The following is a 72,089-nucleotide window of genomic DNA, read 5'->3' on the forward strand; positions in this document are numbered from 1 at the left end:
TTTGAGGATCTGAGATCCCATGCCAAATCTTTTCAGCCTCCTGAGGGGGAAGAGACGTTGTCGTGCCCTCTTCACAACTGCGTTGGTGTGTGTGGACCATGATAATTCCTTAGGGATGTGGACACCGATGAACTTGAAGCTCTCAACCTGCTCCACTACAGCCCTGTCGATGTGGATGGGGGCGTGCTCGGCTATCCGTTTCCTGTAGTCCACGATCAGCTCCTTTGCCTTGTTGACATTGACGGAGAGGTTGTTGTTCTGGCACTACACTGCCAGGTCTCTGACCTCCTCCCCATAGGCTGTCTTGTCATCGTCGGTGATCAGGCCTAAAACTGTTGTGTCGCTTGCAAACTTAATGATGGTGTTGGTGTTGTGCGCATCCAAGCAGTTGTTTTGTACAGGTGCAAAAGTGGAGTGCAATAGAGATTATGTCATCTGTGGATCTGTTGGGGTGGTATGCGAATTGTAGTGGGTGCAGGGTGTCTGGGATGATGGTATTGATGTCAGCCATGACTAGCCTTTCAAAGCATTTCATAGCTACAGATGTGAGTTCTACGGGGCGACTTGAACGAGCTGCAACAAACATTCAAACTGGACAGTTTTATCAAACTATCAAGCTTCATTCAAAGACTCAATCATGGACACTCTTACTGACAGTTGTGGCTGCTTTGCAGGATGTATTCTTGTCTCTACCTTCTTTCCCTTTGTGCTGTTGTCTGTGCCCAAAATGTGTGTACCCTGTTTTGTGCTGTTACCATGTTGTGCTGCTGCCATGTTGTGTTGCTACCATGTTGTTGTCATGTTGTGTTGCTACCATGCTGTGTTGTCATGTGTTGCTGCCATGCTATGTTGTTGTCTTAGGTCTCTCTTTATGTAGTGTTGTGTTGTCTCTCTTGTCCTGATGTGTGTTTTGTCCTATATTTTTATTTTATTTATTTGCATTTTTAATTCCAGCCCCCGTCCCCGCAGGAGGCCTTTTACCTTTTGTTAGGCCGTCATTGTAAATAAGAATTTGTTCTTAACTGACTTGCCTAGTTAAATAAAGGTTAGATAAAAGGGGGAAAGGGGGATACCTAGTCAGTTGTGCAACTGAATGCCTTCAGCTGAAATGCGTCTTCCTCATTTAACCCAACCCCTCTTTGGCGCTCTTGGGCACAGGGACTATGGTGGGCTGCTCGAAACATGTAGGTATTGCACAGTGTAACCTAATAAAGTTAGAAAAGTCCGGAGCAGTTTAAACGAGATTTGGCTTGTATTCATGTTTCCCTGCCCCCCACATTTTTGCTGTCAAGTTTGTGCCAATTTCAGGCAATTATAACACTATAAATAGACCTACACTAATTTACAGGGAACAAAATATTGGAACTAAAATATATATATATCTAATTGAAACTACTGGATGTTCAGTGTGTAACCCTCCAAAGCTAACTTAATTATACCTGAAATCGGTTCTTCACAGAAGGATGGCTGTGGCTATGTGGATGGTGGAGAGCAGAGCACTGTAGGGAGAGACACAACCCCAGCAACAGCACAGACAAAACTACACCAGCCAAACAGTCAGGTCAGCTTCTCCTACACGTATCACATCATACAACTTAATCAGAGAAATGATCTAACAGGTGTCATTATGAGAATGATGGATACATAGTGACGTCTTTATGCAGAATGTTCAAATCACCAAAAGGGGGCGATAAATACCAAGCATTAGTATTTGCTATTTTGTCACTGGTCTTCATTGATGATTGTGTAGAAGTCTGTCCACGCACATCGATTTTCATTAAACTGGATTTGATTTCAGTCTTTGGTGGAAAAAAATGGAAGATTGTTTATGCAAACACAACATCGTATCAATAAATGTGGTCTTTTTTTGTCCTCCTCTCTCTGCAGGGGGTTCTGCCTTTCCTTCTGTTTCTTGCACTACTTCACTCTTTTGTTCCCCACTGTCCCTCCTTCTTGGCATACCAGTCTGGAAGAAGTCATTTGGGGAGTATTGCGGGGGAGGAGAGGGGGAATTGTAGCGATGGTGGTGAGGGCTGCTGCTCAGCTATGACCTCATCCTCTCTTTCTCCCGTGGAGGGAGTGAGATCATGGCTGTCGTAAAGAGGCATTAATGGTGTCTTAACTGGCCCAGACAGTACTGGATCACCCACCTAATTGCTGAAATCCAATTTGCTCCTTAACAACCCTGTGCCCAGGATAAATGTACATTTGTGGAAGTATGAAGCACACTCTGCCTAGATGACAAATGTGAAATCCATTTTAACATAAATTGTGTTTTCTCTTAGTGTGTAGACCTATTATGTGGTTTTCTTTGCAGATGTTGCATCACCATGCTTTTGCATAGGTGGGCATTTCTTGGCGAGTATGGCTGGCAGGCACCTCAATCCTCCATTTGCTTGCTCAATATGTGTGTGTCAGACTTTGCTGAGGATGATAGTTTGTGGGTGTAGGTGTTAATTATTGTGCAGAGGAAATCCTTCTTCCTCTTTTACAAATTGTCCCACCTCATTTACATAATTTTGAGTGGCATAGCCTAACTTGTTATTAAGCCATACTAATCAGCAAAAGAGTGTTGGAATGAGAAACATCTGAGAGGAAAAAATAGGAAACTTTGCAATTATGCAAAGCTTTTAGTCTCTTTTGATGAGTTTTCAATTGTTATTCAACCAGAACAAGCATTTCATTCATCTGGTCAAGTGTCTGAAATTCATAGCCGCAGGAAGTAGTTTTGGGGTATATAACTGGTCCCTAATATAGGACTAGTAAAGGCCCAGGGCACTACTTTTGTGAAAAATGTTAACTAAATGTACTTGAGTTTTTACCAGCATTTGTAACTTGAGTCTGATAATTGTCTGTACAAAACAGTTAATCGGATAATTCTTGTGGAAAATAAAAAAAGTTGCTTGAGATATGTTTTCCAGTTTCTTGAAATACTTTTTTTCTATGTGAAAACTGAAATGGTCTATTAATTCCTTTTAAGTAGACACTCTTATCCCAAGCATACATATTCATACTAGTCCCCTGTGGGAATTGAACCCACAACCCTAGCATTGCAAGTGCCATGCACTACCAACTGAGCCACATCATACCATCCCAAACCACTTGATGTCTCTATGTACTCAATGACCAGCCTATGTACAATACATTTACATTAAGTTGTTTGTAAGGATGGTATATTAATACTGCACAAAAGTGGCTGTTTTCCATGTTATTTGATCAAGATAAATATTTCCTTTGATGTGGATGTTTTGTGTCTTTACCCAAAACGTTGCACCTTTTGATGTAAATGTTCGATGACAGGGTTTTGTTCTTTCTGGAATCCATTAGAATGACAATCTCAGAGAAAGGGACAGGGCAACAACTCTTACAAAGCAGAGACACTGAAACATTTTTTTTGCCCATGCTACAGAAGTCTATAATCGGTCTGCTAATACTAGTAAAGGCCCAGTACACTACCTTTGTGAAAAATATATATTTTTCAAAAAATAATGTTATAATTTGTTTTTTTCTTCTTTAATTTGTAGGGCTACTACATAGAAAAGTGTATTTTTATGTTTTTTTTCTATTTAAGCAATTACTCAGACGATATGGGATTAGTGGTCTATGCTGAATGTTTCATTGAAAAATCGGCTGATTTTTAAAGGGATAATCCGTTGGGACTCGTGGGTTGACACCCTCCCCTTTAATCGCGTGGTTTCTCTCGTAGGCTTTGCTCTCACTCGCCCATTTGCGATCAGTCGTTTCCTTCTATCGGAACTCAACTGTGCTTCTCCACCCTCGCACCGGAGCTGACTGTAGTTGTTTTACTTTCTCTATTTACAGTAACGGACAAAAGCTATCAAAATAGGAAGACCTTCCACGTTTGTCTTTATTACGATCAAAATGAAGAAACGTGGAATAAAGCGCTCGAATACTGAGTGGTAGAATAAGCCAAGGACCGAAGGTTTGTGTCTCAGCGCAATGCACTGGCAGTAGAAAAGCAGGAATTTTGTGAAAAGCTTGTTTTAAAAGCTGCAGAATTTACATGGAAGTAAAATTATAGATTGCAGTGTATAAGTTGTAGTTTGTTTTAATTTTATCATTGTTGATGATCAAGTAATGCACAGATCACAGAGGACTAGAACGAAAGGAAACTATGATTACAGTGGAAGGTTTTGGACCTAGATGTTTTTAGCCTATAATAAACTTTGATTAGGTATAATTGCCTTCAATGTTTGTTAAGGCGTTACCTGTATTATTGATTTCATGATAGTGGTAATGCAGTAGGCTAATACAGTCGTATTTTGTTGTAAAATATAATTGTGATGTAACATTAGTTATTTCATTTGGTGATGATTGCCTGCTGTTTTGAAGCAGGTTTCGACACAGGTCAGGAAAAAACTGTTTTATTTTTATGATATATTACTGACAGTTGTCCCTAGTGGATTCAGTATCAGTGAATTAAATCAGACTTTATTACCTGGGCTTTAAATGTAATTGCTCTTCTCGGGCAAAGTCCAGATTTATTGTTTCTCTGAGCTGACATTTATAGTGAATAAAGTCCAGCTGTCGTCAGAAATAGGGTTTGTTTTTTTTCCTTTGTTTTTTTACGCTGTTGCACAGTGGCCCCTGGAACAGTGGATAAGTGTCCACGTGTGCACAGATAGGATTATCATAGGATTTAAGGCTATCCTAGTAGTTAGCCTGCATTATAAATGGAAGAAGTGATGTTAAAGTTTTTTACATATCTTCAGGACAGACAATGTCAATCCAATTCACTGTCTGTTGTCTACTTAGTCTGAGGTCTAGAATCAGTTCACCCAAGGGCATGTAAGTAGTTGAACCTGAATCATCATATTTTTCCCCAACAGCAACCTGCCTTTAAACCCATCAAGTGTCTGAGGGAGCAGAGGTCAAATGGCAAAGTGGCTGAAAGACTATCTGAGTTTTGGGAGCAGGAGGATGCCTCCTCAGCCACCCAAACCAGACTACACAGAGAGTGAGATTCTGAAAGCCTATCGGGCTCAGAAGAATCTAGACTTTGAGGACCCGTACGAGAACTCTGAGAACCGGGACAGAAACGACTCTGGGTCATCAGACTCTTCCCTTGCTGCCTTTGGTTCTCCTCTGAAGTCCGCCAGCCTGGATATGAAGGTTGTATCTCCCAAACACCGCCTCATCAAGGTGGACTCACAGGAGCTGGGGAGAACTAAGATTTTACTGAGTGCCGTCTCCTTAGAGGAACAAGAGCCTGTAAGTCATTTTTCCTGTTCTACATTAACATTAACATTCATTACCATTACAAAGACCTCTCCGCTTATTGATTAAACCCATAAGCAAGTGACTGGTAATGTGAGTCAGAAGGATTCAATGTTTCAATACATCACACCATGTTTGAAGTGGCCCAAAACATGGCTGGCCTAGATGGCAAATGGAAGGAAGTGTTATTGATGGGCTGGATGGCTCATTGAGTGGGGCGTCACAGTCCCCTGAGTTTATGTCCAGCCATAAATAATAAATGGCGTTTGGTTTAGCAAGCTGAGAGAGACCCCCATGTGAACACATGGTGATGGAAGCCATGCAGGCGCTTGGCTATTGGACGGTATGCTGCCACACTTGTGTTGCCATCAGGCCCACAGTCCCACCCTGGATGAGTACAGTATGTGTTGGCAGGAGAACACACAGGCACAGCTGCAAGGGTCAGGGATGCTCAGGATTTCATAGAGAGATAGAAAGAGAGAGTGAGAGTTTGCCTATGTAGAAAGGCAGCAAATGCACATTAATTCAGTTAACAAATCAGCTCACACATCATGACTAAGATAATGATTTATCATTTGAAAAGCCACAAGTGCACAGCTCCTAACAGTACATTGAAGGTCTGAGGGAAAGTAGAGTCGATACAGACTCTCTGCATGCGTGCTCTGGCTGCCCTCATTAATGTCTCAGTGTAGAATTCTGGTGTGTGAGAACATCTATACCCTCATTAACATTTCAGATTCATTCCTGGTTGTTCGATAACCTGTTACTGAATCAACAAGGGAAGGTGTATAATTTGTGTCTGTGTGTCTAACAGGGGTTTGTTGAGTGACTTGGTTGTCTGATTGTGTGTGACCATATGGCTGCCTTTGTAATTGTCAGTGTGCCAACTGACTACTATTCCTTCCTGTGTGCAGCATGTATGGGTTATTCCACACCAGGACAGCCTGAATTGTTTTGTTGTAATCAAATCAAACTTTATTTGTCACATGCTCCGAATACAACAAGTGTAGACCTTACCGTGAAATGCTTACTTACAAGCCCTTAACCAACAGTGCAGTTCAAGAAGGGTTAAGAAATTATTTACCAAATAAACTAAAGTAAAAAGTAACACAATAACATAACAATAACGAGGCTATATACATGGGGTACCAGTACCGAGTCAGTGTGCGGGGGTACAGGTTAGAGGTCATACATGTAGGTAGGGGGGAAGTGACTATGCATAGATAATAAACAGTGAGTAGCAGCAGTGTACAAAACAAATGGAGGGGGGATCAATGTCAGATTGTTCTGGCAATTTTCACATAGAAGCTTCAATGGGAGGAACACAGATCATAGGGTCTTACAGGAGGCATGTATAGGTCTAAAAAGGGCCTAAAATAGCCACTTCTTTCATGTTTTTTGCTAAAATGGTTTGTGACACAAATGTTAAAAGCATGTCAAACATCCTTCCTACCAATGACGTCTATGTGAGAATTGCCAGAACAATCTGAGATACCCAAAATATTTTCCGCCTTTCCTGGCGTGGAATCGTCCTATGGAGGAACAAATGCTCTCCTCAAATAAACCCCCTCTGTATTCTCTATCTCTGTCACACAAACTAACAATTCAGATATCAACTAATTAATCTCATAGAAAAATTGGCAACATGTAGAAAAATTGTAAGTCTATTTTTGGACAATGAAAATATTTTTGAATTCTGGTGTCAGTGGTCTGTAGTTGAGACTGCTATGTGTATGAATGGTGTAGTGCACCGTGTCTTTATGTGTGTGTCTCTGTATCCCAGGTAGTTCCATCAGCCCCAGCAGTAGGGGACACAGATTACTCCGATCCGTTTGATGCTCACCCAAACCCCTGGCCAGAGCCTGATCTGGGACACGTTCCCTGTGAGAACAACGGCTACATGGAGCCTTACGAGGCCCAACGTGTCATCACAGGTGAGTCTCAGGGTTTTGGATATATTTACGTAATTTTTAGAACATTGTTATACATACTACAGACCACACGACAGGTAGGCTGATAACAGGTAGGTCACACATAATTAAAAAGTATATATTCGGTAAATTACATTCCTATTGTACATCCCTAGCTCATTGCCAGATCTGTTTGTGCTTTAGCCAACTCCTCTGACTTTGGTTGTCATGCCTTAGATAAAAAAAATTGGCTAGAGCCTAGTGTACAAACAGATCTGCTGACTAGGCTACATCCCCTTCCAGCAGAAACAGTTTTCCCCATCTCAGACAGTTCTTCCAGTCTGACTCACTCAGCTCTCACACAGCCTTTCACCACCCCTTACGAATGTCTCTATCCAACTGCGCCCTTTCCCTCTCGCTATTCTTCCATCCTTCAGATCTATCGTTTCTCATTTGGCTTTTCTGTAGTAACATCTCTTATTCCCCGACCACTGTCTGTCAGGCTGGTGTAGTGAAGCGTCTCTCCAATCAGAGTGGTGGTTTCTCCCCTTGCTGCCCTCGGGGGAGTCTGGGTAGCTTTTTAGTCCATCTGAGAGTTAGTGAGTATGTGTTTGACTGTTGTCTTTGCTGGCTTCATTCAGGTCATAAGTAGTTCATAGTCACAAGGTTAGGACGAAAGGGCATCTAGTCTTTCAGTTTGTTAGATACACAATGGAGTCTGAGCCAGTCAACCAAGGACTGAGTTGGTGCGGTGTGTCTGTGCCCGCTCATTAAAAAACATGGTGGAACAGAGAACCAGGTGTCTGAGACTGAATATCTCTCGGATTCTCAAATAGAATCGCTATTATAATCCCAGAGACGGATTATTACTGACCATAGCCGTAACACTCGTACCCTTAAACGGATTGAAAATGGCAGATTTGGACATTGATGAATGCCTAAATTGGAACATAGTGGCTGTACAGTAACATGAATTCAGAGCTCTGGCACTGCGCTTCACATCGCTGAACAGGCAACAAGAAGTTGCCCCATCCCTCATGCTAATTGGGCAACTTTTGCACGTTTTTTGTTGTCTGAATGAGGGAAATGTTAAGTGTCCAGAGTATTTTCACATTTTGTAATAAACAAATGTGTCAAAAGTACAGTAAATGTAAAATGCACAAAATCAACATTGATATTTTTGGATTCAGGTGAACAGTTGCTACTATGGCCATGTATATCCTTTTCATACTTCTTCTGTAAAGAAATGTTTCAATTTAGCCCTCTCCATATAGGCTAATTTCCACGAGTGTAAAGGGTTAAATTATACAAATATTGGCAGATGTCATCCCAATGTATCTTTGATCTGGTTCTGTCACGTTTTTTAAAGTTTAGTAAAACTCAGTTTCTATTCTCTATCACCCACTGGTCTGCCATCCATCTGCATACCGTAATAGATTCCTCATCCCCCCACCATCATGTTCCCATCCATTTCTCATTTCCAACCCTGCCTGTTTTTATCTCCCTCCCCTAATCTCCTCCATCTCCTCTCGGCGCCCTGACACTCCAGGCTCCCTGCACAGGTACAGCAGTATGCCACGACACTGAGCCTGCCTCTGTCACAGTGACTTAACATCAAGCCAACCCAGCCCTCCTTTCCTCACCTCCTCCTCCCACCTCAGGGTCTGTCCCCAGGGCCTCCTCTGTCGCCATGGAGACAACAGGGGTGCCCAATGGCAGTGTGTCCTCTGAAGGTTAAAGTTAGCCCGTTCTGTGTTTCACCAACCAACCCTCCCATTTAGCTCCAGCACTCTTTCCCTCTTACATAACTGCACCTCCATAGCCCGGCTGGTGGTGGAGACAAAAGATCCTTCCACTTTCCTCACACCCAATATGTGATATGCCAGTGTTGAGCTTCTCAGCCCACATCAATGAGACAGCCACTGATTGCTGAGGCTCATCGATACGCCTGTTGTTTCAGAAGTCTGTCTTCAGATGTTTTGTTATTTCAATAATCTATGACTACGTAGCTCAAGGTCACACGTAACTCTCTGAAGGTTGATTTTTATAGAACATGCTACATGCTGAGAAATCTGATGAAAATGCTAATGAGAGTGGCTGTTGTGAGATGCAGTAACTCGATTGCTACTGTGACTGTGAAGAGAAGGGACTGCTGTTTATTCTGCACCACAGCTGCGGGTCTAGCCCAGGGCTTAGTTAAGCCTCCAGCGGGCTGCACAAAAATAATACAAATACAAATAGTTGCACGCTCTTTTCATTTTAAATAAGGCAAATGTTTGTGTTCTCTCTACCAGAGTTGCAGCGTGGCCCCGGGGCAGGCCTTGCGCGGGGCGAGGTGCAGCTCTACGACACCCCCTATGAGGATGAACGGGGGCGGCCGTTGGGGGTGGGGCTGGGTTACGGAGACCTCCTGGAGGAGGGCAGGGAGAGCCGGCTGCCGCAGGATGATGAGCGTCCAGCAGATGAATACGATCAGCCCTGGGAGTGGAAGAAAGACAACATCTCTAAAGCCTTCGCAGGTACAGACTGACTTCAGTCTCCTCCTCAGCAACATGACTACCAATCTCACACTTTTACTATTACACTCACAACCACACTTTTACACTCAATTACCAGTATTTCACTTTTTGTCTCACCCTACTACACACGTTAAATGACCACTCTCACTCCAGCCACAATGCCCCCCCTTGAATGAATGACCACTCTCACTCCATTGCACACACATGTTGAATGATTCCACTCATGACTACTTGCCTATTGAAGACGAGGCTTTTTTATTTTATTTTAGAAAATATATTTTGGAGTATTTTCAAGTTTTATTGCCAGATACAGGTTAGACATGTAGAGGGGGAGACGGATGAGAGGGATAAAGCTAAGAAAGTGAGTGGCGGAACGGGGGATCAAACTGCTGCCCTCCAATGGGGTGGCAGGTAGCCTAGTGGTTAGAGCGTTGGGCCAGTAACCGAATGGATGCTGGATCGAATCCCTGAGCTGACAAGGTAAAAATCTGTCGTTCTGAGCAAGGCAGTTAACCTACTGTTCCCCGGGCGTCGAAAACGTGGATGTCGATTATGGCAGCCCCCCCCGCACCACTCTGATTCAGAGGGTTTGGGTTAAATGCAGATGACACATTTCAGTTGTACAACTGACTAGGTATCCCCTTTCCCACTACCACTATACTATCCCCGGCACACAATGAGTTGTCTATCTGTGTCAGAGAGACCTACATCTTAACAATACAAGGTACAAAGTGTTTTTATGTTGTGAAGCCCTGTCTCTATCTGGTGTGTATGAGAGTGACAGATGGCGGTGGGCAGTAGATCAGTGTACGATACGGCAGAGCATACTTAAATGAGCTGCATCTCAGAGTCCGGAGGTCAAGGTGACAGGAGACTAAATCAACACGCTCGCTTTCACTCCCCTCTATTTCATGCTCTCCTTCTCCTCCCCCTCTCTTCTCAGTTAATTTCATGCTCACGTTTGCATGACTGATCCAGTGCTAATAAGCCGGTGGTCAGCAGAACTGCTACAGCAGCCCACCACACACACAGATGCACAGATGCACAGACACACACACACACACAGACACACACAGAGAGAGAGAGAGAGAGAACATGTTCAAATCACATTAGCTCCCAGGCAAAGAAACACCGTAATTCTAGCGTTGACGGAGAGGATTACGTTGGTTGGGTGAGTGACCCTCTCAGAAGATTTTACGGGCTAGAACCCAGAACTCTGCCAAATGTGCACTCTTGGACTGGATCTATTACAACACCAATTAGAAAAAGGTAGCAGATGGGGGGGTAAAAACCTCCACTCCTGATTTTCTGGCACCTGTTTTTCTACCTACAGTCAGTCAGCTGCGTGTCGCCCGGCCTGTGTGAACAGATTGGGGTGAAAAACAGAAGCACTACTGTGTTTCCATTCTCACATTTAATCCATATTCCCAGTCAGATCGCAGGCGTTGCTAGGTCAGGTTGGTATGGCAGCACTAAGGGGGGGGGGGGGGGGGTACCGAGGTGGTTATGGCAGATTTGATTTGAGTTCAGTAGATGTTTGTGGAACCCTTGCAAGGGGGGGGGGGGGGGGGGCATTGTGACAGGGTGCAATCAGTCACCTGCTGACAACCTCTCATTTACAGGGCTGTCCCTGCTGTCCTCTCTCCCTACTGAGGTGACACACACAGGCAGCCTGATATTGCAGGGGGTGTAGGGGGACGGGTGGGCATCACGATCTGCCAACAGTGCCTCAGCACTCACTCCGCCCCCCTCCCCACACACAAATCACACACACTACTGTCAGTAGGCCTGATTATCGCCAGTCACATGTCATAATTAAATAAATATTTAAAGAGGGCTTTTTGCATAGTTGCACAATTATGGTAATCAGGAAGTTAAATGTTGTGCATATCCTCTTGCCAGTGGGACTTACAGTATTCACTGTGGAGTCCAGTCCAGCTCAGGCGGTTGAGATTAGTGTTAGGGTGTGAGTTGGTAGTCAATTGCGTTACACCAGTAGTGAGAGAGCCTGCGGCTGACAGTCCAGTAAGTTTTAATTAGTATACCGCAAAGCTGTCACAAGCACCTAGCTACCCCCTCATCCAGCCATCATTAATTTCTGGGAGTCATCGAACATTCAACAGTGAGGGAGGGATAGATAGCCCTGCAGCCATGCAACACCAATTAGTGAGCTAATGAAATGGACAGACTCATTTCTCCACACAAAATGCCCTGTCTAATGAGTAAATGAGTGGTGTTAGGTTCACGGTGTCTTTGATTTATGTGCTGTTCGTATCTGATCTCTATCTGGTCTCCCTCCACAAGTAAGGCCTTAAAGCTAGACTCAGCGAAATTACGTTGCCATGAGCAGCACCGGAGATATTGAGATGAGTGAGATGCAAGACTTCACTCTCACACAGTCACACACAGTATCTGCGCATGTGCACGGGTTTACTTCACGCTGTTAGTGCGTAGTAGCCAAGGCACCAAAACAGCAGAGAAGTTGAGCCTCACGCTTTAACGCTCTTAGTTGTTGCGGAAATTGATCCACTATGTTGTTTACTTTCTGTATCTACGTCATATCGCTGAGTCTACCTTTGCACCATCTTCACACTATCTTTTGCAGATATGGAATATTAGATTGGTTTATACTGGAAAGTCTACAAAGACACGTGTGTGTTTCCTTGACTGTGTGTGAAGCTGCAAGAATGAGATTTCCATCACTGTGGCCAGTGTGTCCCTGGTCTGTTAGCTCACTCTAAGCAGTCCCTGGGGGTCCCGACTGGCTTCTCCATCAATTTACAGGATGTGTCGTGAAGATGCTCTCCCATCCATCCCTGGCTCTCTCTCTCCCTCCTTCACTCCCTCGCTCGATGTGAAGCGTTACTGACGTTAATGAAAAGACATGTCCTCTGTGATCCTGGCTCGCTCCCTCAAGTGAGCTGGATGGGAGGCAGAGCGAGATGGAAAGAGGGGAGGAGAGAATCAGTGAATGGGGAGATAATGCCCCACTTAGAGGGGAGAATGAGTGGGGGAGAGAGTGGTGTGCAGGAAGGCACCAGAATATACAATCCCTAGAAAAATGGAGAGAGCGGAGAAAGAGGAAAAGGAGGACTAGAACGTCCTTGGGTTGACTTGAAATACAACATGACACACAAAGCAGCACAGATTTTTGCAGTTCTGTCCATGAATTCCAAATGCCATGCATATTCATCTTGTATATGCCTCAGTGTGAATTCATGGCTTGTGAATCTATGCGTGTTTCACACTCATGTAGGGTGTTAATTGTCTGTCATTAGTAGAGAGCAGTTGTGCCCAGCAGAAGGCCTTTGTGGGCACAGAGAACATGGGGAGCTGGGCATGTTACACAGCTGATGTCTTTATAATTGTGTTTAATGAAGAGATACAGCAGGATTTATCCAATGCTCCTGTCGCTTGATTCCAGGATATTTATTTATGATTATGCTAAATAAAAAGGCTTTTTATATTTACTCAGCTTTTTTAGCTTGTTGTGGCATTTTCTTCCAGACTGAAAGAGTAAAATGGATTGAAAATGTGTTTTGTTTAGATACTAAAATGCCTTTTTCATGGTTCAATCCACTCAAATTGTTTGCATGTGGAATGATTACTATGATTGTGATTCAGCCAAGCCATTAATTAGTGAGTTGCTTTCACCTGTTGCCAACCACACCAATGTGGTTGGCACTTCAGTGTGAGGTTTTCTGGCTGCATTCACGCAGGCAGCCCAATTCTGATACTTTTTGACCAATCACATCAGATCTTTTTCTGAGACGATCTGATTGGTCAAAAGACTAATTAGTGTGTCTAAATGCAGCCTCTTTTGTGTATGCTTAGTGGTCTGTTCAGGTTTTTGTTCTTTAATCCTGAATATTCTATTGTCCTGAAATCTCAATCTGCCTGCTAGTCCTCTCTCAGAACATTATGTTGTCACAATGTCACAAGATATATCACAAGAAAGACCTTTGAGCGAATGGGCTCCCCAGCCTGTGTGACAGAGCCACCGGTTCCCATTAGTAGTAAATGGTGCCCAGATGTGCCTTCTGTTTGAGTGACCTCTCTCTCTGTAATGTATGTATGTATGTATGTATGTATGTATGTGCGTGTGCAGGCCAGCAGATGGTCACGTCCTGCCCTTTGTCACGGTGATGAGTGCTGACATCCTCAGGAGGAGGTAAAAGTGATGTCATGAGGGAGTTACAAATGATTCATTCACATTTGATGTTACACTGCAGACAGGTCACACTAGAACACAGATGGACCAAACAGCCTCCCCAGAAATTCAAACATTTATACTTGGCACTTGTGTGTTACATATCGCAGCAACTTTGGAATCACAACATATGAACAGAATGCACACATGCTCTCATACTAGTGCAACTGGTTCATAAGCACGTGGTGGTAGTATACTGTACTGCACTGAATGTCCTTTGTGTTGAATGTTGTCTGGAACTCCCCCCAAACAGGGCAGGAATTCTGTTGGAATTTTCCCATTAACCATGACACACAAAGCTTAACTCTGTCCTCTTAAAAAAGATATATAAAAAAAGAATGGCCGCACACTCTGAAGTGTGATTCTCTTCACCGAGTTCATTCCCCTCCTTACATTCTAACCCTCCCTCATTTTTGTTTGCTCTGAGCCTGTGTTTCTTTACTCCACACTCTCCCCTCAGTCCTTTTCTCTGTTTGGAGCGAGAGAGAGGTGGGGATGGGAGGCAGCCAGGAGAGGAAGTGTGGTTGGGGGGAGGTGGGTGGGAAGCAGCGGGCGGAGGTCACACTTTAATCATGGCTTCTGCAGGGCTGGGGGGGGGGCTCTCCAGATGGGGCCATTGTACTGCACCATGCATCAATAATTCACAGAGAGCCAGAGAAAGTGGCGGAGTGTGTCTGCCTGCTCAATAATTAAGCGGAGGGAGGGATGAGGGAGAGTGGGATGTATGTACAGCAGCACTGGGGTCTATCTCCTAATGTCCCGTTCAGCTGCCCTTTGTTGTCACACACCCAGGGGGTCTTTGGTTTTGTCAGATCATTAAGATGTCAGCCCCCTTTCCCCTTCATTTGTTTTGTAATCCTGTTTCACTGTGTGTGTGGTGTGTAGCACAGGCATGGAGGATTCTGTGTGCTTGTGTGTGTGTTTCTGCGATTGAGGCTGCAGTAATGTGTTGCGTGGTTACTTGCCACGGTTTGTAATTGGGCTAATTTGGTCAGCTCCTGCCTCACTGTGTGCCCTCTCCCTGACACACAGTCCACCTCATTGTCAACCGGACATGCCGCATCTACTATGCTCCCTTCCGATCTCTTCACTCCTTAAAAAAAAAAAAACTTATTTTCACCAAGACTTTCACATTCTCTATATTTTTGTCCTTTCACACCCTTCTCCATATACATTTTTCTCTTCCTCTCTGCCTGGCTGCCTGTAGAGATGTCAGAGCTGGCTGAGCTTCCCTGGCCCCCTCCAGTGGGGCAGCAGCTGGAGGAGGAGCTCCCAACCCCCCTCAGAGAGCAAGGTGACCTCTCAACCTCTCATCCAGGACAACAAGACCTCCCCCAACCCCCTCCCTGACCCCCTATGATCCCCCAGCCTGAACCCCCAGTGTCCTGCATCTGCCATGCCTGCTTTCTGTATGATGTTAACACACATCACTGGGTCAAGTGACCTAACAACCCACCACTAGGTTTGGCAACACGTAGGCTAATGTAGATGCTGGTGGTAACACACAGCGATTGGTCTCATAAAGCATTTGGGTCATGATGAGCTTTTGCCAGTCGCCACACATTGCGCTGTCTCTCTCCCTCTACACAGCACTGCAGCCCCTCAGGGCTCGCTCCCCACCACTACCCATAAGCTCCCTGTGCTATGTGGCCCTCTCATGCCTTGTCGCATTAGGTCACCCTGGAGCATCTCCCAGTCCCAGCCAGCCACTGGATGATGATAAAGTTGCACCCAGTCCTGTGCTACCAGCTCTCCTCTCCTTTGTGGACCCCTTCAGTAGAAACACTGTCTGTCCTCTATCCTATGGCATGCCGAACCCTTTGCCCTCTGCACCAGCAACCGTATCTCTATTTTTACCAGGCCTGACTCACTCTCATTCTTTCTTGCTCCTCCCCCCCTCTTTTAATATTTATCCTCCCCCTCTGTCTCTGTACAGTACAGTTTGATGGTGCCGAGTGGGACCGGTCCTCGTCCCCCACGGAGCGCCTGCGTCCTCCCAGGTCCAGTCCCCTGGCAGGAGGGGGTATGAAGTTCCGGATGCCCTGCTCTGACCCCCACAACATGATGGGGGAGAGAGTAGACCCCACCCTGCCCCTGGAGAAACAAGTGTACGTACTGTACTCTTCTTTTGTAATGACAATTTATTGTGTACTTTACTATCTCTGGTTTGGGTTTTATTACTCTGTCTATACAGTAAAACTGAACGCATGACAGTAGAATGTAAAATATAGTTGTTTTGTTTTATACATGTATATCATTAGAATAAAGTGTGTTTCTCCATATATGAATGAACAGGTCTACTAATAAATCACGTGTACAAAATGCCGTAGGCATAAAGTGAGCACAGTGTGAGTGGGTAGTCCATTATTCTTCCTGGTGGTCTCTTAAGGGTTGTTACAGGATCCACTAGAGAGCCCCACTCACCTCTGGGTTTGAGTGAGTCTGGTCTCAGAGTGACCCCCTGCGCCATCTGCCCTTAGTTAGTAAACCGTGACAAAAGGAGATAATGCTTGTTTAAAGTGAGAAGGAACAGATTGTTAGAACACATTTGATGACACAGCAAACGCATTCCAGCAATGGTGACAATAAAATATTTGCACATCACTTTATTAACACATCTGTGTAGCCTGCATCATGAAAATAATATCCCGTAATTTGCCCTTCACTTCTATTAGTATTTCACAATGCACTGAGCTGCTGGTCTCCTTCCATCCTTTCCATTACAGTTTTTCTCAATTGCTAACAAGCATCGGTCAATACTGAAGACACTTTTTCAAAACTCTTCACACAGTCTGCATTACCAACATGCATCTTGGCCAAACAGTTAATCTCACCTCCAAAACTCACTCAAACCACCATAAACACTTCATACATGTCTCAAAATAAGCTTGTTCGACCAGAACACTGGCAACAATTCTCACTCAGAAAGCATAACATTGTCACTCATAACACACTGACCTAAAAAACTCTAACAGGGAGCATTACATAAAAGAGGAACTTTTCTCTATGAAGTTTGAATGATTTTTCACATAAATCAGTATTTCATTATAGAATAAGAGTAACACCTTTTTCACTTTATTGACTGTATTAAAGTGTATGTAACAAGAATGAATCAGAAATGCAGCAATTTGCTTCAATAGACTTTCTTTTTTCTATATCTTTGCATATACTAATTTACTTGTGAAAAATTAAAAGTTGGAACAAAAAACAAATTCCAGGGCTGCAATAATAATTACAAACAAAAAAACATGTATAGTATAATCACTCATACTGTACAGTACTGTGAGGGTTCTAGTTCTCCCTTTCTCCTGCATTTGGCCACAAGTTCTCATCAACATCATATCTTATGTCTTCTCTGGTGATGCATCTTGGAAAGTATCTTCTACAATGTCTAATCCAACCCTGGCAGTCTTCAGGAGAATTGTCTCCACACCCTGGCAGTCTTCAGGAGAAGTGTCTCCACACCCTGTCAGTCTTCAGGAGAAGTGTCTCCACACCCTGTCAGTCTTCAGGAGAATTGTCTCCACACCCTGGCAGTCTTCAGGAGAATTGTCTCCACACCCTGGCAGTCTTCAGGAGAAGTGTCTCCACACCCTGGCAGTCTTCAGGAGAAGTGTCTCCACACCCTGGCAGTCTTCAGGAGAAGTGTCTCCACACCCCACATTCATGGCATCCAGTACGGACATCTGGTCATGTGGATGGTGGTCATAAACCTTCCACCTCCACACAGAGAAAAACTCCTCTATGGGGTTTAGGAAGGGGGAGTATGGAGGCAGGAATAGTACTGACATCCTGGGATTTGCAGCAAACCAGTCTGTGACTGCAGCAGAGTGGTGGAATGCCACATTATCCCACACAACAACGAAGTAGGGGAGTTCATTGCCCCTCTCTCCTCCGCTGGCACAAGTTGATTATACAGGTCATCAAGAAAATAAATGAGCCTCTGTATTGTAGGGGCCAATGAGTGGTTTGTGTAACAGCAAACCATCATTTGACAGTGCTGCACACATTGTGATGTTAGCTCCTCTCTGGCCTGGGACATCCACGGTTGCTCTCTGTCCAATCACATTTCTTCCCCTGCGGTGTGTTTTTGCCAGGTTGAATCCAGCTTCATCCACAAAGATGAATGTATAAGCAGTTTGCCTGGCTTCCATCTCCATTACTCTCTAAAATACAGTAAATCCACAGTTTTACACTACTTTACATTATGCATAGCTGTGTATGTACCCTGTTTGGTTATTGAACAGACATATTACCTGAACATATTGATACCAGAGTTCTTTCACACGTTCACCGTTTCTCTCAAAGGGTTCAGTGTAAAACTGCTTTATCCTTATTTTATGTTTCTCTAGGACTCTGGCCATTGTCGTTGTGCTGACCGTATTCACATTCCCAAAAGTGATATTGTCTGCCAGCACTCTGTCCCGAATTTCCCGCAGTTTTATTGCATTGTTGCCAATTGCCATGTCAACAATGGCAATTTCCTGCGCATCTGATAATATTCTGCCTCTCCCTCCTGTGGGAGGCAACCTTTTGGATTCTACTGATAAACACAAAACAATCAATATATTTCAAAATGTCAGTACAAAATGTGAACGTACTGTATTGTACTGTAATATGTAGTTCAATTATCATTGAAGGATGCACATCTCACCTGTTGTTTTGCCGGAAAATTTGTACTATTGATGCAACTGTTGAATGCTGCAGATTTGGTTGCACCCTTAAACTGGCCTCTCACAAAGAGAGACCATGGTTTACAACATGGTCAATAATTGTGGCCCTTATTTCATCAGAGACCACCGCTCTTGGTCTTCCTCTCCTTTGTCCTCCACGCATTCTCCCTCTCCCTGCCACTCTTCTTTCCCCACCAACTTGTCTTCCTTGATCCATGTTTCCAAACTAAATCATTCTGAAGCCGTCCTCTTTTGTCTGTTAGGTAATGAGACTAAAAACAGGTCACTTGGGTAGGCTTTCAGCTGTGTTTGGAATTATAAAATATTCTGCTGAGATTTCCTGTATGTTTCAATCTGGTTACTGCAGAAATGCACGACATTTGCCATCATTCTGTTTTGAATGTGTTTTTAACAGTTTTGGAAACAGTGTGCTGCATTTGAAAAGATGTGCTGCAAATATATAGTTTTGCAGGTGGTGGAGTATGAATGAGAAAAGAGTTCATGGATTTCGGAGAATGTGGTCATTCGATGCATTTTGTGTGAAAGCAATGAAAAATGATTCACAGTTTGGTCCACATACACTTCTGTTTCGCTGACTGTGGGAAGAGTTTTGACAATGTGACTTCAGTTTTGACCAATGCATGTTAGCAATTGAAAAAAACTAATGTCCCTGTGGTATGTTTGTTAGGTGGTACCACGGGGCCCTATCACGTTCAGAGGCGGAGTCTCTTCTGACCCTGTGTAAGGAGTGTAGCTACCTGGTGAGGAACAGCCAGACCAGCCGCAATGACTACTCCCTCTCACTACGGTATGACGCTCAACATAATCACACCATTGACGTTTACATTTCAACGGCAACATCAAATCATTGCTAATGCACTTAAATACAGATTGATATGAGTCACATGGTGCAACAAGTACAGTAGGTTAGAATATTTATTGAATCATCCTCAGATCAACTACTGTAGGAATCTGAATGTTTTTCTGCTGTGTGTGTTCAGGATACTTGCTGCCACCTCCACTGATCTTTTATCTCACTGTATGTAGGCCTCAGTCTGTCTCTCTTCCCCTACTCCTCTCTCTTCTCCTCCCTCACCCCCACCAAAGATCATTGACACACTGATTTTCCTCTCAATACTCTTTCAAGCTGCATACTGCGTATCTGGACAAATCTCTTCTCTCTAATTACTAGCTTGATCCATAACCTTTTCTCCATCGCTGTCCCCCTGTCCTCCCTCCCTTCCTCTGTCCCTCCCCACAGTCCTTCTTCTCTCTCTGAGAGGTAATCAGGCAGGGAGAGCACACTCCAGCTCTCACATCAGCCGCTCTCACATCAGCCGCTCTCACATCAGTAATGAATATGAATCACCTTCGGTGGGCCACACACAGGTGCACGTGAGTGAGTGGACACGCACACTCACACTCTCTCACACACAGATGTTAACAGTGGAAACGCACAGGGTGGCATTGTGTGAAGCGACAAAGCGACCGTATGTGGCCCTCGTCTCACAATAGGAGGTACCAGGGGTCTACGAGAAGAAGTGGTTTGATCTTTTCTCTGAATGGTTGTGAGGGAGACAGAGGTAGTTGAAGGGAGATGAGCAGGGTTCCTCAACTGGTGCCCCCCACTCCTGCAATTTTTGGAATCTGTTCCCTAGTTTTTGCACACGTAATAGAGAGACACGTGATTGTATACAAATCTAAGCAAAGTTTGAAATTGTGTTTTAGTCAAATAAATATGTTTGAGTTTCTTGTGGCCAATTTGCAGTCTACAAATTATTTGTAATTACGTTCCGGTCACCCGACCATCCGCTCCAGAAATTGGCCCACGGTTGAATCTAGTTGATGATACCTGGTGCAGAGAGTAAGTCGGCTCCGAAACAGACTGACAGCCCGGCATCACACCAATATGAATATAGATCAGACAAACCATGTCTCTTCAAGAGAGATTTAACTCTGACAGCTTGTCAGTGACCTGTGGTTATTTAATAAAAAACATACCTTTCATTCCTGATGGTTGATGTGCACTGAAGTACATTAAGGTTGAACCAAAATATTACATGTAACAAATATGAAATCATTATGTGAAATTGAATGAAACAATGTTTGTTGATACTAATACGATGTACAATATTCCATTATGTTTCTATATGATAACAATAGCGTAATATATTTAATATGCCATATACTATTTTTTTTAAGTTTCACTAATTCATTTTAATTAACTGAATCATTATGACACACCCTCACTGTTGTCATTGGTTGCACTAATTGCACTGTTTGTCCACATAACCTGGTTCAAGTATTCATGACATTACCCTGAGGAAGGCACAGTGATGCCGAAACGTTGGTAAATACCCATTAAATTGCTGGGAGTTTATACATGGAGTGTGCGACTTTCTTTATTTTCATAGTCTACACTAAAGTACACACAAAATAGAGCTAGCAGTTTAGCGATGCTGGTTCTGTTTGTTGTTGTGTAGAACAACAGATTTCCCTGGTCTTTAATGTTGATTTTGCTAACTGTAATAATGACTAAATGTAGCTCCCCAATTAGAGCCCTTGTCTTTCGCTCTGCTTCTGTAATTAGACATCCATCATGATGGGCTGGTTGCTCTTAAAGGGGAGGTGCAGCTCTGCTCTACTGCTAGTACTGTATCACCCCCCTCTCTCTCATCCCTTCATCTCCTTTGTCTTTCTTTTTTGTCTTTTCTCTCACATGCCATTACATCACTCATTTATACTATATCACTCCCCCGTTCCCCCTCTGCTTTCTAGTCATACATTATGATATGGTGTTAAATCTTGGTGAGAAATACCTCATAAAATGCCAGAAATAAGTAGGCTGTATTTCAGCCCTGTCCCTTCCACTGTGTCATTATGTGATATGATGTGGTCCATGACTCTTCCGTGCTCTGCCCACGCTGTCTTCTCTCTCAGGAGCTGCCAAGGCTTCATGCACATGAAGTTCAGCCAGTGTAAGGATGGGAAGTACGTCCTTGGGCAGAACAGCCTGCCATTCGACACCATCCCAGAGGTCATCCACTTCTACACCACACACAAGCTACCAATCAGAGGAGCCGAACACTTGTCTCTGCTCTTCCCCGTGCTCGTACAGACCCTCTGATTGGCAGGGACTCTGTTCCTGGTATCCTGGGTCACATTGTGATTGGACACTGACTTTAGATTGGGTAAATCCCTTCAATATTCAAGTCAATCAGGCCGCCAGTGCTCTAGTTGGACTGGACTATTTTGTTGAGGATTCAGCATCTGCTGGCTTGTCAGTACAGTACCTTCACGGACCTTCTTGTTTCTATGATGCCAACTCTCTGATTTGGGAACAGATTCACATAAAATGCAATATCTGGACTATACCGGCGCCTTCGGTACCTGGGATGCTCTCTGGATTACCTGTTGCAGAATGAGCCTCTCACTGAGCTAGTATTGCTCCACTGGTTCACAGTCTCAAGGAAAACTTGGTTGTACTCACACAAACACACCTCTGTTGATTTGATACTTTCTGTACTGTTGAGTAAATCCTATCATGTTGACAAATTGGAAGTCAAACCCGCATCACTGTATGGCTGTTGTAGCAGCAGCTGTAGGGCTGTGTCTAATTGTACTACTGTTTCCATGTGTTTGTCATAATGATCTGTATGTCTGGACCCCTTCACTGCCTGGTTGCAGTGCTCTGTAGTTGACCAGCACCATTTTCAGTAGAGGGCCAAAGGTTTATATGGCCACATAAATGGCCAAATCACAATGATAATGGGTGTTATGTTTTAATGATCATTCTTATTACCTGGATATTCAATGACTTTCTCATCTCTGATGTATAATTATGGATAGGACATGTTTTCTCATTTACCTGCTGTGTTCAAACGTTTCACCTGTGGTAAAAACAATAAATGGTTTCTTAAAAAGCAGTGTCTGCTTTGTGTATCATTTGTCTTTGGTGTTATCCAGAGCCATATAGAGAGTTAGGCCAGGTTTTAGAACGGACGCCGTGTTAACGCCCCATATAGAACTTATTCTTGAAATTTTGTTGACATTTTGAGAGCGCCTCTGACAATTTCTATATGAAATGACCCGCTGTAAACAAGCAAAACAGAGCAGCAAATTGAAGACGTTTTTATTGATTAGCATTCGGCATAATGTGTATCCCAGTCTTTACTGTGTTGTAGTGTCAACACATTTCTTAATCTGCTTTCCCTGAACATCTTCATAGGTTTTGAAAAATATTAGAAATAAACAGCGCAACTCGGAAGCATTAATTATCAACGGCTATGGAGGAGAAAGTGGCGCTCTCCGGAACGTTCAACTGCATTGGTCTAACTCCATTTGTACAACGGGTGGGTCTAATCCTGAATACTGATTGGTTAAAAACGCAGTCCAGACGGTGTCTATTCAACATGTTGCCACCGGCTAAATCTAAGACGTTAAAATGCCTATTTACTCTGTTCTCATCAGCCCAGACAGGGAAATTATTATTTTATTTTACCTTTATTTAACTAGGCAAGTCAGTTAAGAACAAATTCTTATTTACAATGATGGCCTACCCCGGCCAAACCCTAACCCGGATGACGGTGGGCCAACTGCACCGCCCTATGGGACTCCCGAATCACGGCCGGTTGTGATACAGCCTGGAATCGAACCAGGGTCTGTAGTGACGCCTCTAGCACAGATGCAGTGCCTTAGACCTCTGTGCCACTCGGGAGCCCAGACTTGATCTCCACTATTAAAAAGAATCTAGACATTATCTCACATTTCTTTTTGACTAACATTTAGTTTTCAACAGCGGAGATTTGTATAAACACTACTGTTTGTCTGGTATGTTGTTTTGCGCAGAGGGGGGCAGCTCCCGCCTTTGTTTGTTCACTGTTCCGAGCATGCTAGTCTTCTTTGCAATGAACTTGTCTGCCAGGGAAATTGATGTGAAGAAGTTGTCCATGGTCACATTTCTGCCTTTGCCCATGTAAGGCTCCACGAGTCTCAAAACCAGTCGCTCACCTGCTGGCCTGGTTTCATCTTTCCCCAGATATGGAAAGCCATTGAGCAAGTATTTGGTTTTGACATCGGCGCTAACCAAATCTTAACTGAAGTCACATGTACCATTATCAGTTTCTATCTGGTTTCTAGCACCCATTCACCCATTGACGACAGAATAGCACATTTTAATTTTAAGTTTATCTTACTAGTTTTTGTTTATAGTAGCTCATCATTACACTGTTGTCTTTCTAAATTAAATCAACCTCCATATTCAGTTACGCCTAGTTTAAATTCAATTGTGAAGTAAGGTGCACAATTATCGCCCATTCATCCATTCAGTGAGGAGAGAGGGATGCATTTGCGCCTGGCTGGGTATCAACGTCCTACAGCACATTGTCTTGGCGGGTTAAGTTAGGAATAGGTGTGGATAAAACAGGTAAAAAGGCTCTAAATACTTTTCTATTTGTGATGCCAAAATTCTGACAAATGAGCAGTGTAAAATACAAACATTTAGAAGTCAGGGAAGGAGCAGGACATAATCAAACGTCAGTGGCCGTTGGCCAATGGTGGTTCTAGTGTTAGATGAGGAAGGATTTACATTTTTTTCATGAGCATGGCCTTATTTCTATTACAGCATATTGGATGACTGTCATTCATATTCCATTCACCCAGTTCAATGTAACATTGATAGGTTTAGGCTACTACATGATACTCAAATGTTCCCTATTCCCATCATGAGTTTGCTACAACCTAGCCTATGAATGAAAGTTTATTACGTATGTGCACACAGGTCGAGAGAAAATTGAGGTGACACAGTGACACATGCAATACCACCTTGCACACTTATTTAAGCATCTAGCTGATATAGGGTGTAAATCATTAGTCCAACAGTTGCAAACAAGAGTTTTTAATGGACAAATTCAGTTATGTTTATTCCTGTTTTGTTCCGTTTGAGAAATGTTTTTCAACAGAATATGCAGAATGAATACACCCCTGTTCATGGGTAAACAGTTCACTTTCATAGCAGCCACATTGTATTCCTTCTCGCATCTATGCGCTCTCCTCTCACCTTGTCCCTTTGCTTGTGGACTTCAATGCACAACACATCAGCTGTATGTGACCAGGTGAAAAATCCTTTCCAAGCCAAACCATATCAAAACCACTACAGACAGCCTACATCATTGTCACCATAGTAGCTAAAGTAACGTCATAGTCAACATAGCTAATAGAACTAACGCATTAGTAAACCCGCAACAATCATGCAGTAACGTTATTGCCCGGTGGCAATAAATTTGTAAAACCAAAAGCTTACCAAGACTTGGAAGAGTTCCACTGTTGTGTTGGATAGTCATAGCCAGCTAGCTAACATAGCATCCCTCTGTTTGAGCAGGGTGTTTCAGTAGGCAAAACTAGCTAGCTGCATTTGCTAGCTAAGTAAGTTAAACTAAAAGTGGTAAAAATGACTCTCTCTCCCTCGCTTCTCCTTCATTTTTGAATAAATACATTTGTTCAAAACTGTTCAACTATTGTCTTTCTCTCTTTGAGTCAACTACTCACCACATTGTATGCACTTCAAACGCCAGTGCTAGCTATCTGTAGCTTATGCTTTCAGTACTAGAATAATTATCTGATCCTTTGATTGGGTGGACAACATGTTTGCAAGAGCTCTAATAGGTTGAAGGATGTCCTCTGGAAGTTGTCATAATTACTGTGTACGTCTATGGAAGGGGGTAAGAACCATGAGCCTCCTAGATCTTGTATTGAAATCAATGTACCCAGAGGAGGACGGAAGCTAGCTGTCCTCCGGCTACACCATGGTGCTACCCTACAGAGTGCTGTTGAGGCTACTGTAGACCTTCATTATAAAATAGTGTGTTTTAATCAATTATTTGGTGACGTGATTATATTTAGTATAGTTGTATCTAAAAGAAAAATTATGAAATTCATTGAGGATGGTCCTCCCCTTCCTCCTCTGAGGAGTCTCCACTGATATACACTGAGTATACTAAACATTAGGAACACCTGCTCTTTCCATTACATAGATTGACCAGGTGAATACAGGTGAAAACTATCCCTTATTGACAGAGGTGGGACCAAGTCACTATTATTTGAGTCACAAGCAAGTCACAAGGTCCGAGTCTCAAGTCGAGTCCCATGAAAAACGGGTCAAGATTCAAGTCCAAGCCTAAGAGCAAGTCAAGTATTGGGAATTGGAATTGTAAAGCGGCCACGGTCATCCCCCTCTTCAAAGGGGGATACACTCTAGACCCAAACTTTTACAGACCAATATCCATCCTGCCCAGCCTTTCTAAAGTCTTCAAACGCCAAGTGAACAAACAGATCACCGACCATTTAGAATCCCACCGTACCTTCTCCGCTATGCAATCTGGTGTCCGAGCTGGTCACGGGTGCACCTCAGCCATGCTCAAGGTCCTAAATGATATCATAACCACCATCGATAAAAGACAGTACTGTGCAGCCGTCTTCATCGACCTGGCCAAGGCTTTCGACTCTGTCAATCACCGCATTCTTATCGGCACACTCAACAGCCTTGGTTTCTCTAATGACTGCCTCGCCTGGTTCACTAACTACTTCTCAGATAGAGTTCAGTGTGTCAAATCGGAGGGCCTGTTGTCCAGACCTCTGGCAGTCTCTATGGGGGTGCCACAGGGTTAAATTCTCAGGCCGACTCTCTTCTCTGTATATATCAATGATGTCGCTCTTGCTGCGGGTGATTCTTTGATCCACCTCTACGCAGACGACACCATTCTGTATACATCTGGCTCTTCTTTGGACACTGTGTTAACAAACCTCCAAACGAGCTTCAACGCCATACAACACTCCTTCCGTATCCTCCAACTGCTCTTAAATGCTAGTAAAACGAAATGCATGCTCTTCAACCGATCGCTGCCCGCACCCGCACGCCCGACTAGCATCACTACTCTGGAAGGTTCTGACTTAGAATATGTGGACAACTACAAATACCTAGGTGTCTGGTTAGACTGTAAACTCTCCTTCCAGACTCACATTAAGCATCTCCAATCCAAAGTTAAATCTAGAATCGGCTTCCTATTTCGCAACAACTATTTCGCATACCCTCGTAAAACTGACTATCCTACCGATCCTTGACTTCGGCGATCTCATTTACAAAATAGCCTCCAACACTCTACTCAACAAATTGGATGCAGTCTATCACAGTGCCATCCATTTTGTCACCAAAGCCCCATATACTACCCACCACTGCAACCTGTATGCTCTTGTTGGCTGGTCCTCGCTACCTATTCGTCGCCAAACCAACTGGCTCCAGGTCATCTATAAGTATTTGCTAGGTAAAGCTCCGCCTTATCTCAGCTCACTGGTCACCATAGCAACACCCACACGTAGCACGTGCTCCAGCAGGTATATTTCACTGGTCATCCCCAAAGCCTTTCCTCTCCCTCTCTCCCCCTCGCCTCACCCCTCCTCACCTGCCTCTCACCCCTGCTGCCTAATGGCTGGGGAAGAGCTTGTGTGTGCTGGAGTAGAGGAAGCATGGACACGCTAGAATGCTTTTGTACTCCACCATCCTCTCTTTGTTCCACTCTGAGTTCTGCAAATCGATGTCTATTCTTGAGATATAGTGCATTCTGAAAGTATTCAGACCCCTTTGAATTTTTCCACATTGTGTTACATTACAGATTTATTCTAAAACGGATTAAATCGTTTTACCCCCCCTCAATCTACACACAATACCCCAGACCTTTTACTCAGTACTTCGTTGAAGCAATTTTGGAAGCGATTACAGCTTTGAGTCTTCTTGGGTATGACGCTACATGCTTGGCACACCTGTACTGCTGCTCCTGCAGGTATATTTCACTGGTCATCGCCAAAGCCAACACCACCTTTGGCCGCCTTTCCTTCTAGTTCTCTGCTGCCAATGACTGGAAAAAATTGCAAAAATCACTGAAGTTGGAGACTTATATCTCCCTCACTAACTTTAAGCGTCAGCTATCAGAGCAGCTTACCGATCGCTACAGTTGTACACAGCCCATCTGTAAATAGCCCATCCAACAAACTACGTACCTCATCCCCATATTTGTTTTTGTTTTTCTGCTCTTTTGCACACCAGTACTTCTACTTGCACATCCTCATCTGCACATATATCACTCCAGTGTAAATTACTAAATTGTAATTACTTTGCCACTCTACCTGCAGTCAGAGACAGTAGCCACAGCATTGCCCTTAAAACCTGCAACAAATTGGCTAGTGAAATGCACACTTGGCACTCTGATTGGACGAGCAAAATGTCAATCAACACAGGTCGGGTGAGCTAGCAAAGAGATTGCTGATTTGCTGTATGGTTATAGGATGGGTGCAGTGCAAACGTTAAATTGTAGGGAGAGGATTGACATAATAGATAAATATGCAGCCCCCAAATTGGTGATCAAGAATATTAACTGTTTACTTTGCAAGTTCATCAGCAATGGGGCAACAATTACTAGCATAGGCCTATTGGTCTTTTGGTATGTAACAATTGCTTGAAATTAATAATTTACTTTTGAAGCTTGCGTTTGGAATTTGTTAAAATTAATTATTACTGTGGCAAAGACACACTCAACAGCCTTGGTTTCTCTAATGACTGCCTCGCCTGGTTCACTAACTACTTCTCAGATAGAGTTCAGTGTGTCAAATCGGCAACGCTCTTCACTTGCACTCTCCAAAGTCCCATCAGGGGAGTGTTTTTTTCTCTCTTTAAATGTTTCCTGTTGCTTTCACACGTTTAAATGCATCGGCCCTATGTGGTGAATCCATATTCCTTCTAATACTACAACAATTGCTAGCCTCTCATCATTCCATCCCCGTACTATTTATTGAAACACGTAGACATGTATGTTTGTTTGCTACGATACATTTTCATTTAGCCAACCATTTATTACCCTGCTCGGAGTGGGCGCAATGTTTATAGTGCACATAAACATTCGCAAGACTCATGAGGTATAAGTTCGGTTTATTTAATTAAATGTATGGCTTCCTTTGTTCATATTTCCCGCATTACCTCAGAGTTCTGTGTGTCTGTGTCCTATGTCTCTGCGCGCTCCTTCGTGCGCAAGAAATAGGCTACGTGACCTGCGCTCCACGCGTTGCAGTCAGAACGTTGAATAAGATAAATGGATTGTTCCATGTATGTATGGTATTGAAATATAATTAATAAGCATTGTCTGATTAAGACGAAAGTACCAATGTAACAATGGATGTGGATATTGCCTTTTACATTGTAGAACCAGTTTATTGGTTGTATTTGTCAATTGGGTAATGTTATGGTCCTGGGGGCCAGTGCTTATAGTACAGGCCTACCTGTTTGGGCTCCTGTTAGACAGATTCGATGTGGTTTCTCAAGGGGATGCTGTCTTTCCCTCTACCAGTGTCCGTTCAGATTGTATCAGGCTTAACCTGTCCTGCAGCTCTAACTTTTTGACTGTTGCCCGTGTATATTTGGTATGATATGGTGTTGGCGCTTTCACAGTTGCATCACCAAGACCTGTAAATAAATGTACACTCTGAGCATGTCAACCTTCCTTGCCTTCTGCTGATTTCATACCCTTAAGGTTATATTTTACAATTACATATGCTAATCAAAATGTGTTGTAGACAAAATAATTGTCAGGTTTTGGCCAGGACTGTTCTGGTTTTTTGTCACTAGATGTCCCCATTGCACCTTTTTTGTACCTTTTTGTTTTTCCCTTGCTCTAATTATTGTTTGCACCTGTATGTCGTTCCCTTGTTAGTATTTAATCCCTGTGTGTTCCTCAGTTCCTTGCTCAGTGTTTGTATGTTAGCACCCAGCCACAGCCCAAGCCTTGTTGTGAACATATATTTTTCTCTTGTTGGATTTTCCAGAGGTTCTCTGGTTTTGTTCTTTTGTATTTTGGATTAGTCTTTTGAGGTTTGTTTTTCCCTTGCTGTTTTTACCACTTTGTGGATTTTCTTTGTATCTTGGAAGATATCTATTTTTTATTAAACCACCATCTCTAGTACTGCTGTGTCTGCCTCATCTTCTGGGTTCTGCCGATTTAGTGACTGTTTCTCGCACCGGGTCCTGACAATAATGAAAAAGGCTGTCTAGTAGCCTCAATAAATATACATATTTGTAGTTGAACAAGTCATTGTACGTATATATTTTTTTTACTTGACTTGAGACTTGATTTAAACGTGTGACTCAACTCGACTTGCTCAACTCTACTTTTGTATTTTTTATTTTTATTTCACCTTTATTTAACCAGGTAGGCCAGTTGAGAACAAGTTCTCATTTACAACTGCGACCTGGCCAAGATAAAGCAAAGCAGTGTGACAAAAACAACACAGAGTTACACATGGGATAAACAAACGTACAGTCAATAACACAATAGAAAAATCTGTATACAGTGTGTGCAAATGAAGTAAGGAGGTAAGGCAATAAATAGTCCATAGTGGGGAAGTAATTACAATTTAGCAATTTACACTGGAGTGATATATGTGCAGATGTGTCACGTTCCTGACCTGTTTTTCCTTTTTCTTGTATTTATTTGGTTGGTCAGGGCGTGAGTTGGGGTGGGTTGTCCATGTGTTATTTTTCTATGTCGGGTTGTTTGTGTTCGGCCGGGGATGATTCTCAATCAGAGGCAGCTGTAAATCGTTGTCCCTGATTGAGAATCATACTTAGGCAGCCGGGGTTCACGTGTGTGTTTGTGGGTGGTTGTATCTCGTGTCTGTATTCGTGCCACACGGGACTGTTTGTCGGTTCGTTTCTCTTTTGTCATTTTGTTTCGTTAGTGTTCCGTTTATTTTGTTAATAAATAATCATGGACACAAACCACTCCGCATATTGGTCTGATCCTTCTCGCCTCTCCTCCTCGTCCGAGGAGGAGGATTACGACGACCGTTACAAGATGAGGATGTGCAAGTAGAAGTACTGGTGTGCAAAAGAGCAGAAAAACAAATATGGGGATGAGGTACGTAGTTTGTTGGATGGGCTATTTACAGATGGGCTGTGTACAGCTGCAGCGATCGGTAAGCTGCTCTGACAGCTGACGCTTAAAGTTAGTGAGGGAGATATAAGTCTTCAACTTCAGTGATTTTTGCAATTCTTTCCAGTCATTGGCAGCAGAGAACTGGAAGGAAAGGCGGCCAAAGGAGTGAAATATACCTGCTGGAGCAGCAGTACAGGTGTGCCAAGCGTGTAGTGTCATCCCCAAGAAGAAAGCTGTAATCGCTACCAAAATTGCTTCAACGAAGTACTGAGTAAAGGGTCTGAATACTTATGTAAATGTCATATTATTATTTTATTTTTTTATGTGTTTTTGCTTTGTCATTATGGGGTATTGTGTGTAGATTGATGAGGGGGGGAAAACGATTTAATCAGTTTTAGAATAAATCTGTAATGTAACAAAATTTGGAAAAAGTCAAGGAGGTCTGAATACTTTCCGAATGCACTGTATGTCAAGAATAGACATCGATTTGCAGAACTCAGAGTGGAACAAAGAGAGGACGGTGGAGTACAAAAGCATTCTAGCGTGTCCATGCTTCCTCTACTCCAGCACACACAAGCTCTTCCCCAGCCATTAGGCAGCAGGGGTGAGAGGCAGGTGAGGGGGAGAGAGGGAGAGGAAAGCAGGGCTCATTATTTAGGGTGTGCTGGAGTGAAAGGTACTGGGATTGCTTTCATTACTGAGCCAAATGAAATGGCACCGGCTGATTACAAGTGTGACGGAGAGCAGAGATGAGAGAGATCACTCTCCGTTAACAGCCTGAGAGAGAGAGAGAGAGAGAGATACAAAGAGAGTAGGCACGAGCGAGGGAGGGAGTGAGAGTGTCTGTATGCCTGTGTTCAAACAGGACTCCCTGGAGATAGAGATGACTAATAACAACAGCGTAAGTATACCACAAACACAATGATTATGACACCTTTTCAGCTTTCTCCCTTTTGCTTTGCATGTGTTCAGATAAGCTTTCTATCAAATATGCTATGTTATTGGGGACTGATAGAGGATTTCTATAAGGCTTTTGTTTGAATATGGTTGCACATGAGTGGGTGGGTACTGGACAGTATATGTACACATGCATTACAGGCAATATCCAGCTGTTATCAGAATGTGTGTTTGTAATATGAGGTTTGTGGTGTGTGTCGATAATAATATGGCAGCAGCTGAAAATCTATTAGACGGGTTGACATCAACACCTGTGATCCCTGTGGAGTAAGACGAAATGCTTCACACACACACACACACAAACCTTGAGATTTACTCTGTGGCACTTCCAACACACACACACACAATAAGCTCAAGGTCATGGGTGATACCAACACACATAGCGTTCTCACACACATACTGTACCTAGAGCAGAGAAATACCCAGCTGTGTACACACACTGCTACAAGTGGATGACACGCACGATGAGCCAGGGATACTGTCTCCCCTGTCACATGCTCCCACAGACACTAATCTCTGCTGTTGTGCTGCAGCAATGAGACTGGGCAGCCAGCTGGGGGAGCGTGCCTTTCTGTTTGGCCAGGTGTGTGCGTGCCGTCAGACCCCAGACACTGCAATCAGAGATGGGTCACAAAAGCAGCTAGATAGGGGAGGTGGAAGGGGATCGACCATAGAGGAGGAAGCAGGGGGTGGGTGGTGGAGGGGTTGCCTGGCTACCCAAACTCCTTCCTCCGACCAAACACTACGCCCACGCCGAGGGACGTTAGTTTCTTCTCCGCAATGAGTCTGGATCTGAGTACCTCCCCGACCCTTCACAGAATGTGAACACATTCGGGGCCGTTTGATTGGTCTAGAAAGCGATGGGTTGAGCCAGAACACTCGTGGGTAAAGCGGCAGTTTGAAATTGGCTTTGGTACTCTGATTGATTAGAGATGATCCAAGCGCTGATGACTTTGTTTTGTACAACGCCCCTCATACCCCTCGTCACCACAAACAACTTTAATGATGGCAGTCTCGGACTAAAGCATGTATCGAACGACAGAGCAGCGGAAGAATTTAGTGTGAGTCGTCAGGAGGGGCCTGCTTAGACCACTTTACACCTACAGTACTGCCCCTGTCGGAAATGGATGGGCAGCATTCATAGGCCATCAATTACGAACTTTGACAGCGTCCATCATTTATCTCTATATTTTGAATATTACATTACCTAACTGACAATAATGGAAAATAGCTAAGTGTTTGTCAAATTAGAATTTAACATTAGAGATTAGAGGAGGCACTTGAGATTCTATGGTTGAGATACTTGCTGAAGTTGGTCATGTATATTTCTAGCAATGCCTATGCAGTATTTATGTGTAAGCAACATTTCAGTGCTCGACAGAGCATAGCAGGCTGAGGGGTTATGCCTGGGTAATGTTTAGGGGGTGATTGAAAGGCGATGGGGTGTGGGTATATGGGATGTGCAACACTGCTCTCTGTCCTCCAATATCCTGTGGAATGACCTTTAAATCTCCGCCAGCCTGCTCCCAGCTGCTCCCAGATAAACCTCCTGATCCTGGGGGGTTTATCACTAAAGCCTGCCTGGATACCAGCTGCTCCCAGATAAACCTCCTGATCCTGGGGAGTTTATCACTAAAGCCTGCCTGGATACCAGCTGCTCCCAGATAAACCTCTTGATCCTGGGGAGTTTATCACTAAAGCCTGCCTGGATACCAGCTGCTCCCAGATAAACCTCTTGATCCTGGGGAGTTTATCACTAAAGCCTGCCTGGATACCAGCTGCTCCCAGATAAACCTCCTGATCCTGGGGGGTTTATCACTAAAGCCTGCCTGGATACCAGCTGCTCCCAGATAAACCTCTTGATCCTGGGGATTTTATCACTAAAGCCTGCCTGGATACCAGCTGCTCCCAGATAAACCTCTTGATCCTGGGGATTTTATCACTAAAGCCTGCCTGGATACCAGCTGCTCCCAGATAAACCTCCTGATCCTGGGGAGTTTATCACTAAAGCCTGCCTGGATACCAGCTGCTCCCAGATAAACCTCCTGATCCTGGGGGGTTTATCACTAAAGCCTGCCTGGATACCAGCTGCTCCCAGATAAACCTCTTGATCCTGGGGGGTTTATCACTAAAGCCTGCCTGGATACCAGCTGCTCCCAGATAAACCTCTTGATCCTGGGGATTTTATCACTAAAGCCTGCCTGGATACCAGCTGCTCCCAGATTAACCTCCTGATCCTGGGGAGTTTATCACTAAAGCCTGCCTGGATACCAGCTGCTCCCGGATAAACCTCTTGGTCCTGGGGATTTTATCACTAAAGCCTGCCTGGATACCAGCTGCTCCCAGATAAACCTCTTGGTCCTGGGGATTTTATCACTAAAGCCTGCCTGGATACCAGCTCTTGTTGTTCCAGATGCAATTACATTGTGTTGGACTAAGGAGGTGTGTGTGTGCGTGCGAGGGTGCGTGCGTGCGTGCGTGCGTGCAAGAGTGCGTGCATGCATGCGCGTGCCAACCACTATCCTTGTGAGTACCAGTCCTCACAAGGAAAATTTGGACAAGTGGGGACAATTCGCCAGTCCCAACAAGGAAAAAGGCTTTTTTAAGTTTAGGGGTTAGTGTACCAATTGGAGTTATGAATTAAGATCAGTTTTAGGGTTTGGGGTTAGGGTTCAGTTTAGGTTAGGGGTGAGGGAAAATAGGATTTTGAATGGGAATACATTTTTTGGTCCCCACAAGGATATTTAAACATGTGTTGGTGTGAAATATTCAGTTGTGATGGACAAAGGAGAGATTGGGAGGATCATCCAGGACTCTGGGGTGCTAAAGTGACACCTCACAACGCCAACAAGCCACCCTCACAATGCTCTGACCCACTCCATCCCTGAGCTTGTGAAGAGGAACCTGTGGTCTTGTGAATAGACTAAATGCTCCACACTGGCACATCCTTTGGTGGAGGCCAGATGGAGTCTTTGTCTTCTAGTACACAGACACCAGTGGGCTCAGTGGAATGCCGTGCCTAGTGTGACTCTCTTGTCCTCCACCATGTTCACATGACTCGTATGCTAATAAACAATATTCAAAGAGAATTATACAAGTCCTCCGTGTCTAAGACCATCATAGCACACTGGTGATGCTTATTTACCATGATGGCACAATTTAAGGTGTGTGATATGACTTCGACCCAGTTGGAGATCCCAACTGTTTTTGACATGTTTATTATGAAGCAAGGCATATTAGCAGTTATTGACTGGTATCAGCAAGTGATGTGAATGATGATGCAAATGTCCTGATGCGTTGTTTCATATGAAAACTATGTACACTGTAGATTTGTTTTTGCTAGTAAACCAACATTGACCTTTAAGCTAGATACTTTTTCCTCAGACTGAGAGATGGAGAAAGAGAGACTGCCTATGGGCTAGGTGAGTGTCTGCTCTCAAATGTCATTCTGTCAGCAACAATTGGATCCACCTATCACTGAGATGTCATTACTCAACAGTAGGACATATTGTTGTAGGCATATTTGCAGATCTCATGAAAATAGAGATCTTTGGCCACGTAATCCAGTGGTGGGTTTCGCATCAAAAGAAAGATGCATATGTAGAAAAGGAAGAGGGGGATTTCTACTAAGCTATATGGAATTGTTTTAAAAAAGTTCGTACCAATGATCATTTGATTTTGAGTTTTAAGACCCTTTGAAGTATCAACAAAAATCTTCCTCTGCGCCGATGCCCAGTCCGAGCACGGCGTCCCGTCCCGCTCCATGGCAGGAGCCTTCCTCTGCGCCGATGCCCAGTCTGAGCATGGCGTCCAGTCCTGCTCCATGGCAGGAGCCTTCCTCTGCGCTGATGCCTAGTCCGAGCACGGCGTCCCGTCCCGCTCCATGGCAGGAGCCCTTCTCTGCGTTGATGCCCAGTCCAGGCATGGCGTCCAGTCCCGCTCCATGGCAGGAGCCTTCCTCGGCGCCGATGTCCAGTCCAGTCCCGCTCCAAGGCCGGAGCCTTCCTCTGTGCCAGTGCCCAGTCCAGGCACGGCATGCGGTCCCGCTCTATGGGAGGAGCCTTCCTCTGCGCCAATGTCCAGTCCAGGCACGGCGTCCAGTCCCGCTCCATGGCAGGAGCCTTCCTCTGCGCCAGTGCCCAGTCCAGGCATGGCGGTCAACTCAGCTCCATGGCCGGAGCCTTCTTCGGTGCCGGTGCCCAGTCCGGGTGCGGCGTACAACCCAGCTCCATGGCCGGGGCCCTCCTCTACGCCGATGCCCAGTCCGGGCACGGCGTTCTACCCGGCTCCATATCCGCGAGCGGAGTGGGTACTTCGCCCCGCACCGGAGCCGCCCCCGACGTTAGATGCCCACCCGGACCCTCCCCTATTGAGTCAGGTTTTGCGGCCGGAGTCCGCACCTTTTATTTCTCTATGTTGGTTAGGTCGGGGTGTGACTAGGGAGATCTAGGTTATTGTATGTCTATGTTGGCCTGGTATGGTTCCCAATCAGAGGCAGCTGTTTATCGTTGTCTCTGATTGGGGATCATATTTAGGCAGCCATTTCCCCACTGTGTTTTGTGGGATCTTGTTTTGAGTTAGTACATTTAGCACCTCTTATGTTACAGTTCGTTGTTTGTTTCCTTTTGTTTTTGTAAGTTTCACTAAAATAAAGATGTGGAACTCAGAGCACGCTGCGCCTTGGTCCGACATTCATTCTAACGAACGTGACACATGCCATTTAACAGTTATCACTGGCCCTTGCTTAGCCTTACTCACCAAGAACCCCAGCGCTGAGCCTTCTTGCTAGCAAAGTCACTGATCAAGTCTTTGAAGTCCAGCTTTCTAGCTAACTGACTTTCAATGGACAGCATGGCAAGACTGCAAAGCCTTTCCTGGGACATAGAGGACCTCAAATAGTTTTTTATCAGTTTTAGCTTACTGAAAGCTCTCTCTCCACCAGCAACAGTCACAGGCAGTATGCAAAATATACGTAAAGCAATGCACACTTCTCCAAAAATTCTTTGCAGCTGCATCTTACAATTTGCATTCAGGAGACCAAGAGGGGACAGGTTAGGGGGAAAAGTGGCAGCATATACAGTGTTCAGGTGTCGTACTTCATTTTGAAACTCAGGTGTAAGATCTCTGGAATACTTCATGATCAGTGGTTGGCACAAAGAAGGGACGTTATCCTCACTAATCTGCCCAACTTTCAGAACAGCAGAAGATTCTAATACAATTTTTGCAGTGGTGTGGATTCTAGTGTCCAAGTCACTTATAATGTTGTCCATAGCAGTAAAAAACACTGTGTTCTGAAACACCATTGCTGCACTGTCCTGAGCTGTCTCCTCGTGAGAGGTCTCATCATGGAATCTCTTACTTTTCCTTCCTTCCTAAATTGGAGTGCAACATCCATTTGTGTAGCAATCAGTGTTACCTCAGAGAGGAGAGACTCCCATTGTCACGCTCGTCTTCCTCCTCTTCTGAGGAGGAGTAGTTGGAGAGATCGGAGGACCAATATGCAGCATGGTAAGTGTTCATCTTGAATTTATTTAGAAAAGAGAACACTGAACGAACTATACAAAAATAACAAACAACGAACGTGACGCTATCGAATAATCGTGCTGACACAAAACACTACACATAGACAATCACCCACAACCCACAATGACAAAACAGGCTACCTAAATATGGCTCCCAATCAGAGACAACGAAAAACACCTGCCTCTGATTGAGAACCATATCAGGCCAAACACATAGAAATAGACAAACTAGACATACAACATAGAATGCCCACTCAGATCATACCCTGACCAAACAAAACATACAAAGCAAACTATGGTCAGGGCATGAGTTGGGTGGGTTATCTATGTTCGTTTTTCTATGTTGGTTTTTTCGTTTGGCCTGGTATGATTCTCAATCAGAGGCAGGTGTCGTTAGTTGTCTCTGATTGAGAATCATACTTAGGTAGCCTTTTTACACCTGGGTTTCGTGGGTGGTTATTTTCCGTGTCAGTGTTTGTCCCACACGGAACTGTTTCGGTTTGTATTTCAGGTATCGTTTATTGTTTTGTTTCTGTGTTCGTTTATATCATTAAAATATATTGTGGACACATACCACGCTGCGCATTGGTCCGACATTTCTTACTCCTCCTCAGATGAGGAGGAGGACAGCCGTTACTCCCATCCATCTCTAAGAGCCTGCATCTCTTCCTTTAAGGCTCTGATATTGGCTGCCTTTGTGTCAAGTGAGATTTTTCCTGACTGGATAATCACATTTCTGTCCTCAATGCGTTGCAGTACCTGCAATTATGCCAACTGACATGTCATTCAACACAATGCTGCTCACCTCCTTCTTCAGTTGGGAGTATGGCTGGTTCAGGGGTATGGGGATGGGGAGACAGGGCTGCTGAGCCTGAAGCTGCATCTGTTGGGCCTGGCACCAGGCAGGGGCAGGGACAACTGTTTAGTATGAATAGCTTGCTAAAAGTTTGCCTGCACTGATTAAATGTTGGCTAAAAGAGGAGCTAAATGTAAACACTCAGAATCTTCTGTGAAGACATTAAGTAACTAATGTTAGGGGAGCAAACGTAGCCTATTTCACTATGGACTAAGCTAACAGGTTAATTTCCAACACTCACGGACTACACCCTCCTTCCTTTGTGGAAAAATTGGGTGACATGCTGTCGCCCTTTCTTTTCTCTCTCCTGTCTTTCTTTTCGTTTTTGGAAGCCAGATTTTTCAACTATTTCATAGTTTTGATGTCTTCAGTACTATTCTACAATGTAGAAAACAGTAAAAATTAAGAAAAACCCTTGAATGAGTAGGTGTGTCCAAACTTTTGACTGATACTGTATATATGAATAGTTTGTAATAGTATTTTGGTTGTCTCTCGGTGTCTTTCCAATATTTAACTCTTATTTAGTTTTTTATTTTGAATTGAATGTTATTTCTTATGTTGTTCTTGTCTATAACTGTTCTGTACTGTGTCATGTATTTGTACATTTTTGTGAACCCCAGGAAGAGCAGTAGTACTGCATGTGCAGTAGTTAATGGAGATCCTAATCAACTAAACACACCAATTAGGAGTATTATATTATGGTATCTGTCTGTGAATTAAAGCATAGATTAACAAGTCTTGGAGTTGTGTGGGTCCAACTAGGTAATAATTTTGTCAAAGGGAATGTCAGAAAATGTTTGACAAGCTGCAAATCTTCAAAACCATGCAGCCACTTTAATTCTAAATTGTTATGCAATTAATACGCCTCCAATTACTGTCATTTCTCTTGAAGGTTTATATCAAGGTCCCAGGGTTCCGGTCTGGAAGCACACTTTCCACTCCACCTGCAGGTCCGCTTCGGTATAGCCGTTTAGTTGAAGTATTTGGTATTTGGTATTTTATTAGGATCCCCATTAGCTGTTGCAAAAGCAGCAGCTAATCTTCCTGGGGTCCACACAAAACATGAAACATAACACAGAATGACATAATACAGAACATCATGAGACAAGAACAGCTCAAGGACAGAACTACATAAAAAACTACATCATTTTTTTTTAAAGGCACACGTAGCCTACATATCAATGCATACACACAAACTATCTAGATCAAATAAGGGAGAGGTGTTGTGTCGCGAGGTGTTGCTTTATCTGTTTTTTTAAACCAGGTTTGCTGTTTATTTGAGCAATATGAGATGGAAGGAAGTTCCATGCAATAAGGGCTCTATATAATACTGTACGCTTTCTTGAATTTGTTATGGATTTGGGGACTGTGAAAAGACCCCTGGTGGCATGTCTGGTGGAATAAGTGTGTGTGTCAGAGCTGTGTGTAAGTTGACTATGCAAACAATTTGGGATTTTCAACACATTAATGTTTCTTATAAAAAGAAGAAGTGATGCAGTCAGTCTCTCCTCAACTCTTAGCCAAGAGAGACTGGCATGCATAGCATTTATATCAGCCCTCTGATAGCAATTATAAGGAAAACATGCCGCTCTGTTCTGGGCCAGCTCCAGCTTAACTAGGTCTTTCCTTGCAGCACTGGACCACACGACTGGACAATAATCAAGATTAGACAAAACTAGAGTCTGCAGAACTTGCTTTTTGGAGTGTGGTGTCAAAAAAGCATAGCATCTCTTTATTACGGCCAGACCTCTCCCCATCTTTACAACCATTGAATCTATATGTTTTGTATTAAGGCACAAGGCGAGACCCAAATGCAGACACAGGAGGCAGATGGTTGGAGTCTTACAATGTTTATTCATCCAAAGGGGTAGGCAAGAGAATGGTAGTGGACAGGCAAAATAGTCAAAACCAGATCAGAGTCCAGGAGGTACAAAGTGGCAAACAGGCTCGTGGTGAAGGCAGGCAGAATGGTCAGGCAGGCGGGTACAGAGTCCAGAAACAGGAAAGGGTCAAAACCGGGAGGACTAGAAAAAGGAGAATGCAAAAAGCAGGAGAACGGGAAAAACGCTGGTTGACTTGGAAACATACAAGACGAACTGGCACAGAGAGACAGGAAACACAGGGATGAAAACACTGGGGAAAATAAGCAACACCTGGAGGGGGTGGAGACAATCACAGGAACAGGTGAAACAGATCAGGGAGTGACAGTTTACAATCTAAAGTAACGCCAAGTCATTTAGTCTCCTCAACTTGTTCAACAGCCACACCATTCATTACCAGTTGAGCCCAAAAAGACAATTCCCACATTTGTAAATATTGGTAAGCTAGTTATTCACACATTTATAAACAACTTTTAAAGTATATAATAATGATTCATAAGATAATTCATGGGATGTTTAATAAAGTTCCTTATAAACCATTTACTAATAATTACTGCCTCATTTATACTTTATAAATGTTTTGAGTGGCCAGTGTAATTTCTCACAAAAAGATGGACATGCCATTCATTGGTAGACATTCCAGCAGTACCTGATGCAGCCTCCCTTCTCTAATTCCTTTCTTTCCCCACTAGTTGGCAGTGTGAAACAGGTTGAGTTGTTGAAATGCGTCATCCTTTCATGATATGCAAGATTAATTTCTGGAAAGAATAGCTTGCAAATTATGTGTGAAAGGGTTCAATGAATGGCCTGGATATTTTCTATTAGGATATTAAACGGTATCATCTGAAGAGTTAATAAACCATTAAAATATACCGCTATTCTGTGTCGTTAATGATAGTATGTTTATTATCTCTGGATTAGGATCCCTGTTAAAATTGAGAAAATGAAGGCTTGGGATATGGCCCTTAACTAAAATAAGTTAAAATGTAACATATGTCATGTCTACATACAGCAGCAAATTGAATTAAAACATAATATTGTGAGAAAACATGCTGCAATGTTGTCGTGTACAGTAACTGCTCTGAGAATGCATTACATGAAAGCCTAACATACAAAACCACGAAAAGCTACCAATGCTTATGAAGCAAGAATAGTTTTTATTCAATTGGTATGTAATGGTTTTAGACACCACACCACTCAAGATTTAAATGTAACTTACAGTCCATTGTTGGTTAAATAATTTGTGTGAGTGTCTTGTATCTAAGTTGCTAAGAGTTACCAGAATCGATATTGACACGTTCTTTACTCTGTAAACTTCAAATCATTACAAAATCAATATTTTACTCACTATACAGTTAAGGCATACACACAAAGGACTGTCACACAGTTCATAGCACTAAGAAGGCCTTGGTCTTCATTGAAAATAAATATCCTGTGCTGACATAGAAAGAGAAAGGCAGGTGAATCAGAAAAACAATAGACACTGCATGTGCAATACACAGTGATCCTACTTATATTTGCACACCACCCATCCTCTATTACACACATATAAACAGTTTATTACAATTAATTCACTGTTCCCACACGATATATAGTTAATAAAGCTATATTATGCTCTATTACAGGGCTGTTCAATTCAAAACACTTCTGTTTTTTGTTTGTACCTGGTAGTCAACTGCACTCACCTGGTGTCCCAGGTCTGAATCAGTCCCCCCAAAACAGAAGTGTTTTGGCCCTCCAGGACCGACATTAAACAGCCCTCTATTACATGACTTGGTAACATTTTGCATTGTGTTCCATAGTTATGTAAATTATGTATTAGGTACAAAGGTTCAATGTGAGTCCTTTGAATGTTTTTGCAAAATAGTGGCTTTAGATGAGCTATGGTAAGAGTAGATCCTTAGCAGATCTTCGCTTTGCAGGCTCATTGGTGAAGCAATGTATTTACAGAAAGTTAATCAGTAGAAACCTCATCCAAGTGTCTACCCAAGGTCTCCTCGGTCATTACTTTCACCAGTACATACTGAAATTGTCCCATTGATCATGCTTGTACAATGCCCACACACAACATTGCCAGCTAGCCATGTCGTGTGAATCTAGCCTGGTCCAAGATCTGGATGTGCATTAGCCAACTATGACAAACATGGCATGACAACGATAGTCAGAGTAGTTGGCTAGACTACTAGAGCGCATACATATCTGGGACCAGTCTACAGTGAATTAGCTGTCCAGTCAGAACTTGCTGAGGGAGGGCAGTGCCCCAGCCTTGACCAGCACCGCTGACAGCAGGTCGGCCGGTCCAGAGAGGTGTGGCACCGTGGGGGCGGAGGGGTCTAAATGCTGGTTGTTAGAGTTCAGGGGCGTTGCGATCTTCCCCCGGGTCAGAGACTTGGCAGCCCCCGTTATCCCACTACCTCCTCCCCCCACATTGGACTTGCTGTTCTCAGCCGTGGGGATGAAAGTCCCCAGGTGGGGGTTGCCTGCCATGGGGGCTGGGGCCTCCAGTTGAGGCTGATAGCAGCACAGCAGCCTGAAGAAAGCTGCTCTCATCTCCCTGCTGGACAGGGTGTAGATGAGGGGGTTGAGTGCTGAGTTGAGCACGGCCAGGGCAATGAACCAGTCCACATGGTAGAGCACAGGGCAGCGCTCCGGACTGCAGCCCACGTCCAGAAGCAGCAGCAGGAACAGCGGGGCCCAGCACATCACAAACACCCCCAGAACTATCACCACCGTCCTCAGCAGGGCCAGTGAGTGCTCCGAGGGCCTGCTGCTAACCTTCCGCCCGCTGGATGTCACCAGCCGGTAGATGCGGATGTAGAGGATGATGATGGCCACCAGCAGGGCGCTAAACACGCTGATGCAGAAGGCCACGTAACTCTTGTCGTAGAGGGGCAGAACGGTGGAGCAGGAGGCCAGGTGCTCCAGGCAGTTCCAGCCCAGGGAAGGCAGGGCACTGAGCAGCACCGACACGGCCCAGCATGCCCCTAGCAGCCCCAGTAACCTCCCCCGCCCCGCCGCCTCGCACGGACGCAGACGCACCATGGTCATGTGTCTCTCGATACCGATGGCCAGTAGGCTGAAGGTGGATGCGCTGAGGGCCACGAACATGCTTCCCTCTCTTGCCAGCCACTGTGCCGGCGTCAGGAAGAAGGTCCTGCTACCAGAGGTGAAGATGTTAACCATATAGGCCACCCCAGCCAACAGGTCAGACAGTGCCAGGTTACCGATGAGGAAGTACATGCGACTGTGGAAGCGTTTGTTCCTCCACAGCGCCAGCAGCACTGTGATGTTCTCCAGCACGATGAGGACACAGATGAGGAGGAGGACAACAGTCTTACAGGCCGCACTGCTCCGAGGTCGACCCCACTTCCCAGAGTGGTTGTAATGGGCAATGATGACAGGGTTCATCCCCTCCTCAAACACGTTCTCCATCCTGTCTGTCCCTGGCCTTCCCTCGTCATACAACAGAGGGCGCCAGAACACCACCGACTGTAGACAGAGGATCTACTGGCAGTGGACTACTTTATCTGGCAGTGTTGGTATCACACTCTTTATAGGGACCTGTTGGATAGACTGCATTAAAATCTATTTCACTAATTCAGTAGGAACATTATTATGAATGAAGGAATCGCTTATATGTTGATTTAACCCATGAGATATTCCATGCCAGAGGGTAAGAATTAACTGACAAATGTCATGTCACATCTCAGGTTAGTTTGAAAACTTTTAGTAGGCTGCAAAGGCATGCTATAGTAATCAATCATCATGAATTACATTTAAGAACAGGCTTGATGTCATTCAAAAAATTTGCATTTGTATTCAAAAATACTTTATTGAAGAGCGTAAGTTTAGTGGATAAATCTTTCCCCTATGTTTGGATAGAATGTGTTTCTTCCATTCTGCCCATCTTATTAGAATAAGAACTGATAAAGTAAGATGGTTCATTACTAATGTGTTTGCCAGTAATCACTCGAATGGAATAGTTATTTTTTCCCTTACTCTAAAAGATTGCTGTCAGAGTGCTGTGTAACTCCAGTACGCTGTAGTATAACTGCAATTATAGTGCAGAAAAACTGCAGCATGCTGAAAATACTGCCGTTAGAGCGCAGAAGACTTATAGTGCAGAATAACTCAGTATGCTGTAAATACTGTGTCCAAAATAACCGCTTTTTTACTGTAGTAATTTTGCAGTGTAACTGCAGTTAGAGTGCAGTATAACTGCAGTACATTGCAGTTATTCTGCAATTACTGCATCCAAAATACCACAGTGGACTTCAGTTACTGCACTTTTACTGCAGTTTCAAAACTGCAGTCTTTTTTTGTAAGGGCAGTTTTGAAACTGCAGTAAAAGTACACTATCAGTGGTTGACAGTTGTATTTTGGACACAGTAACTGCAGAAATACTACAGTGTACTGCAAAATTACAGCAGTGAAAAAACTGTTATTTTGGACGCAGTATTTACAGCATACTGCAGTTATTCTGTACTCTAACTGCAGTTATACTGCATACTGAATGCAATATTTTTCGTACGGGTACAATCTTTTTTTGTAAGGGTTCGCTGTAAAAGTATGAAATGGTCCATTATTAAAATTAGGAACATCAGTCAAACCTAGACCTACCTGAAGGACTGTTTACATTTTCACTTGAGATAGTAAGTATGGATACGTTCATATGGCCCCTTGACAGATGTGTTTGTTCAAAATCCCTGCTTCAATATCCAAACAATCCTCGGATTACGTCGTGGCATCGATTCCATATTTTATCGCGGACATTCAAGTAAACTATATGAATATGCCTGTTATTGATATTCCCGCTAAAATGTCATTCCGATAAATTAGCTATAGCCCACAACTCCGAAACAGTCTTCTCACATCCGTCAAACTTTTTTTATGGTCCTTTATTCAGCGACTTCTCCCTTCTCTGAAATGTCCAACTCTCACGTCTCCATGTACCAAACTGAATAGGGCGGGATCATTCCGTATTCCCCAGCTTCATGTGATGACTGGAGGTCTGGATGAAACCAAATCTAATTTAATTTGTCACACGCGCCGAACACAACAGGTGTAGAGACCTTACAGTGAAATGCTTACTTAACCTAACCAACAATGAAGTTTTAAAAAAACGTATAAAAATAAAATAAAATAAGAAAAATAAATTAAAGTAACAAATAATTAAAGAGCAGCAGTAAAATAACAATAGCGAGGCTATATACAGGGTGTACCAGTACAGAGTCAATGTGCAGGGGCACAGGTTAGTCAAGGTAATTTAGGTAATATGTACATGTAGGTAGAGTTATTAAAGTGACTATGCATAGATAACAGAGAGTAGCAGCAGTGTAAAAGAGGGGGGCGGGGGGGGGGGGCAATGCAAATAGACTGGGTAGCCATTTGATTCGATGTTCAGGAGTCTTATGGCTTGTGAGTTGAAGCTATTTAGAATCCTCTTGGACCTAGATTTGGAGCTCCGGTACTGCTTGCCATGCGGTATCAGAGAGAACAGACTAGGGTGGCTGGAGTCTTTTTGGCCTTCCTCTGACACCGCCTGGTATAGAGGTCCTGGATGGCAGGAAGCTTGGCCCCAGTGATGTACTGGGCCGAATGCACTACTCTCTGTAGTGCCTTGCGGTCAGAGGCCGAGCAGTTGCCGTACCAGGCAGTGATGCAACCAGTCAGGATGCTCTCGATGGTGCAGCTGTAGAACCTTTTGAGGATCTGAAGACCCATGCCAAATCTTTTCAGTCTCCTGAGGGGGAATAGGTTTGCCGTGGCGTATAAGCTTCCGGGTTAGAGTCCCGCTCCTTGAAAGCGGCAGCTCTACCCTTTAGCTTAGTGCGGATGTTGCCTGTAATCCATGGCTTCTGGTTGGGGTATGTACTAGAGGTTGACCGATTAATCGGAATGGCCGATTAATTAGGGCCGATTTCAAGTTTTCATAACAATCGGAAATCGTTATTTTTGGACACCGATATGGCAGATTTTTTTATTTAATCTTTATTTAGTCTTAATCTTTATTTAACTAGGCAAGTCAGTTAAGAACACAATCATATTTTCAATGACGGCCTAGGGACGGTGGGTTAACTGCCTCGTTCAGGGGCAGAACGACAGATTTTTACCTTGTCAGCTCGGGGGATTCAATCTTGCAACCTTACAGTTAACTAGTACAACGCTCTAACCACCTGCCTCTCATTGCACTCCAAGAGGAGACTGCCTGTTATGTGAATGCAGTAAGCCAAGGTAAATTGCTAGCTAGCATTAAACTTATCTTATAAAAAACAATCAATCAATCATAATCACTAGTTAACTACACATGGTTGATGATATTACTAGTTTATCTAGCGTGTCCTGCGTTGCATATAATCTATGCGGTGCGTATCGTTGCTCCAATGTGTACCTAACCATAAACATCAATGCCTTTCTTAAAATCAATACACAGAAGTATATATTTTTAAACCTGCATATTTATCTAAAAGAAATCCAGGTTAGCAGGCAATATTAACCAGGTGGAATTGTGTCACTTCTCCTGCGTTCATTGCACGCAGAGTCAGTGTATATGCAACAGTTTGGGCCGCCTAATTTGCCAGAATTTTACGTAATTATGACATAACATTGAAGGTTGTGCAACGTAACAGGAATATTTAGACTTATGGATGCCACCCGTTAGATAAAATACGGAACTGTCACACCCTGGCCTTTGTTATATATATTTTCTTGATTAGTTTAGTTAGGTCAGGGTGTGACATGGGGGATGTTTGTGTGTTTTGTCTAGTTTAGGGTGTGTGTATTGTTTAGGGGGTTTTGTAGTATGTATGGGGTTGTGTTCAGTGTAGGTGTTTAGAAAAGTCTATGGTTGCCTGATTTGGTTCTCAATCAGAGACAGCTGGTTATTGTTGTCTCTGATTGGGAGCCATATTTAAGGCAGCCATAGGCTTTAGGTGTTTGTGGGTAATTGTCTATGTGTAGTGTTTGTGTCAGCACTATTTGTATTTATAGCTTCACGGTCGTCAGTTTTGTTAGTTTGTGATTAGTGTTCGTTTCGTGTTTTCTCTCTTCAAATAATAAAAGAAGATGTATTATTCACACGCTGCGCCTTGGTCCAATCTCTCACCGCAAGACGATCGTGACAGGAACGGTTCCGTATTTCACTAAAAGAATAAACGTCTTGTTTTCGAGATGATAGTTTCCGGATTCGGCCATATTAATGACCTAAGGCTCGTATTTCTGTGTGTTATCATGTTATAACTAAGTCTATGATTTGATAGAGCAGTCTGACTGAGCGATGGTAGGCACCAGCAGGCTCGTAAGCATTCATTCAAACAGCACTTTCGTGCGTTTGCCAGCAGCTGTTTATGACTTCAAGCCTATCAACTCCCGAGATTAGGCTTGTGTAACCGATGTGAAATGGCTAGCTAGTTAGCGGGGTGCGCGCTAATAGCGTTTCAAACGTCACTCGCTCTGAGACTTGGAGTGGTTGTTCCCCTTGCTCTGCAAGGGCCGCAGCTTTTGTGGAGCGATGGGTAACGCTGCTTCGAGGGTGGCTGTAGTCGTTGTGTTCCTGGTTCGAGCCCAGGTAGTAGCGAGGAGAGGGACAGAAGCTATACTGTTACACTGGCAATACTAAAGTGCCTATAAGAACATCCAATAGTCAAAGGTTAATGAAATACAAATGGTATAGAGAGAAATAGTCCTATAATTCCTATAATAACTACAACCTAAAACTTCTTACCTGGGAATATTAAAGACTCATGTTAAAAGTATGTACGTACAGTCACTGTGGGGATGACGTCATCGATGTACTTATTGATGAAGCCAGTGACTGATGTTGTGTACTCCTCAATGCCATCGGAAGAATCGCGGAACATATTCCAGCCTGTGCTAACAAAACAGTCCTACAGCTCAGCATCTGCTTCATCTGACCACTTTTTTATTGACCGAGTCACTGGTACACCCTGCTTTAATTTTTGTTTGTAAGCAGGAATCAGGAGGAAAAAAATATGGTCAGATTTGCCAAATGGAGGGAAGGGAGAGCTTAGAGCTCTGTGTGTGGAGTGAAGGTGGACTAGAGTTTTTTTCCCTCTGGTTGCACATTTAACATGCTGGTGGAAATTTGGTAAAACGTATTTAAGTTTCCCTGCATTAAAGTCGCCGGGCACTAGGAGCGCCGCCTCTGGATGAGCATTTTCCTGTTTGCTTATGGCGGTATTCTCAACCAATTTGAGTTACCAGATGTCAAAGTTGGTGTGATGCTGATGTTTGACTCAATAGCGCAAGATACACTGTATCCCTTCTTACTGTAGCTGGGCTGGAGATGATTTATTTTCAATTACTCAGGTGTGTGTGTGTGTTTTGTTTCTTTTGTCAAAGTTTTTGGGTTTTGCACTTTGTCGGCACCAATGCATTATACATGCCAAGGTAAATTACTAGTTTGAGGCTAGAAAACACACTTATCTGTCTCATTGAATGTGTCACCCTTTAGGTGTTGATGGTAGCCTACTATACATACAGTAGTGCTATTAAAATGATTGCCTCTGTCTGTCTCTACTTTTAGCAAAAGGTCTTATGCACCTTGTGAGTCATTCCTGAAATCAAATGTTGCCCAATACCACCACAAATAATCCACTACAAACACAATACAGAACAAAATGATTCACTTGGATGAAACAAACACGAGACAATATAAAACAAACAACATAACATTGATCGTTTTGAAAAACATAACAGACTTCCGATGGTATGTTTATTTGCCTTAGAAATTCTCCCAATTGACAAGTCAAGAAAAAATAAGTTATGACTCTTCATATCCACGCTTTGATCAGACATTGTTTTTCATGTTCAGAAAGATGGATCACTTTTTTCCCTTGGGCCTTCCTGTGTGTGGGATAGGTCACCCCTCTCCCACTGCCCTGCCTGCCTACAGCGGATGAGGAGACACAGTCACACACATTCTATCTTTCTGACAGGATCGTACAGTCACTCACACTCTAACTTACTCACAGGATGAGAAGCTTCTCCCTGGCTGCAGTCAAACACAATGTGACATGAATTTGCTGACTTCAACAGAATGACCAAAACAGTAGGAAAAACTACAACTCAACATTTTGGAACTTGAGGCAGGAATTCTGAGTGCTATGTTACCTCAGCCCCCCTCCCCATTTCAGTAATTTAGCTGATGCTCTTTTCCAGAGAAACTTACAGTAGTGAGCGCATAATCTGTGGTAATCCCCCCCAAACGGGACCCCCATGGGAATAGAACCCACCTCAGTGAAGTTGCAAGCACCATGGTCTACCAACTGAGCCACACAGGATGACTCACTACTCCACACTTGGCTCTCTCCCATATTGTGTTCATAGTCCAGGCAGCACCTTCCCTGTATGGTTTCCCCAGGGGAAAGTGAACCAATCTATTATTCCAACTGTTAGATGGTACACTGGCAGGGAAATGCTAACAGGCATTCACTGAGTGTACTAAACATTAGGAACACCTGCTATTTCCATGACATAGACCACCAGGTGAATCCAGGTAAAAGCTATGATCCCTTATTGATGTTAATTGTTAAAGTGCCTTTGAACAGAGTATGGTAATAGGTGCCAGGCGCACCAGTTTGAGTGTGTCAAGAACTGCAACGCTGCTGGGTTTTTCAAGCTCAACAGTTTCCCTTGTGTATCAAAAATAGTCCACCACCCAAAGGACATCCAGCCGACTTGACACAACTGTGGGAAGCATTGGAGTCAACATGGGCCAGCATCCCTGTGGAACGCTTTCGACACCTTGTAGAGTCCATGCCCCGACGAATTGTTGCTGTTCTGAGAGTAACTCCATATTAGGAAGATGTTCTTAATGTTTTGATACAGTATTCACCTTTTCAAAACAACCCTGCTCCCCCCCCAAAAATCCACCAAGACTCTCAGTAGATGTCACAAAACCAAAGTCCATCCAAACAGTATCACTTGGCATCTAATGAGAAGGTTATCTCATAATGTATTACTTAGCAATGGCACAACAAATATAGACATGTTTCATTCACTCTATTTCTACAGAGAAGTTATATGTTTTCTTCTTCTGCATAACATTAAAGAAATCTCAGAAAATCTGGAAGAACTTCACTGACAAATATATATTTTTTATTTGCAATTGCAAAAGAGTTCCTGATACAGATAGTGCTGTTATTGTTTACATGACATGATCTAGGCTGTGATGCTAGACTTGGCTAACAACGCCATCCAAAAATATGATAGGGCATCTGCAAAGGGTCCACTGAGCCTTAGACAAATGTTAAGAGTGAAGGGTTGAGGAGTACACCCTTAGAAAAAAAAGTGCCATCTAGAACCTAAAAGGGTTATTCACCTGTCCCCATAGGAGAACCCTTTGAAGAACAATTTTTGGTTCCAGGTAGAACCTTTTCGGTTCCAGGTAGAACCCTTTTCAGTTCAATGTAGAACCCTTTCCAAAGAGGGTTATATTTCTACCTGGAACAAAAAAGGGTTCTCCTATGGGGACAGCCAAAGAACCCCTTTGGAACCCTTTTTTCTAAGAGTGTATAAGGGGATATAAACCGACAAGGAGATGGAGGAGAGTGAAATAGAGACTGAGAGATGGGGATTGAGAAGGAGAAGTTGGAGGGAACTGAGTGCAGACAACTGAAGAGTAGGAGAGGGGGGTGTAGAGGAGAGAGGACAGAGACTGAGAGAAAGTGGTGGAGGCTGTGAGAATGATGGATTGAGTAAGAGAGGATGGAGGGGACTGTGAGATTCGGCTGTGTCCCACTTTGGGCTTGGGTGTCAGTGAGTATGAGGAGTTACAAGCGGCCTGGCCCTCTCATATGTGAGCCCCAGGCCCTGCAGATTAATGAATGGCACCTAGCACTGTTGACTTTGCCCTGATCAACAAGCGATTTGCAGTACAACTCATTTATAAACATATTAAAACACTCCAGAGCTCTTGTTGATGCAAGCTTCGTGATTTCCTGGATATATGGCAGCCTGGTCACTCAAGATCCAAGGCAATTTTCGACGTTCGTCCAGGTCCCCAGGACTTTGGGAGATGCCTTCAAAACTGGCCACTAGGTCCAACGGTGAGTGCTGTTTCCATCAAGAAGGCTTGCAGCTTGCTAGGATGTTGTGGATGGGGATAACCAGGGATGGGCCATCCACATGTTGTGGATGGCCGGCTTTAGCCTTTTATGGGCCCCTCACTGGCAAAAGTATTTTAGTGGCTCTTCTCTTGATGGCGGAGAGAAACATTTTAGTTTGAAAGTTCCTTTCCTGCAATTCAACACATTTTGTCATGAGGCGGAGAGAAAATTTAGCAATTTGATAAAACATTGAATGCAATTTCTACTAGCCTTTTTGTTGTTGTTGTAGTTTTACAGCTAGCTAATTTCTTGCAATTCTACCCGTTTTGCCATGGGGTCGAGATATATTTTTGCAGTTTCAAGGCTAATTTCCTACAATTCTACACATTTTGCTATCACTTATGCCATGTTAATAAGATATCTGAGTGAGAATGACTAACAACATCAATGGGGGAGCCCTGAAAGTCAGGGCCCCTGGCCATATGCCCTGCGTGCCCGGTCGATATTTGGCCATGATTCCTGCAAGTTAAGATATCTGGCTCGATTAACTACCAATTAAAACATTTACATGGCTAATTGTCAGCTAATTGAGTGATCGATATGACAAGAGAATTTCGAAATTGCACCTAGTGTTTTCTACTATTCTTACTCTCAATAGTAAGTTGAGATCCTGACAGTTCCTCCCCCAAAAAGCACTAGCGGTCAGGGGCCCTAAGCGACCACTATGTTGCTTATGACTGGAGCCAACCCTGGGGACGGCTCCAAGCTGCGAGCTCTGGCTCCGAGGGTCACGTGTTCAATCCCAGTGTTAGGCACTTCTTTACATATATTTTGTTTTAACCCTATCCCAAACCTTAACCCTTACCTTAACTATTCAGTATTAATGCCGTCGAAATTGGACATTTATCCCCCCTGGACAAACATTGAATACTGAAGTTAAACTGTTTCAAACCGTGAGATCTTGTTGCATATGGTGCCGTGGGGAGAGAAGAAATGCATTTATGGGTCAAGAGAGAACATTTAGACTTTTCCAGTGTCTAGGTTTACAATCGTGTGTGTGTGTGTGTTTGTGTGATTGTGTGTGTGTACGCTAATGCTATTGTTTGTTACATGTGTGTATGTGAAGGGCACTGTGAGTCAAGGCTGGCTGGCTGATGCACAGTTTGGCGGTGAGTTAACTCGTTTGGAATTTCATGTTTAGTGGGAACTGGGGGGGTGGTTCTGTGGTGGAAAGCTCTTGGGACTTCACCGTTCTACCCCTAACCCTCCCTGCCCCCCTCTGTCTACCCTGCCTCCCCGTCTCTCTCTCTCATTCCCTCCTCCCCCCACACTGAAACAGTTATACAAGAATGAAATGTTCTTCTCAATCAACCCTTAAAACCTTCACATTCTCAATGTTTACCCTCTGAGTTTGAATTTCATCAGACTATCTTTTACAGGATATCCTAGAACTCAGACAAACACAGCATTAGCACAACAGAGAGGTGTTTACTATTTTATATCTCTGTTAGGCCATCATCCCCATACAGGAATATAAATGTAAAATTTATTTTTAGATAAATTTTTTTAGGATGTATGAGAAATATAAAGAATTTGCTAAATAATGTATTTTTTATATTTATTTAATACATTTCAAATACATTTCAACATATATTACGGAATGTATTTAAAATGTATATATAAATGTATATCACAATATATGTTGAATACATTGGAAAATGTATTTCAAAATAAATTATATTTTAGAATATATTTTCACATGTATTTGTAAATGTTTTGTAAAATATATATATTCCAACATGCATTTAAATGTAACTGTAAGACATATATTTGTTTATTATAATGTACAGTGCATTCGGAAAGTATTCAGACCCGTTGACTTTTTCCACATTCTGTTACATTAAAGCCTTATTTAAAATGTTATTTTTTTTTTATCACAATACCCAATAATGACAAAGCAAAAAGAGATTTGTAGAAATGTTTGCACATTTATTAAAAATAAAAAACAGAAATACCTTATTTACATAAGTATTCAGACCCTTTGCAATGAGACTCGAAATTGAGCTCAGGTGCATCCTGTTTCCATTAATCATTGTTGAGATGGTTCTACAACTTGATTGTAGCCCATCTGTGGTATATTCAATTGATCGGACATGATTTTGAAAAGCACACACCTGTCTATATAAGGTCCCACAGTTGACAGTGCATGTCAGAGCAAAACCCAAGCCATAAGGTCGAAGGAATTGTCCGTAGAGCTCCGAGACAGGATTGTTTCGAGGCACAGATCTGGGGAAGGATACCAAAACATTTCTGCAGCATTGAAGGTCCCCAAGAACACAGTGGCCTCCATCATTCTTAAATGGAAGAAGTTTAAACAGAAGCCACTCCTCAGTAAAAGGCACATGACAGCCCACTTGGAGTTTGCCAAAAGGCACTTAAAGGACTCAGACCATGAGAAACAAGATCTTCTGCTCTGATGAAACCAAGTTTGAACTCTTTGGCCTGAATGCCAAGGGCCACGTCTGGAGGAAACATGGTACCATCCCTACGGTGAAGTGGTGGCAGCATCATGCTGTTGGGATGATTGTCAGTGGCAGGGACTGGGAGACTAGTCAGGATTGAGGGAAAGATGAACGGAGAAAAGTACAGAGAGATCCTTGACAGAAACCTGCTCCAGAGCGCTCAGGACCTCAGACTGGGGCAGCCAAGACAACGCAGGAGTGGCTTCGGGACAAGTCTCTGAATGTCCTTGAGTGACCCTGCCAGAGCTCGATCTTAAACCCAATCGAACATCTCTGGAGAGACCTGAAAATAGCTGTGCAGCGACGCTCCCCATCCAACCTGACAGAGCTTGAGAGGATCTTCAGAGAAAAATGGAAGAAACTCCCCAAATACAGGTGTACCAGGCTGGTAGCGACATACTCAAGAAGACTTGAGGCTGTAATCGCTGCCAAAGGTGCTTCAACAAAGTACTGAGTAAAGGGTCTGAATACTTATGTAAATGTTTCCGTTTTTTTTTTGTATAAACGTGCTGACATTTCTAAAAACCTGTTTTTACTTTATCATTATGGGGTATTGTGTGTAGATTGATGAGATTCTTATTATTTTTTATCAATTTTAGAATAAGGCTGTAACGTAACTGTCACGCCCTGACCTTAGAGAGCCTTTTTATTTCTCTATTTGGTTAGGTCAGGGTGTGATTTGGGTGGGCATTCTAGTTTTCTATTTCTTTGTTGGCCGGGTATGGTTCCCAATCAGAGGCAGCTGTCTATCGTTGTCTCTGATTTGGAACCATACTTAGGCAGTCTGTTTTTCCACCCTAGTTTGTGGGAAGTTGTTTTTGCACAGTAGCTGAGAGCCCTGCAGAACTTTACGTTCGTTTATATTGTTTTGTTGTTTTGTCGGTGTTTCATTATTAAATTATCATGAACACTTTCCACGCTGCGCTTTGGTCTCACTCATTCAACGACGGACTTAACAGTAACAAATTGTCGAAAATGTCAAGGGGTCTGAATACTTTTCGAATGCACTGTATGGCAAAAAAAATAGCAAAATAATATTGTAACAAAATGGTGACTGTCTTAACAATGAAACTTTAGTGCACTCTTTGGTATCACTTGCACTTATGGCAGTCTCAACACTAAATCGATAAAAACTCAAATAAAATAATTATAAAAACAGCCTAGTGCCCAAGATTTTTATTCATTATTAATTTAAGCTGAAGAGACGCACTTACTATAGTAAAGAAAAGACCTCTTGAGATGGAAAACATGTTTTTTATGAAGGTGAATATGTTGAACATGAACATGTGCTCTTTATGACAGAATTATTCAAACTAAGTGAAATCAAACAGTTTTTTTAATTCACCAATACAATTGAAATTATGTTTTTGACTTGGTGGCCAAAAACGTTATCTCCATTAATCAATACGAAGAAGCTAAATTAGGAACCATTTTGGCCACCATGTAGACTAGATGTCATACCCATGCATCTCTGGAATACATTTTAAGGAGTTACATGCAAAGATGCAAATGTATCGACATGTATTTGAAATACATTTTCCGTGACATTAAATATGTATATATATAAAGGAATAAAAAACTGTATATGTCTGTATCTCCATCACGTCAGTCTGATATCTCTCTATAGGAGGTCTTGATTAGAGCTGTGAGAGCTGATAGTCTATCTGGACCTGAATAACTAACGGTTATCTGAGAGTCTGTGGCCCCTACAGGGTCCAGGTGGCAGACAGTCTGAGGAACAGTCCTGCTGCGCTCCTGAGATAGCTCTTTATCTTGGTTGGTTGAAAATAGCAACATCAAAGGTACAACATGGAGAGGTATGTGTAAGTGACTCCGGGTTGAAGTTGCAGTGGCACAGATGTAGGATCAGTTTACCCTCTCTAGATCCTAACCATAGGCACGTTTGTGTGCTTCTTGATCTTTTTTTGTATGGGTACAGTGTCACTACTGCCATGTTAGTGCAGATTTGCTTAGAGAAAGTGGGTTGTCGTGATCACCTCCTGTTCCTGAAAATAAGTAATCAGTTAACAGGAAGTCTGATTAGAGAAAAAGATAACAAGGGGTGATTCCACGCCAAGAAGGCCAAAAAATATATTTTTTACATTTATGGAACCAGGGGCATACTCCAATACTCAGACATAATTTACAAACAGAATAATTTATGTTTAGTGAATTCACCAGATTCAGCGGCAGTAGGGATGACTAGGGGTGCTCTCTTGATAAGTGTGTGAATTGGACCATTTTCCTGTCCTGCTAGGCATTCAAAATGTAACAAGTACTTTTTGGTGTCAGGGAAAATGTATGGAGTAAAAAGTACATTGTTTAAATTAGGAATCTAGTGGAGTAAAAGTAAAAGTTGTCAAATATATAAATAGTAAAGTAAGTAGTACTTTAAAGCATTTTTACTTAAAGTTGCACTATGCAGAAGTCGCTTTGCCATTTCCTGGTTGCTAAAACTCGAATACTTTTACCAATTTCCATTTATGTTACAAAATACGCTAATATAGTGTAGAGAATCATTGTACAATCTAAACCGCTGTGAAATATATTTTCCATAACCAAAAATATTGTTTCAGCTGTTTGAAGCTGCTGTACAAAACTGAAAGTAAAAGACACAAAAACAAATCTTAAGAATGGAAAGCATAGAATTAGGGCACATATAACAGATATACCGCTGTATAGACTTGCTTTCAAGTAGAATGATAGATCTATAACTCACATTTCTATCACCCAAAAAGTTACATATTGCCACTTTAAGTACTTTACACCACCGCTCAGATTGCTTTGGCAATTCTCACATATACACTTAACTGGAAGGAAGGATGTTTGATAAGCTTTTTACATTTGTATCACAAACCATTTTTGAGAAAATAATGATAACAGTTGCCATTTTAAGCCCTTTTTAGACCTCCTGCAAGGCCCTATGATCTTTGAACCGTACACTATACCGACAATTCTTTTTCTTCATATTTATTTATTCAACATTAAAAATATTTATATTTCAAAAGTACTCTTTTGGATTTTGTTCATTTTTAGACATATGGTTTTAAAAAAGTACATACAATTTCCAGAGTGGGTGCTCTGCAACTTTTGTAGTTATGATGATACATTTTATGAGCACTGCCAACACAGTGAATGGGGAAAATTGATTCAAAGGAACTCTCTCTGCTGGTGATTTGCTGAATGTGATTGGTTAATGACCTATTATATCAATTTCTATGTATAAAATGGGTCATATCATTAAAAGTAGCAGAGCACCCACTCTGGAAATGTGACTTGTTTGAAGAGTATATTGTTCCAAGCAATATGTCTAAAAATAAGAAGCTATATCTAAAAGGGTTATTTTGAGATATTCATATTCATAATTCTGTGTTGAATAAATGAATGTGACATTTTTTTTCTTCAGAATCTAGACGTACTCCATATTTGAGAGAACACTATAAGGAATAGAATGACACCAAGATGTTGTCTGTATCATGAGTAGTTCTCAGATCATAGGGTTTTACAAGAGGCATGTATAGGTCTAAAAATGGCCTAAAATGGCCACTTTCATCCTGATTTTCAAAACAATGGTTTGTGATACAAATGTAAAAAGCATATCAAACATTTACGTTTCTATGTGAGAATTGGCAGAACAATTTGAGATACTAAAAATATTTTTGGGTCTTCCTGGCCATGCAATTGCCCTCAGATGGATGGTAGTTCACTCAACTGTGCTATGTAGATTTCTATACTGTGCAAAACAAACGGACCGCAGGTTAACAGCACCATCAAGGTGAACAGAGACAATTGATTGGTTGATGTTCTTATGGTGACAACAGATGAAGCAATATAGATACATCTTTTTGGAAAAAAAGCAGAAGATACTTGTCCTCAGGAGAGTTTACTATGTTGAGTTTACTGTAGTGAGAAACCAGTGGAAACCGGCCTTTTCAAGGAGCACAACTTTAATGAGCCAGCAGAGAGATAGGGGAGGTTTTAATAGAAATTAATTTAGTAAAATGTCAGACTTGTAAAAATTGACGAAAAAGTGCTTGTAAACATTGTGCTAGTCCATCAAAAAAAGTATTATCCCATCTTTGAGCTATTCTTATCTTATTTGACATGTAATCTGTTGTTGGTTAGAATGGTGCCAAACTATGCTATTTTGTTAGTTTTTTTGCGTTGTTTGTAACTTTTATTTTTGTACTTATTTTGTACGTAATGTTGCTGCTACCATCTCTTATGGCCGAAAATAACTTCTGGACATCAGAACAGCGATTACTTACCTCGACCTGGAAGACGATTTTTTCTTTATCGAGTCCGACGCAAAGGATAAACTGCTTTCTCGGGAACGGACCCAAATCCCCGTCATTTGCGTAAAGAGAAGACAGAGAAAAAGGGGACAGAGGTCGGGGTGCCTTCTGAGAATTCATAGGCAAGTGAGTAACCCCCCATCCATTCTATTGGCCAACGTGCAATCAATGGAAAATAAAATGGATGATCTACGATCAAGATTATCCTACCAACGGGACATTAAAAACTGTAATATCTTATGTTTCACCGAGTCGTAGCTGAAAGACGACAAAGATAATATAGAGCTGTAGGGATTTTCCATGCATCGGCAGGACAGAGAAGCTACGTCTGGTAAGATGAGGGGCGAGGGTGTGTGTCTGTTTGTCAATAACAGCTGGTGCACGATGTCTAATATTAAAGAAGTCTCGAGGTATTGCTCGCCTGAGGTAGAGTACCTTATGATAAGCTGTAGACCACACTATCTACCAAGAAATTTCTCATCTATATTGTTCGTAACCGTCTATTTACCACCACAAACCGATGCTGGCACTAAGACCGCACTCAACCAGCTGTATAAGACCATAAGCAAACAAGACAATGCTCACCCAGAAACGGCGCTCCTAGAGGCTGGGGACTTTCATGCAGGTAAACTTAAATCCGTTTTGCCTAATTTCCACCAGAATGTCACATGTGCAATCAGAGGAAGAAATCTATGGACCACCTTTACTCCACACACAGTAATGCATACAAAGCACTCTCCTACCCTCAATTTGGCAAATCTGACCATACATGGACATGTACTCAAAGCAAGCATGTACTCAAAGCACCTCTCCCTGATTGAGTCTGTAATACCTACATGTTTCAAGCAGACCACCATAGTCCCTTGTGCCCAAGGAAGTGAACGTAACCTGCCTAAATGATTACCACCCCGTAGCACTCACGTCGGTAGCCATGAAGTGCTTTGAAAGGCTGGTCATGGCTCACATCAACAGCATCATTACGGATACCCTAGACCCACTCCAATTTGCATACCGCCCCAACTGACGTAATCTCAATCGCACTCCACACTGCCCTTTCCCACCTGGACAAAAGGAACACCTATGTGAGAATGCTGTTCATTGACTACAGCTCAGCGTTCAACACTATAGTGCCCATAAAGCTCATCCCTAAGCTAAGGACCCTAGGACTAAACACCTCCCTCTGCAACTGGATCCTGGACTTCCTGACGGGCTGCCCCTAGGTAATAAGGGTAAGCAACAAGACCACTGCCACACTGATCCTCAACACTGGGGCCCCTCAGTTGTGTGTGCTTAATCCCCTCCTGTACTCCCTGTTCACCCACGACTGCGTGGCCAAACACGACTCCAACACCATCATTAAGTTTGCTGACGACACAACAGTGGTAGGCCTGATCACCAACAATGATGAGACAGCCTATAGGGAGGAGGTCAGAGATCTGGCAGTGCGGTGCCAGGACAACAACCTCTCCCTCAATGTGAGCAAGACAAAGGAGCTGATCATGGACTACAGGAAAAGGCAGGCCGAACATGCCCCTATTAACATTGACGGGGCTGTAGTGGAGCGGGTCGAGAGTTTCAAGTTCCTTGGTGTCCACATCACCAACAAACTATCATGGTCCAAACACACCAAGACAGTCGGAAAGAGGGCACGACAACATATTTTCACCCTCAGGAGACTGAAAAGATTTGGCATGGGTCCCCAGATCCTCAAAAAGTTCTACAGCTGCACCATCGAGAGCATCCTGACTGGTTGCATCACCGCCTGGTATGGCAACTGCTCGGCATCTGACCTGAAGGTGCTACAGAGTGTAGTGCGTACGGCCCAGTACATCACTGGGGCCAAGCTTCCTGCCATCCAGGACCTATATACTAGGCAGTGTCAGAGGAAGGCCCAAAACATTGTCAAAGATTTCAGTCACCCAAGTCATAGACTGTTCTTTCTGCTTCCACACGGAAAGCGGTATTGGAGCACCAAGTCTAGAACCTAAAGGCTCCTTCACAGCTTCTACCCCCAAGCCATAAGACTACTGAACAATTAATCAAATGGCCACCGGTGTCACGGCCGTCGAAATGAGTAGACCAAGGTGCAGCGTGCATAGAGTTCCACATGTTTTATTCCGATGAAACTCACAAACAAAATAACAAAGTGCAACGAAACGTGAAGCTATGTAGTGCTCGCATAGACAAGATCCCACAATTTAAGGTGGGAAAAAGGGCTGCCTAAGTATGATCCCCAATCAGAGACAACGATAAACAGCTGCCTCTGATTGGGAACCATACTAGGCCAACAAAGAAATAGAAACATAGATTTGTCCACCCACGTCACACTCTGACCTAACCAAATAGAGAATAAAAAGGCTCTCTAAGGTCAGGGCGTGACAACCGGACTATTTACATTGACCCCCCTCCATTTGTTTTGTACACTGCTGCTACTCACTGTTTATTATCTATGCATAGTCACTTCACCCCTAACTACATGTACAAATTACCCTCGACTAACCTGTACCCCCACATTGACTCGGTAGCGGTACCCCCTGTATATAGCCTAGTTATTGTTATTTTATTGTGTTACTTTTTATTATTTTTTACTTTAGTTGATTTGGTAAATATTTTCTTAACACTTTCTTGAACTGCACTGTTGGTTAAGGGCTTGTGAGTCAGCATTTCACGGTAAGGTCTACACCTGTTTTATTCGGCGCTTGTGACAAATAAAGTTATATTTGATATTAATGTACATTTTTTGTGGCATTAGTTTATTTGCCTTGTGATCATGGCCTTAAACACTAAATAAAGTTCTGGCCTTTGCCTTCCCAAATAAATAAAAAATAACTTGGACCTCAGTCATATAAACAAGCCTCTCTTTTGATTCTGCCCGATTCTCTCAGCACTGGTACGTTTATGCCTGGGAATGCTTGTATAAGTCAGACTTGTGTGTGTCTGTGTCTGCCGGTATATGTTCCTGCGTGTGACTTGTCCATGTCTGTGGGTATATGTTCCTGCGTGTGACTTGTCCATGTCTGTGGGTATATGTTCCTGCGTGTGACTTGTCCATGTCTGTGGGTATATGTTCCTGCGTGTGACTTGTCCATGTCTGTGGGTATATGTTCCTGCGTGTGACATGTCCATGTCTGTGGGTATATGTTCCTGCGTGTGACTTGTCCATGTCTGTGGGTATATGTTCCTGCGTGTGACTTGTCCATGTCTGTGGGTATATGTTCCTGCGTGTGACTTGTCCATGTCTGTGGGTATATGTTCCTGCGTGTGACTTGTCCATGTCTGTGGGTATATGTTCCTGCGTGTGACTTGTCCATGTCTGTGGGTATATGTTCCTGCGTGTGACTTGTCCATGTCTGTGGGTATATGTTCCTGCGTGTGACATGTCCATGTCTGTGGGTATATGTTCCTGCGTGTGACATGTCCATGTCTGTGGGTATATGTTCCTGCGTGTGACTTGTCCATGTCTGCGGGTATATGTTCCTGCGTGTGACTTGTCCATGTCTGCGGGTATATGTTCCTGCGTGTGACTTGTCCATGTCTGTGGGTATATGTTCCTGCGTGTGACTTGTCCATGTCTGTGGGTATATGTTCCTGCGTGTGACTTGTCCATGTCTGCGGGTATATGTTCCTGCGTGTGACTTGTGCATGTCTGCGGGTATATGTTCCTGCGTGTGACTTGTCCATGTCTGTGGGTATATGTTCCTGCGTGTGACTTGTCCATGTCTGTGGGTATATGTTCCTGCGTGTGACATGTCCATGTCTGTGGGTATATGTTCCTGCGTGTGACATGTCCATGTCTGTGGGTATATGTTCCTGCGTGTGACTTGTCCATGTCTGTGGGTATATGTTCCTGCGTGTGACTTGTCCATGTCTGTGGGTATATGTTCCTGCGTGTGACATGTCCATGTCTGTGGGTATATGTTCCTGCGTGTGACTTGTCCATGTCTGTGGGTATATGTTCCTGCGTGTGACATGTCCATGTCTGTGGGTATATGTTCCTGCGTGTGACTTGTCCATGTCTGCGGGTATATGTTCCTGCGTGTGACTTGTCCATGTCTGCGGGTATATGTTCCTGCGTGTGACTTGTCCATGTCTGTGGGTATATGTTCCTGCGTGTGACTTGTCCATGTCTGTGGGTATATGTTCCTGCATGTGACTTGTCCATGTCTGCGGGTATATGTTCCTGCGTGTGACTTGTGCATGTCTGCGGGTATATGTTCCTGCGTGTGACTTGTCCATGTCTGTGGGTATATGTTCCTGCGTGTGACTTGTGCATGTCTGCGGGTGTCCCCGCAACTACAGGCGTGTATGAGTATATGTCTATGTGTACTGTAGCTCATTTGACTATATCGGCTATACAGTTGTTGCACAGAACTATAATTATAACTTAAGAGTGGCTTCAATGAGCCAATTATGGACATAAAAATACATCCCATCTGCGTCTCTCGAGGGAAAATGTATTTTGGCCGTTTGCACTATGTCTGTCGTCTGCTGTTGTATAGGCTGAGGTCAGAGGGTGATAAAGAGGCTGCGGAATGCTCAAGTGTTCCAGTGTGTGTCGCTCCACACGGTTCCTGTCTCATGTTCCCCAGGCCTCCTTTTTCCATATCTCACCCTGGGCCAGAAGATCAAGAGAGGGAGCAGAGAGCCCCCCTCACCCTTAGCCTGGAGCTTAAGAAAGGGCTTACCTCACCCACCAGCTAAACCCAGGCCAGACCCAACTACACTCCTGACTTATTACTGTGCAGTGGTATGTTTCAGGCTATGCATCGCAAACTCTTACACAACTTCATCACTGCACATCAACGCAACTGCTTGGTTTTTTGGGTTTGTTTCAGCAATGCTCATTGGGTTGGACAAGCAAGCAACGCTTTTGGGGGAGTTTGTTGAACGAGCCTCTGATCTTGTTTGTCTGTATTTGAAGAGAGAGGGGGAGAGTTGTGTGTGTGTGTGTGTGTGTGTGTGTGTGTGTGTGTGTGTGTGTGTGTGTGTGTGTGTGTGTGTGTGTGTGTGTGTGTGTGTGTGTGTGTGTGTGTGTGTGTGTGTGTGTGTGTGTGTGTGTGTGTGTGTGTTGTGTGTGTGTGAGAGAGAGAGAGAGAGAGAGGGTGAGTGGTGTGTACTACGAAGGGTATCTTTGTTTGTGTGTATAGGCGCGGTGCATGTGTACATAGTGTGTGTTTTGGTGATTCCGGCAGGGGTCTCCCAGAACGTGACCTTGCTGTGTGTGTATAGGTGTGTGAATGGAGCGGATCCCTGGACCCTGGCTGCTGACATTAGAAGCCATAGTGAGTGACGCTCCACATAAAGAGCTGGGATAGAGATCTGCAGAGGTAGCAGGCAGTATCTCTGCTGAGCCAGCAACAAGAACAAGACAGGCAGGCCATGAGGCAGGGCTCCCCAAAGCTCTCTGTCACCACAGGCAAGCCTACAGAACACTAAGTTAAAAACACGCTTCACATCTCATTAAGCAGCACTGCTTTGACATCTGGCCCAAACTACACCACACACTAACAGAAATGTTTCACATGTTCCCTTCCCTTAATGTTCCCATCAGAGATAAGAAATGTACACTTTTTTTCTCCACAGAGATCTGTTGTTTTGAATTGAATTGGCTTGAGAATTCCAGAGATTTGTGAGGAAAGGAATTGGCTGTGAGAAAAAGTCAGCTTTAATAATCCATGTCATAGCCTATCAGTTTGTTTATCTATGAATTGATTTATGATGATTGACATATGATTGAAATTCTTTAGAGAGACGTATGTTTTAATTGACAATTTAACATTGCCCAGACAACAATCAAAATGATGTTAGCTACTGACTCTGCTGCCCTTCTTCCAGACCCTGCTATTATCATGACAATCACAACATTTCCATCCCTCATAACATATTATATTTGATATTTATTTGATTAGACAGAGTTGCTTGAGCATGAACATGACTATGAATCCACATCTTGGGCTCTATTTTCGCCATGCGTTTGGTTGGTCTTAAATATCCTCATCAACGCTGCCTGAAATGAGCACTTTGGATCATATTTTTTAGGACACACCTCAAATATTTCCACCCCCACATCTCAGCACAAGCGAGCTGATATAAGACAGGTAAATTGCCGAACATGGCATTAGGGCTGGAAAATGCCAGTGCGCCAGTTTTTACATGACGCTATTGTAAGCGCCGCGCTTACAATAGCGTCAAGGCTTGTAATTTTACTGTGTAACCAATCTGTGTTTTATATGACTAATTTCACTGGTTTTACATGCCGTCTCCTGTGGGCCCATGTAGGTGTTGATGGCATAGGATGGAGTCGCCAGGGCATCTGGGTGGCACATGACCCTCCAGCGGTGCGTGTCTGCGGCCCGGTGCCTGGTGCTTGCCCGTTGTGGCCCACCTGTGTTTATGAGAGTAGGATAGCATGGCTGCAGTTATTGTTGAAATTACATGCCCAGCACCTTGCACCCGCATGTGTGTTGGTGTCTATACATGTAGTCTGTGCACATGTCAGTACTCTTGGAGTACAGAGGACAGCCTCCTCGGTGCAGGATGAGAAAAAGCTGCAGTGAGCACGGCGCTGCTCTGTCGTCACTAGTTACCACAATCACAAAGCCATAATGGCTAAACCCGCCCAATTCTACAATTTCTCTTCTTAAAATCTGATTTTAAACCTATCCCTAATCTTAAACCTAACCACACTGTTAACCTTATGCCTAACCGTAACCTTAAACTATTAAGACCAAAAAACAAAACAAAAAATTAATGAATTTTTAAGATATACTCTTAGAAAAAAGGGTTCCGAATATGTCCCCATAGGAACTCTTTTTGGTTCCAGGTAGAACCCATTTTTGTTCCAGGTAAAACCATTCTGGGTTCCATGTAGAACCGTCTTTGGAAAGGGTTCTACATTGAACCCAAAAGGTTTCTACCTGTAACCAAAAAAGGTTATTCAAAGTGTTCTCCTATTGGAACAGCTGAAGAACCCTTTTAAGTTCTAGATAGTACCTTTTTTCTAAGAGGGGATATGTGACGCACACAAATATGTATGGTCGTATTTTGTATGTTTAGTTGATCTTTTATGGAGACATCCCTTGTATGATTTTCTAGGCCTCCCAGGTATTTGCATCGAAAGTCTGCTGTCCCCACTTGCTTCAAGAGGTCCACCATTGTTCCTGTATCCAAGAAAGCTAAGATAACTGAACTTAATGACTATTGCCCCGTAGCACTCACTTCTGTCATCATGAAGTGCTTTGAGAGGCTAGTTAAGGATCATTTCACCTCTCCCTTACCTGACACCCTAGACCCACTTCAATTTGCATACCGCCCCAATAGAGCCACAGACGATGCAATCGCCATCACACTGCAAACTGCCCTATCCCATCTGGACAAGAGGAATACCTATTTAAGAATGCTGTTGACTACAGCTCAGCCTTCAAGACTACAGTACCCTCCAAGCCCTGGGTCTGTGTCTGAACCCCACCCTGTGCAACTGGGTCCTCGACTTCCTGACGGGCCGCCCCCCAAGGTGGGGAAGGTAGGAAACAACACCTCCACTACGCTGATCCTCTACACAGGGGCCCCACAAGGGTGTGTGCTCAGCCCCCTCCTGTACTCCCTGTTCTCCCATGACTGCGTGGCCATGCACACCTCCAACTCAGTCATCAAGTTTGCAGAAGACACAACAGTAGTAGGCCTGATTACCAACAATGACGAGACAGCTTACAGGGAGGAGGTGAGGGCCCTGGCAGAGCTGTGCCAGGAAAATAACCTCTCCCTCAACGTCAACAAAACAAAGGAGTTGATCGTGGACTTTAGGAGACAGCAGAGGGAGCATGCCCCCATCCACATCGACGGGACCGCAGTGGAGAAGGTGAAAAGCTTAAAGTTCCTCAACGTACACATAACTAACAATCTGAAATGGTCCACCCACACAGACAGTGTGGTGAAGAAGGCGCAACAGCGCCTCTTCAATCTCAGGAGGCTGAAGACATTTGGCTTGGTCCCTAAGACCCTCACAAACTTTTACGGATGCACCATTGAGAGCATCCCGTCGAGCTGTATCACCGCCTGGTACTGCAACTGCACCGCCCGCAACCGCAGGGCTCTCCAGAGGGTGATGCAGTCTGCCCAACGCATCACTGGGGGCACACTGCCTGCCCTCTACAGCACCCAATGTCATCAAAGGAAGGCCAAAAAGATCATCAAGGACATCAACCACTCGAGCCACGGCCTGTTCACCCCGCTATCATCCAGAAGGCCAGGTCAGTACAAGTGCGTCAAAGCTGGGACCGAGAGACTGAAAAGCAGCTTCTATCTCCAGGCTATCAGACTGTTAAATAGCCATCATTAGCTGGCTACCAACCGGTTACTCAACCCTGCACCTTAGAGGCTGCTGTCCTATATACATAGACATGGAATCACTGGTCACTTTAATAATGGAACACTAGTCACTTTAATAATGTTTACATACTGTTTCACTCATCTCATATGTACATATGTATTGGGGCGGCAGGTAGCCTAGTAGTTAGAGCATTGTGCCAGTAATCGAAAGGTTGCTGGATTGAATCCCCGAGCTGACAAGGTAAAAATCTGTCATTCTGCCCCTGAACAAGGCAGTTAACCCACTGTTCCCTGGTAGGCCGTCATTGTAAATAAGAATTTGTTCTTAAAACCTCTTGAAGCTAGGGGGCAGAATTTTTATATTTGGGAAAAAAACGTTCCCAAGGTAAACGGACTATTTCTCAGGCTCAGATATTAGAATATGCATATAATTGACAGATTAGGATAGAAAACACTCTAAAGTTTCCAAAACTGTCAAAATATTGTCTGTGAGTATAACATAACTGATTTTGCAGGCGATAACCTGAGGAACTCCAACCCGGAAGTGCTTAAAAAAAAAAATCCTTGTTCCATTGCTTGCCCCTCCTCCATTTAAAGGTGTATCAACCAGATTTCTTTTCCAATGGCTTCCTCAGGCTGTGACCAGGCTTTAGACATAGTTTCAGGCTTTTATTTTGAAAAATGAGCGAGATTTATCAAAATGCGTCAGTGGATGACCAGGTGTCCTTTGATTGGTTCCTGCGCAGGTGAGATTTGGCTCGACATTTTCTATCTCTGTAGAATTGAACAGTTTACCGTCTGGTTGAAATATGATATAATATATTTTTAGTATTATTTTTGAGTTTGGCGCGCTGCCAATTCAGCGGTTGTTTACGAAAATGATCCTGTAAAAGGGATCCGTGCGGCAAGAAGTTAACTGACTTGCCTAGTTAAATAAAGGTTAAATAAAATAAAACAATATATACGGTATTCTACTGTATTATATTCAATGCCACTCTGACATTGCTCGTCCTAATATTTATATATTTTTAAATTCCATTATTTTACTTTTAGATTTGTGTGTATTGTTGTGAATTGTTAGATACTACTGCACTGTTGGAGCAAGAAATATAAGTATATTTCTCCACCGGCAATAACATCTGCTAAATATGTGCATGTGACCAATAACATTTAATTTGATTTTGATTTGATATAACGTAATGTAGCCTCTTACGGTACAATTGATGGTTTTACATGCCAAATAGCTTTTGTTGCTTGACGCTAAATACTACTGATTGAATAGCCTCAGGATATATGCACTATTCATTTGACTATTAGTGAAACGTAATTGGTGAATGTGTTTGAATGTGATTATGTATGGAGATAGCTGTTTGAACTTGAGACCTTTATTTTTTATAAAATACTTAATACTACAATGCAGTTGTAATGTATAATTGATTTTGGCAGCATAAAAAATGATCAAAAAAAGAAAACTCTATTTTAATCAATCTTGGAGAAAGCCTAATACTGAACACTACTAACTTTTCTCCGTCTAATCATCCCACCCTGTTAATTCAGGTCTATTTCCTGCTGACCACGTCTCAGTCTGGCCGCAGACAGTGGAAGGAACAATGGTGTGTCAGAGCCGGGCCGGCCTGCTGGAATGCCCTCTGTGTAAACACTGGCATTATCTTCATGAGCTCATCCTTTCCTAGGGATTTATTTTTATTTTTAATTTAACCTTTATTTAACTAGGCAAGTCAGTTAAGAACAAATTCTTATTTACAATGACTGTCTACTCCGGCCAAACCCAGACGACACTGGGCCAATCGTGCGCCGCCCTACGGGACTCCCAATCACGGCAAGATGTGATACAGCCTGGATTCGAACCATGTACTATAGTGATGCCTCTTGCACTGAGATGCAGTGCCTTAGAGCGCTGAGATGCAGTGCCTTAGACCGCTGAGATGCAGTGCCTTAGAGCGCTGGGATGGACTGGACTAGAGCAGCTTTCACTATTGCTACATAACACTACAGACAACCTCAGCACCAAACCCAGCCACACCCGTACTGTTGAGGAGAGCTAAGTGAATGGTTCCCCTCTCACAGCTAGAATAATACATTCAGTACGTCATTCTTACACTATGCACAGTGGATGTGCTCATACTAACACAACACAAAATGATGATGATGAATAATGTTTTGATTATATTAATATTGATTGCGAGCACTAGCATGGGAGATCTACATTATACATCATTTTGATGAGTGGAGATATTTCTCCAATCTCTACTTGTCACATTTGAAGACTCTCCAGTAGTATTTGACTACACACCTCATAACTAATCAACTGCAGTGGTAGAACACCAGTGAGGAGGCCCTCAGGAAATACTTCTATCAAATCTGTGTTTTCGAATGGGTCATTGAACGTAATAGTTTCCATACAGCATCAGCCCTGAAGAATTGTTTTCCATGGATGAGAACCAAAAGATTAAGATGTGATGTGAGTGAGTGAGCTGCTTTAAGTGTACGGTGTTCTACCAGACTGCCACCACAGCACACTCACTCACTTTCAATTCTTGTTGCCTTTTAAAAAATAAAGGAAAAGCATTGCACTTGAAGAGCGACAACTACCTAAAGATTTTATAACATAGTTCGCACCAAACATTTAAATTCTTTATTTTGGATTGTGCTCTCTAAAATGAATCAATGCCTAACATCACAAACATATTTTCAGACATCACAACATTATTTGATAACCACAATGATGTGGCAAAGTATGGTTTGTTCAATCAAATAGTTTTGTTGGATTTTGCTTGACGGTGTCTGTTGTTGTTGTTGACAGAGTCTGTTCTTGAACTAGTATCAACAGTGATTTGACAAGGACAAGGTGATTAAACTAGCTTTAACAGAAAATACATGGTTGTGTTAATTAGTTTATAGCTTAAATCTGACAGTCATGTAGTTTTGCTATGAGCATGGCCTGACTTTGTTTACTTGCCAAGTAAACCCATTCCCAGAACATTTAAATCTGTACCAGTATAATGTCAGTAATGTTTAAGTGCTGTTAAAAGAAACCGCTGGCAAAATTAGAACCTTTTAACCTTTTTAGAGAAAACCGTTAATACTTCCGAACCGCTCATACTTTCAACCCGACAATATTGTATGGACAGACAGCAGGTCATGTTAGATTAGGTCGAGATCCTAACAGGGGAGTGATTGTGTCCAGGGTCTATGCCACATGTGTATACACAAGTCCTCTAAGTTTGTGAAAGCCCTATGTGTCTGGGCGTCACTGACTTACTCCCTAATTCACACTCAGGTCGGTGTGCTTGTTTGAAGAAACAGCATAGACATTGAGCCAACACAGAATCTCTCAGTGTAGAGGTGGATACATTCACTGATATGTCCGGGGTTTTCTTGATCAGGAAAAAAATCTATAATTCAGTTTTTCCTTTTGTCCCATCAAACTCACTAGCCTGTTTTCATAGCAGAGGTGTGAAATGTGTTCTCAATGTATTATTTTCAATCCAATTCAGCCTACGGATTATGGATTGTGTTGTGGGTATAAAAAACGAAGTGGATGGAAAACAAAATAGTGAACTCGTTCACAGGGAGGACAGTGAGAGGGAGAGAAGGAAACAGGACATGACAGGGCAGAGCCGAATACGTCTTTCCACTCTAGTGTTTTTATTTGAGCCGATTGCGTCTCACAGGAAATGCCCTCCAATGTTTCCACAAGTAGATCTTCTAGTAACAGCAGCCTGCTAATAAGACATTGGTACATTAAGTACTGCCAAGTAGAACAACCCTAATCAAATCAAAAATCTAAATTTATTCACCTTCTTCGTAAACAACAGGTGTGGACTAACAGTGAAATGCTTACCCTTCCCAACAATGCAGATAGAAAGAAAATAGAGAAATAATAGAAAAGTAAAACAAGTAATAATCATAAGTCATAATAAATACACAGTGAGTAATGATAACTTGGCTATGTACAAGGGGCACCAGTACTGAGTCGATGTGCAGGGGTACAAGGTAATTGAGGTAGATATGCACATTTAACAAGGAATAAAGTGACAGATAATAAACAGTAGCAGCAGCGTATGTGAGTCAAAAAAGTTCACTATTTAACTAACTATTTAGAAGTCTTATAACTCAGGTGTAGAAGCCGTTATTGTCCTGTTGGTTCCGGACTTGGTGCATCAGTACCTCTTGCTGTGCATCAGTACCTCTTGCTGTATGGTAGCAGAGAGAACAGTTTATGACTTGGGTGGCTGGAGCCATTGACCATTTTTAGGGCCTTCCCCTGACACCGCTTGGTATAGAGGTCCTGGATGGCAGGGAGCTCGGCCCCAGTGATGTACTGGGCTGTACGCACTACCCTCTGTTGCGCCTTGCAGTCGGATGCAAAGCAGTTGCCATACCAAGCGGGGATGCAGCCAGTCAATATGCTCTCAATGGTGCAGCTGTAGAACTTTGATGATCTGAGGGCCCATGCCAAATCATTTCAGCCTCCTGAGGGGGAAGAGGCGTTGTCGTACCCGCTTCACGACCTTGTTGGTGTGTGTGGACCATGATAGATACTTACTAATGTGGACACCAAGGAACTTGACACTCTCAACCCGCTACACTACAGTCCCGTCGATGTGAATGTATGCGTGCCAAGCACTCCGTTTCCTGTAGTCCACAATCAGCTCCTTTGTCTTGCTGACGTTGAGAGAGAGGTTGTTGTCCTGGCACCACACTGCCAGGTCTCTGACCTCCTCCCTATAGGTTGTCTCATCATCGTCAGTAATCAGGCCTACCACGTCATGTCGTCTGCAAACATAATGATGGTGTTGGAGTCGTGTGTGCCCACACAGTCTTTTGTGAACAAGGAGTACAGGAGGGGACTCATCATTCAACCCTGAGGGGCCCCCGTGTTGAGGGTCAGCATGGCGAATATACTGTTGCCTACCCTCACTGTCTAGGATCCAGTTGCAGAGGGAGATTTTCAATCCCAGGGTCCTTAGCTTAGTGATGAGCTTGGAGGGCACTATGGTGTTGAACTCTGTAGTCAATGAACAGCATTCTCACATAGGTGTTTCTCTTGTCCAGGTGGGAAAGGCCAGTGTGGAGTGCAATAGAGATTGCGTCATCTGTGGAACTGATGGGGCGGTTTGCGAATTGGAGTGGGTCCAGTGTGTTTGGGATGATGGTGTTGATGTGAGCCATGACCAGCCTTTCAAAGCATTTCTTGGCTGGAGATGTGACTGCTACGGGGCAATTTAGACAGGTTACCTTGGCATTCTTGGGCATGGGGACTATGGTGGTCTTCTTGAAACATGTAGTTATTACAGACTGGGTCAGGGAGAGGTTGAAAATGTCAGTGAAGACACTTGGCAGCTGGTCAGCGCATGCTTTGAGTACGGTCCTAGTAATCCATCTGCCTTGTGAATGTTAACCTGTTTAAAGGTCTTACTCACATCGGCTACAGAGAGTGTGATCACATTGTCGTCCAAACAGCTGGTGCTCTCATGCATGGTTCAGTGTTGCTTGCCTTGAAGTGAGCAACAAGGCATTTAGCTCCTCTGGTAGGCTCGCGTCACTGGGCAGCTTGCGGCTCAGTTTCCCTTTGTAATCCGTGATAGTTTGGAAACCCTGCCACATCTGACGAGCGTCAGAGATGGTGTATTAGGATTCGATCTTAGTAATGTATTGACGCTTTGCTTATTTGATGGTTTGTCGGAGGGCGTAGAGAGATTACTTATAAGCGTCTGGATTAGTGTCCTGCTCCTTGAAAGCGGCTGCTCTAGCTCAGTGCGAATGTTGCCTGTAATCCATGGCTTCTGGCTGGGATATGTACGTACAGTCACTGTGAGGACGACGATGCACTTATTAATGTAGGCGGTGACTGATGTGGTAAACTGTAGCTTAGCATTCACTTCATCAGACCACTTCTGTATTGACCAAGTCACTCGTACTTCCTGCTTTAGTTTTTTCTTGTAAGCAGGAATCAGGAGGATAGAATTAGGCGAGCAATACCTCAAGACTTTAATATTAGACATCGCGCACCAGCTGTTATTGACAAATAGACACACACCCTCACCCCTCGTCTTACCAGTTGTAGCTTCTCTGTCCTGCCTGTGCAAGGAAAATCCTGCCAGCTCTATA

At 43.4% G+C, this 72,089-nt stretch overlaps 2 protein-coding genes across 3 annotated transcripts; one reads left to right on the top strand and one right to left on the bottom strand.

Moving 5' to 3' along the window:
- The first annotated feature begins 3,664 nt into the window (after positions 1-3,664).
- On the top strand, positions 3,665-22,476 carry LOC139578347 (SH2 domain-containing adapter protein F-like). Of its 2 annotated transcripts, XM_071405809.1 has the most exons (8): positions 3,665-3,943; positions 4,851-5,232; positions 7,022-7,172; positions 9,443-9,667; positions 15,085-15,171; positions 15,814-15,985; positions 19,239-19,358; positions 21,491-22,476. In XM_071405809.1, the coding sequence occupies exons 2-8, from the start codon at positions 4,897-4,899 to the stop codon at positions 21,675-21,677; spliced, it is 1,278 nt and encodes a 425-aa protein (XP_071261910.1). In that variant the 5' UTR covers positions 3,665-3,943; positions 4,851-4,896; the 3' UTR covers positions 21,678-22,476. The 2 variants fall into 2 exon arrangements, with proteins under 2 accessions (XP_071261910.1, XP_071261911.1); XM_071405810.1 differs by lacking the exon at positions 15,085-15,171.
- A 17,218-nt stretch (positions 22,477-39,694) lies between these two features.
- On the bottom strand, positions 39,695-44,704 carry LOC139578348 (sphingosine 1-phosphate receptor 3-like). Its single transcript, XM_071405811.1, has 2 exons — positions 44,361-44,704; positions 39,695-43,301 (listed from the first exon to the last, which is right to left on the bottom strand). The coding sequence occupies exon 2, from the start codon at positions 43,170-43,172 to the stop codon at positions 41,973-41,975; it is 1,200 nt and encodes a 399-aa protein (XP_071261912.1). The 5' UTR covers positions 43,173-43,301; positions 44,361-44,704; the 3' UTR covers positions 39,695-41,972.
- Between the last annotated feature and the right edge of the window lie 27,385 nt (positions 44,705-72,089).

The sequence above is a fragment of the Salvelinus alpinus genome, chromosome 6, assembly GCF_045679555.1.
Source record: "Salvelinus alpinus chromosome 6, SLU_Salpinus.1, whole genome shotgun sequence".
Classification (NCBI taxonomy): domain Eukaryota; kingdom Metazoa; phylum Chordata; class Actinopteri; order Salmoniformes; family Salmonidae; genus Salvelinus; species Salvelinus alpinus.

Coding starts and splice junctions, on each gene's coding strand:
- LOC139578347 (XM_071405809.1), top strand. CDS start 4,897: ATGGCAAAGTGGCTGAAAGACTATCTGAGTTTTGGGAGCAGGAGGATG. Junction 7,173..9,442: donor GGCCCAACGTGTCATCACAG/GTGAGTCTCAGG, acceptor TCTCTCTACCAG/AGTTGCAGCGTGGCCCCGGG. Junction 9,668..15,084: donor CATCTCTAAAGCCTTCGCAG/GTACAGACTGAC, acceptor GGCTGCCTGTAG/AGATGTCAGAGCTGGCTGAG.
- LOC139578348 (XM_071405811.1), bottom strand. CDS start 43,172: ATGGAGAACGTGTTTGAGGAGGGGATGAACCCTGTCATCATTGCCCAT.